The sequence below is a fragment of the Orcinus orca genome, chromosome 16 (assembly GCF_937001465.1).
Source record: "Orcinus orca chromosome 16, mOrcOrc1.1, whole genome shotgun sequence".
In the NCBI taxonomy this organism is placed as follows: Eukaryota; Metazoa; Chordata; class Mammalia; order Artiodactyla; family Delphinidae; genus Orcinus; species Orcinus orca.
Genome location: NC_064574.1, coordinates 9,986,425 through 10,058,513, shown reverse-complemented (window position 1 = coordinate 10,058,513; position 72,089 = coordinate 9,986,425). Strand labels below are relative to the sequence as shown.

General features: G+C 41.1%; 1 long non-coding RNA gene across 1 annotated transcript; it reads left to right on the top strand.

Moving 5' to 3' along the window:
• Window positions 1-34,588: 34,588 nt before the first annotated feature.
• Window positions 34,589-57,759, top strand: LOC117197778 (uncharacterized). The gene is made up of 4 exons (XR_004478628.2): window positions 34,589-34,646; window positions 44,333-44,446; window positions 53,599-53,799; window positions 57,518-57,759. It is a non-coding gene; the product is annotated as an uncharacterized LOC117197778 (long non-coding RNA).
• The last annotated feature ends 14,330 nt before the right edge of the window (window positions 57,760-72,089 follow it).

Genomic DNA, 72,089 nt, shown 5'->3' with positions numbered 1-72,089 from the left:
CGAAACCCACATCCTAGGAGAAATTGTAGATCCCCTTCTGTGCCTCCAAGGCTCTTTGCCCACAATCATCCTCTTGAAGTCCTTTCCTAGACTTTCTCTTTGAGCTGGGTGCATGCAGCAACCCTGTAATTCTCTTTCTCTCCTCCTTGCATTCTATTTAGAGATATCTAATAGCAATTGACTGGGTTTTTATTAGTTTTTGGATACCTTTTCCATTTCTCAATGATCTCTCATCAGGGGTCCTTTGCTAGTAATTACTATGGCACTGAAGACTTGAAGGAGCTTCCTCTCAGCATTGAGTGATGGGATTTCTTAATACGACTTCTTTTTATTTTTAGAGGGGAAACATTAAATTAAATGTGCTGCTCCATACTAGGCTTATTTAGTCTGCAAAGACATTGGAATAATTCTGTTTAAGTGAGCATCAACCTTTTCAACCATTCCGTGCAGTCACATGAAAATAAAAAAGGTCTCTGGTGGTGTTTATCATTTCCCTAAGGGTATTTGCACAAAGTCAGATATAATCATAAAGACCATTGGTATTAGGGATAAGCCATTCACTGGAGTTTTGCATTGATCACGGGTTGGCACAGTAGGGCCTTTGGGCAAACACCCTGCTGCCTCTTTCTGCAGGTAAAGTTTTATTGAAACACAGCCACGCTTATTTGTTTACATATTTTTAAAGCAGCTTTTGTGCTGCAGCAGCAGAACTCAGTAGTGTACAGCCTACAATATCTAAAATACGTACTACTTGGCCTTTTACAGAAAATGTTTGCCAGTCTTGAAGAACCACCTTGATGAACAGACACATGTTTTGGTTGAGTGTCTTAGGATTTCTGCTTATCTAATTGTTTGACGTGGAAACAGTGTTTACCTGCACAGTTTTGCTATTTGTTGGCAGGCTTAACTATAAAGTTCACATATAAGAGAAAAGGAGTTTATTTACAAATGAGAGGCCTGTAAAGCGTTCCTGGACCCAATTCCAACGTATGTGTGAAAGCTTCCCCACACCAGCAAGCAGTTCTTGGGTGCCAGCAGGGTGTCCAAGATTTCAGCTCAATTTTAATACTATCTACCCAGGGATAAGATCAGATTCCACAAAAGAAAGGGCTCCGTCTTGCAAGACCACCCTCTACTTCAGATGCCAGTTGCAAGTCCAGGTTTTTACCTGTGCTTCTGACCAACTGACTATAAATCAGAGGCTCTGACAACCCCCTCCTTGTATTTGATTAATTGGTTAGAACCAATCATCACATCAAGAGATAACGTCCGGTGAGATCCCAAACAAAGGAGCTTCTCTCCTCCTGGAGCATAGGGCCTGGCATGGTTCACAAAGAAGCATTCTGTTTCTCCAAGCAGAAGCTCTCTGAAGAAGGACCAAAAAGCTGTCCTTTTGGGTCTTCATGGAGACTTTGTTACATAATCATGATTGACTGAATCATTGGTCCATGGGGACTGATTCAACCTCAGACCCTTCCCCTCTTTGGAAATCAAGGGGTGGGACTGAAAGTACCAAAATTCCAATCACCTGATTGGTTCTTCTGGCAACAAGTCTCCATCCTTAGGTGCTTCTAAAGGTCACCTCATTCACATAACCTAAGACACCTTTACCCCTCTCAACAGCACATTCCAAGGGTTGTGGAAGCATCTGAATGACCAAATATATATTTCTCATAAATCACAATATTATAAGTACCATTCATACTCTTTCATTCATATCTCTTCCTCAGTTTAAAAACAATATGAAACAAAGTCAATCATGGAAGAACTAAAATTAAATAATTTTTTTTCTGTACTCCATCTCATTCCCCATTTTTGATTCTCCACAATATCACTAATTCTAACACACAAGTTGGAGATTATCTAAGGCCAGCACTGAGGACATAATTTATTTTAATTTACTTTAAGTGATTTTCCCTCAACTGAAGTAATTTTTCAGGCTAAAACCTCTTTAGCCTGTGGTATCCGGCACTCAGCAGTCAGACTAACAATCATGCTGAAAACTTACCACTTCATGACTATTTATGTCAGAAACATGGATGCTTTAAGTAAAGATCAGTTTCACAATTAGATAATTGGTATGTGTGACATTCGTCTACTATTTCACCTGGAAATTGAAGGTGAGAAAAAAATGAGCATTTTTTTAAAAAGAAGGCAAATATTAGATTTCCTTAACACCCAAGTTATTTGTAGCCTGAGGTTAAGAGAATTCAGGGGTCTTGGGCTCACTTGTGAGAAATTACGGGGTGAGAGGTACATTATTCCTCATTTGCAGGGAAGAGAAATAATATCACATGGAATAAACTGCCTTTTCTTTACATCACTTAAAAGAGTGAAAACTAATAATCAGGGTGTGGGATTATGGGCCAGGGCCATGGTCAGTAAATAACAACAGCGATGTTAGTGATGGCTAGTATTTGCTGAGCCTTCTCTGTGTGCCGGAAGTGTGCTCATGGTTTATTTACCTTATCCATTAAATAGTCACCCAGACTCTTTCAGGTGCGTCGTATTTGTCCTCATTTTACAGATGAGGAAATGGCACATCTGAAATTTAAACCCACGTCTGTCTGACTGTAGCCTAGAGGTTTTCAGCTGGAGGCGATTTTGCCCCCCTTCTGCCAGGAGACACTTAGTAACATCTGGAGACATTTTTGGTTGCAGCTGGGTTGGGGAGGTGCTCTGGGCATCTCGTGGGTGGAGGCCGGGGTGCTGCTAAGGAGCCACCAGCGCACAGGACGGCCCACCAGCACGTAGGGTTATCTGGCCCCAGACGTCAGCAACGCCGTGATGAAGAGAGCCTGCTCTAGAGCTTGTACAATTCGTAGTCTTCCAAGTCTGTAGATTTAGAAGATGTGGGAGGGGTTCTAGCTTCTCCTTAATCCCAGGGAAACAATTTATGACTTTTCCCATCCATCTTTCCTGAATTGCCTCTTTGTTTCTCGTAGAAAAAATAGTGGTATTTTCCCCATAGCCACTAGAGCCACATTCTTTATACAGTGGACTAGAGATCTCTTACCCTTCCTTCATGTGAATTTGTAATTCGAGGTTCTGACAGATGGTTCTGTAGATGTCCTCACGTGCAATGCAGCAGTCTTTATTGATGTCTTTTTCTTTTCACCAGGATTTACCTTTCTCTGCCTTCAATCCTATTATCCACAATCCACCTTTAAACCTCACATTGTGTGAACATCTGATTTATCCAGGGCCAAGCCAAGCATGCAACCTTTTCCTTACTGGGCTTCTTTGAGCTGCTCCTTCCGAGGGGCTTAGTTCTAAATCTCTGATCTCAAGCCAGATTAGACTTCCGGAGCTAATGATCAACAGCACATCAAGCTTATTTCACATTCCATATCTGATTCTGATTCTACTCAAAGCTTGGTGGTTTTTATAGAAAAGAGCCTTCCAGGAGAGAAGCTATTAAAAAACAGAGTCTTAAAAAAAAAACCAGTCTCCTTTCAACTCCTTTGCTTACCTAGTCATGAGGCAACTTGATGTTTCTCTCAGTTCTGACAAGTGCATTTAGCGCTTTCTCCACAGCACATCGACGTATAGAGTGCTGTGCTGCGGGGATGGCATGGTACCAGGCACTGTGGGGGGTCTACAGAAGCATAAGGAAAGTCTTTGCCCTCAGGGGTTTTACAGTGTGGTTGGGGAAATGGGACATATGCATGCACAGGGAAAATGAAATAACTAAACAAGAGGTAAGCGATAATACAAAGCAGTAATCCAAGAGGTGGCAAGAGGTATATCTGCTTTTTTTTTTTTTTTTTAAGTAAAAGGTTCAGGAGGAAGAAAGTTTTCTATGGCCCAGAGTGTTCTGAAGTCTTAAGATAGAAGATGAGCTTTGAAGAAGGGGACATAGTCTCAGGGAAATTGGAAAAAAGTGGAAACTATATTCAATAGAGGCTAGAAAGAAAACATGTAGGGTGGGTTCCAGGTGCCATGTGCCTACCAGGTATAGTGAGGGACCATCAAGGATTAAGTAGAAGGAAGCCTAATGGGGTAGCAGAGGCCAGAATTTAGGAGACCTTAAATGTCATGTGATGAAATTTGAGTTTTATTCCATAGGCATTGGGGAGTTACTGAAGCTTTCATCCAAATTAAAACAGCTTCCTAACTACCTTGGCTTTTACTCATGGTCCCCATCTAATTCATTTTCCAAATTCCAAATTCCAAAAGACTTATTCTTTGAAAACAAAACTCTGATCATGTCGTTCCCTCACTTAAAACCGTCAGATGGTTTCCTATCGCACTTAAATAAAATCCACATTCCATACTGCCGCTTCTGCGGCCTTGTGTGATTCAGCCCCCACCTCATTTAGGCATCTGTGCTCCCAAATCACAGTGCCCCAGCCGTCCTGTCTTTCTTGAATACACAAATCTTGTTTCTACCAAAGGAACCCTCTACTTGCTACAACTCTGGCTTGAACTTGTTTTGCTCTGGATCTTTCCATGATCAGTTCCTTCTTGGCATTTAGCTCTCAGCTCACATTCTACCTCCTTGAAGAATCATGGTATGATTATGGTGTATTTTCTTCATAGCTCTTATCACTATCTAAAATTATATTATATATACTCTTTTCTTTTTTTTCTTGCTTCCCCACTACCAACTCTATCTGTCTTGTTTACTCCTAGCTTGTCATGAGTTCCTCCTAATACTTAGTATGGTGCATGGTATTTATAAGTTTCAATAAATATTTGTTGAGGGGATGGATGAATGAGGTAGAGATTGACATAGAAAGATGAATTATGAAACTGTTATATTATTGGTTCATTCATCAGCTATTTATGGAGGTCCTCTTCACTAGTAGCTGAGGATACAGCGCTGAATTCCCTACCACGATGCTGCTTGCAGATGAGGGGACCAGGATTTAGCAAGTGATGCCAAGTGTGGTGAATGGTACATGAGAGGAGACGAGGTTAAGACAGCATATCACAAGGGAAGCTCTCCAAGAACCTGGAGTTAAGGAAGACTTTTCTGAGACCCACATTATGGGAAGGAACTGGGTAAGACAAAAAGGTAGAGGGAGAGAAGATTGTTCCAGGTAGAAGGACTAACATTTGTGGGGCCAGTGAGATAAGAGAACATGGATGTACCTCAAGAACCAGAAGGTGGCCAGGACGGTTGGAATGGGCCGAGGGTGGAGAGAACAGTCTCATGAAGTCATAGAGTCCATCAGGGATCATATTGCAAAGGAAGCCATGAAAAGGACTTTGAATTTTATCCAGACAGTATCAGAAAGCCACTGGAGGGGCTTGTGGTCGGATTTGGCTTTTTCAAAGATCGCCTTGGCTCTTATGTGGCTTGTGGATAAAAAGGGATATGGGATAATCAGGAGTAGTTTTAACAGTCCAGGTAAGAAATTGCTAAGGTGTCAGTGGTGGTGTGATGGAAGAAAATATTCATATATAGAGGCAGAACTTTTCTTGGTAATTATTGGGATGTGGGTGCTAAGAGAATGGGAGACACGGTGCTTTGCCTTTCTGCCTGGGTTTATGGTTCTTAGGAAACAGATCGATGGGCACCGTGATTCACTGAGATCAGCTCTTTTCTGGGAGGAAGGTTAGTTCAGTTTTGGATATGTTGAATCAAGATACTTCAAGATACTTAAGAGTTACTATTTACAAAAATGCCAAAGTGGAAAATAATAATCAAGGGATGGAGTGATGGTGGTTGACTCATGAGGTGGCAACAGGAATGGCAAACAAAAGACACAAGATTCATTTTCTATTCCAAGTGCTTTTAAATCACCTTCTTCCCTCCCCCTTATCCCCTACACAAAGACTTAGCTGCAATCTTGGATATGAAAAATATGGATAAAATCCCAATCTTGAGTAGGCTGCCAGAAGAAGGGGAAAAATCCTGAAAAGAACTTTAATTCAGTGTTCACGTTTGCACAAAATTACTGTAGTTAAAAGGAGAAAATGTGATTTTACAAATTATGAAAAACATCTCAAGTGTCCTTTTTAAACTGTAATAGATTCTCTACTCCAAAGAACATTTTTGCACTGCAGAAATGAGTGTAAATGTTGCTGTGTTATGGCATGGGGAGACAAGGAGACATGGCAATACCAGGATTTTATTAAACTCTGGACAAATTGGGGAGGATGTTTCCTGCTATTTGAAAGAAGTGACTGATCTTTTCTTGATTTGGAAATGCTAAGGTGAAAGGAAAGCTGCAAGAAATGGCTTAAAACAGCTCTGTGGTGCATTTGGCAGGAAGTTTAGTGCTTTTTTTTCAGGGAGAAATTAGGGGGAAAAGGTGACTTTTATTGCTGAAATGAATTTTGTTGCCATACTAACTAACCCTCTTCCTCCTCACTCCCTGCTATCACACAGAGATAAAAAGGTGACGAGAAATGCCTTTTCAGACACCGTGGTTTCTCATAGTGGTTGGGGATTCTGGCAGCCGAATGCTGGGTTTGTAAATATGTCCCAGAAAACTGCAAAGCTACAAACAGTTACATAAAAAATGAGCAATCTGATTAAGAAACGAGCATTTATATTTTTACTGGGTTTTACTTTTAACATAAAACATCTTGAAAAAAGTTTTATGATTTAGCATTTATGAATGACTAGATTTTAAGAGAATTGTAATATTTTTTTTAGGGTATTTCAGCTCTATGAGTTATTTCTTGTAGATTCAGATAATGACATTATAAATCTTTCTGTGGAGGCAATTACTAAGGCAGAAATGGCCTATTCCCCATTGGCTTTTAGGTTCAGCTTACTGACATATTACAAGCAGGCTTACCGTGGTCATTAAAAACTGATCTGGGATTTATTGTACCTCTTTAAACTCTCAGTACTTTGAAAAGTATTGACCAGAAAGGAATACAAAGTGAAGTTACGAAGAGGGCCAGCAAGGCAATCAAGAGAAAAGCAGATTTAATTTATCCATCCAAGACCACCACAAGTATCATGAAAATATCTGAAATCGGAGCACGAGGTTTCTAACAGAGGCAAGGACACGCTTGCTAAGTGCGGATTTCCACCCGAAATGGTTTCAAATACCGTATTAGAATTGAGAGTTAAAGGGACATTGATGTAAGATACTGCACAAAAGGTGAAGTTGGTTTTTTAACCTTTATTGAGAAGTGGCCCACCTGGAGACATAGAACATTACAGAAGAAAAGCAATACTCTCTGGCCGGCAATGCGTCCACCTTTGCAACAACAATGGCCACCTACAGTATGGGTGGAAATAAACAAGAGCTGTCCAATACGTGCTCTGGATTCCCCTGCTATCTTATTCACAGGCACTGATCTTGATCCTTTTGCTTCTCCCCAAATGGTATTGGAATACAATTTCTGGAAAAAGATATACCCCGCAATATTCTGAGCAGATGTGTTATATCAGCACAAAGGCATGAAGGTGAAAGAAATCATAATTGGAGACAAGGGAAAGCAAGGAGAAAGACTCCCTAAAGAAAGCAGGGATTTAGCTCTACCTTTACCAGCAAAATCAAGGCAGTCATCCAGGAGTGCACCAATGCTTTCCTTCTTTGTAGAGTTGCTTATTGAATTAGAAGGAACTTATTCCCTCTTTTGAATGAGAATACAAAGAGAACTTGAAAATGCTTTTCTCACCTGGCACAAGGAACAAGTTGAAAATTTCTGTATTTTCTTTTTACCATTTGAGGTTTTCTTACTGTTAGAGCCCAGTAACTTGTTCATCACCTTTAAGGCGATACTTTACTAAAACACACAACAAAACCAACCAAAATCGCCGTACTGTTCTGTTTGTCTAAAACACTTTGTTTCCCATGGCTAGATTTTTCTCACTACTCAGATCTCAAACTCAGATGTCACTGGTTTAGTGAGTCCTCCCCAGACCTTATACTCAACTCTCCACCCCAGGCACATGTCATCTGTCACCCTTCTTGTTTCTTCATAGAGCCAGCAAACTTTCCTGTAAAGGCTCAGACAGCAAATACTTTAGACTTTATGGAGCACACAATGTGTGTCCCAATTACTTAACACTCCACTGTAGCACAAAAGCAGTCACACGTGAACAAAAAAGAACAGGAGAACTAGGCTCATGAACCAGTTATACAAGGGTTAAGTCAACACCCACCACTGCAATTCCCTACCAACAGTGCGCCCTGAGCGGAATTCAGGGTGAACAAACAGGATGAGGTACTCTAGATAAAGGGGTCGCCAGATAGTTAGATGCATATCTCAGGAAGCATTTCAAGGACCCCAGATTCTTGCATCTTCCCATATGTAGAAAAGCACTAAAAGCATTAGCTTGAGGTATGTTCTTTGTGATTAGCAGTCATCTTTTACCAAGATGTATGCTTGACTACAAGCATTTCCTAGCCAAAAAATTCATATATATACTGGGTCCCCCCCTACCTCTTTGGAGGTATTCCTCAGAGCTGTCTCCCAGGCTAAGTCCTCAGTAAGACCCTGAATAAAACTTAAATTCATAACTCATGTTTTGCATTTTTCTTTAAGTTGACATACAGATAATATGTAAACAGTGTTCTAATAAACCTTTAGTCACAGGAACAGCCTGTGGGCCATAGTTTGCCAACCCCTGCTTTAAGAGAACCTGATGTTTGACATATTGACATGCATTTATTTATTTTCTAGGTTTGTGTGTGTGTGTCCCTCTCTCTCCATTAGAATTTGAGATTCGTGAGGCCAGCAATATAATCTACTAAGTCCACCACTATATCCTGAACACAGAAAGGATAGTACATATTAGGTGTTCAATAAATATATAATGAAAAAATGAGCGAAAATGTCTCCCTTAAGTGGTTTTTGTGCTGTTTTACTCTACTATCTTAAATTACAAAGCAAATCCATAATTTCTTTGGAAAATAGTATAAATTAGTATTTTTTAAAAATAAAGAGCTTTGGTTTACTTGTAAAATGAAATGTTGGAGTTAAAATACCTTGAATTAATTTGGGTTTTACCTTATGGGTTTGGTTCAAGCCCTTAGTTCAGATTTCATTCAGGTTACATTGAATCTGATTTAAAACCTTCACTCCATGATACATTGTTGTTTGATAGATTTCATGCAAACATTATAGCTCACCGGTTTGCTGTCACCTGAATACATAATCCATGCTGCAGTCAAAGGGCACTCAGCACTACAGAATGGTATGAATTCTGGTGGACTCAGTCACTTATTAAAGAGCTCCACTTCATTCATTGTCTGCATAATTTGCCAGCCAGTCCATGGTTTGACTCTGGGGACTAACAGAGCCAATCAATTCTTCCCACAGTTTCAGACATATTCTTTATTCCTAATCCTGGTCCATTTGGAACTCTTACCATGTGCTTTCCAACAGGTTTCCAGTGTACGTGTAGTGGTTGTGAAGGGTGGGGGGAGTTCTCTGAAGCAAGTGTCATTCCAACAGTTAATTTGTAAAGTTCATTTTGCAAAGCTTCTTGGCTGAAAATCTTCATGTAAATGAAACTATTTGTACGAATTGTATTTTTTCCGTTTGTAAACTGGTTTGGAAACCAACATTTGGCATTTCTTCAGGGCAGTTTTCCCAGACTCTTAATCTAGGTGTCACTGAAAGGTTTTAGATTGGCTTTTAGCATAAATCGCATGAGATATAGTCAAATACCAACCACCCTTTCCTTGGACTCAGTTCATCTTTAAGAAGACCACATTCACTAGAATGGAGGGGAGAATTTTTGCAAAGTCTCAGTGATATGGAGCATTCAGATATGCTGCCCTTTAAGACTCATTTCTAATTGAAGAAGGCTCTGAGCTCCTAGACAGCCCTCCAGGCCAGGGCACTTGAGCGGTAACAAGATTTTTCCATTGTAGGTTAAGTATCAAATTCACTTCTTTTTTATTGACTTCAGACATTTAGGAAGTGATTGACAGGTCATAGAGGATGAAAAATGAAGGAAGATCTTCAGTGTGAGCTCAGTCAGGCATGACTGTAGTAATCACATGTTGATTTTTATCTTCCTATCATCCCTTTGCAAGGTTGAGGTGGGGGTAGGACTCATCTCTCCTTCCTCAGGCCAGGCATTCTGGTGAGACTTTTAATTATGATCCCCACTCTGTGAAATGTGACCAGGAATGGGCTCCTCATAATAGTTCTTTGTCACCCTGCTTGGTCCAGGCATGAACTTCTAACTAGCTCAGCTGTTTCAGGTTTTCTCTGGAATTGACAGGTAGACAGTGCGGAGGAGGAATTCTTTTTCCACTGGGGTTGATAACTTCAACAGTGGATTCTGGGGAGGAGGAGGTATGGGGTCATTTCCCCTGTCGTGTTGAAGACTGTATCCAAGCAAAGGTCAGCTGGCCTAAAATGGAGGAAATGAAAGAGCCCAGATGCCATTAACCAGCTTTTCCTAAAGGGTCATCTTCCCAAATATAGGATCCAATCAATCCTCCCCCCCCTTTTTTTTTAAGATTTTTTAAATTTTTTGATGTGGACCATTTTTAAAGTCTTTATTGAATTTGTTACAATATTGCTTCTTTTTTGTATGTTTTGGTTTTTTGGCCCTGAGGCATGTGGGATCTTGGCTCCCGGACCAGGGGTCAAACTCACACCCCCTGCATTGGAAGGCAAAGTCTTGACCACTGGACCGCCAGGGAAGTCCCTCAATCCTCCCCTTTTAACGTAACCCTTTGACTTGGATTTTCTGTCACTTGCAACCAAAAGAATTCTGGCTATCGTGGCTGTTTCCTGTCATTCTTAATCTGCTCCCCAACCTACAGCTCTATGATATGAATGTTTACCTTTTAAGCGATTTAACAGTTGAATGAATAAATCTGTAATTTTATTCTACATACTCATTTTGGGGGATCTGTATAAAATGTAAAAGCATAGTTTAATTTCCCAGAAGAATCTAGCATTTCTATAGAACAGCTTCTTTATTAGATATTCCAGAGTCTTCATGAGATACTGATTCATTTGATTTATTTAGAGTAGACCAGATGTGTGCTTAAAACAAAACCAAAACCTTCCAGGTGTGCCTGGTTGAGAACCACAGCTCTGTAGGTTTGATGACTTACTTAGTAGTAGTATTTTTATTGATTCTTGGGCTTGGACCTTACAGATTACTTTTATTGAGGTCTCTTCTCTTCTGATAGAAAAGTCTCAGGGACAGCTTAGCTTGGGTCGTGTGCCCATTGAAATATAGTCACTGTGGCCAGAGGAAAAGAAAGGTCTATCTGGTGTGACCTGGGTCACCAATTTGGAACGAAGAGAAGCTGTGGTCCCTCTCACCCCCCATATGAATTGAGTTAGATTTACCTGTGGGATGGAGAAGGGCTGTCTCCAAGGAATGGGATATTGGGGAAACAAAGTAATAAACTCAGGAATAGCCAGATGGAAGAGATGCATAGGGCCAAGTATGGGGGATGGGGGCTGAGCTTCCATGCCCTCTCCAGGCATGTCACCCCCCGAGGCATCTCCATGTGTTCACTAACCTGAAAACTCCCTGAACCCCTTCATTTAGGGTTTTTGTGGAGACTTCATTATGTAGACATCACTGATGGAATCATTGGCCATTGGTGATTGAACTCAATCTCTAGGCCTTCTCTCATCCCCCAAACCAAGTAAATGAATGGGGGTAAGGATGCTGTGCATTTGCAGAATTCCCTCTATTCTTTCTCTCACGTATGCCAGCTTCCTCCCTTCCTTCCCTGTGTGGTAGAGATTTCTTCCGTGGACTCACCCTCTCAGCATCTAGAATGTAAATGTCTTGAGGTCCCCCCTTTCTCTTGGCTACAAACTAGTGGGCAAATACCTGACAGGTGTTCTGCAGGAGTTCAATTTGCCCCTGCTCCTTGAAAGCCAACTTTATATTCTTTCTTCCCCTGTACTATTCAATTGTAAATATATAACTGAGCTTCCTTAAGATGTGGGAAATTTCTGCAAAGAAGCAGACACTGCAGTGAGAGTAAGTGGAGGTGCGACTCAGGTCGTGTTCTTGGATTTTAATATGACTCCTTTGTTGATTGTTCACGTAAGAGAAAAGAGAATTGAGAGAGAGAGACTCTCAGCTACTAGACCAGCACTTGGTTTCTCAGCATCCTATATCATGTTTTCGAAATTACCATGTTATTCATTTTTTCCACCAATATTCATTTGTTGCTACTTACATGGCACATTTCGTTCAATATTAGTTCGTGTAAGAACAGCAGCATCCTTGCCCTCATGGAGCTTGTAATCTCGCTGGGAGACAGAGCAAAAACTCTGAGCGCGAGACAGTCAATGAAATGGTTATGAATTGTGCGTACGGCCATGAGGGAGGCAGCGGGGGTGTTGAGGACGGTGTGGTGTCAGCAAAAGCCTGTTTGAGAAAGTGACCTGTGCTCTGAGACCTCCCCAAGGGGCAAGGAAGGAGCCAAGTGTTGCAGACGACAGAAGAACGTGTGAAGGGCACCCATCCCAACGACGGCCAGAAGAAGGAGAACATTCCCCAAGCGCGTTATTCAACAACGATTGCAAATATGTGACGCCGACGGGCTCCAAAAAAAAGTGGAAGGAAGTCCAGAAACTCGTCGTGACAATGCCTTCTCGGTGCTGTGATGTATGCATGTGTGTTTTTTCAAGCAGTTTTGTTTTTCCACTTCCTCATTTCCTCATGCCATCATGCAGCTGCCTCACCTGAATGCCAGTCGCTAAATGAGGCGGCAGCTGTGGATCCAGTGAAACAAAGGGGGAAGGTTGCCATAGTAACAGAGGCCAAGGAGAACAGCTCTTCCTCCTCTCCCCAGAGTCCCTCTCAAGGGGAGGCTATGGAGACGTCCTTAGCCGGCAATGGTCCTTCCAGCCGTGGGGCTGGCAGGGCCCTTCTCAGCACTCAGCTAGTTTCCCCACCATCCCTTTTAGCAGTTTAAGAAAGTTACTCTGTTGTTAGTTACAGAGCACGGAAGGGAGAAATGAAACAAGTTAGATGTTTCATTTAGATGGGATTATAGGTTAGGCTGGATATATCGTTACTTTGCGTTCCTTCATTCCTACTACACCTTTCTCTTCCTGTCAGTCTCCATGCACATAAAATATGCATCAACTTGTATTTGAGATCCAGTACCCTGACTCCATTTACCAGGCAAAATCGTAGTGCTCCCTGCAGTATTGTAATATGAGTAGTTGCCCAAAGTTCTATGACAGATCACTGTTCCCACCATTGGGAAGAGTGAGTTTTTGAAATATTCATCATGTTCTGATCAATTTTAACAGATCATGGTATCTGTAAAAAGATAATACTTGACAGCAAATGAATTGAAGCTGTTTTAATTGGACTGAAGTTCTCTTGTGAGAACTTAATGTTTTTTTAATTGACATTTCCAGGAATCTATCCCAGAGAAGCTGGGATCTCCTTATGAAATGCCATCCTCACCTATCTTTGCATCCTCAGAAGTTACTCCTACTTCCAAGTGAAATTAAAGTCTTAATTTATACAGTTTTACTATTCTACTTCTTGGTCATCTTGAATGCTTTTCTGGAATTTTAGATACTACTTCTTAGTCCACAGTTACTTATGTTTTCAGTTGTATTTGGAGGCACAGTAAAGAGTCATGGGTAAAAAGCATAGAATTTGGAGGCTGGTGGAACTGAGTTCTGACGACAGCTTCATCACTTACTGTTTGGGGCTGCATCTTGGCCGAGTTAGTTACCTTCTGACTTGCCTCAGTTGTTGCATCTGTAGAATGGGTGTAAAAATAGTATCTATTTCCCAGGATTATGGTGAGGATAAAATGAGTCAGGGTGTCTAAAGTGTGTAGTGCAAGGCCAGGTATAATAATATCTGTTGTGAAGATGGTGATAAATGTGATGATGGTGGTGAGAATGCTCACCTTATCTACCCAACAGGATGGTAAGCTCCCCAAGGACAGTAGTCGGCACCTATTTCTCCTTTCGCACTTTTCCAAATAGCATGCGACAATAGGCATATAGATATAACAAAAAATAAAAATATTGTTTAATATAATTAATTCCATTAATTACGCAATTTATTTCTTCATCCCAATTATCTGTCATATATATATATATATATATATATATATATGTACGTATATGAGAGAGAAAGAACAAAAGAAAGATGACTAATTTAAATATGGGAAACAGGGACATCCCTGGTGGCACAGTGGGTAAGAATCCACCTGCCAATGCAGGGGACACAGGTTCAATCTCTGGTCCTGGAAGATCCTACATGCCGCGGAGCAACAAAGCCCGTGCACGACAACTACTGAGCCTGCGCTCTAGAGCCCACGAGCCACAACTACTGAGCCCACGTGCCACAACTACTGAAGCCCGCGTGCCTAGAGCCCATGCTACACAACAAGTGAAGCCACTGCAATGAGAAGCCCGCGCACCACAACGAAGAGTAGCCCACGCTCACCACAACTAGAGAAAGCCCACGTGCGGCAACGAAGACCCGACACAGCCAAAAATATAAATTAAATAAATAAGGGAAACAAACTTAGCTAGGGTAGACTTGCCAGAGTCTCAACTTTGGTTCTGATGGGAATTTTAAGAAAAAGTGCAATAATATGGTTTGTGGTAGCCACGCTCCAGTGTCCTCTTATGCTTCATTTAGCAAAGTGCTTTTTTATTTCTTGTCACTGCCAATACCAGGGATTCTATTGCTGGAAACAGATGAGAACCCTCCACTCCATGTGAAACTTGCCTCATGAGACTTTCTATTACTGCTTTGCTCAGCAGTTTTGAATTGCTGGTTCCATGGAGAGTATTCTTCAGCATGAGTGAAAAGTGATGCTGATACGTGCATAAATAAATATGAATGTACGGCAAATACTCTCAACGTAATGTTTTTTTTGTTTTTTTGTTTTTTTTTTTGCGGTACGTGGGCCCCTCACTGTCGTGGCCTCTACCGCTGCGTAGCACAGGCTCTGGACACGCAGGCTTCGCGGCCATGGCTCACAGGCCCAGCCGCTCCGCGGCATGTGGGATCCTCCCACACCGGGGCACGAACCCACGTCCCCTGCATCAGCAGGCGGACTCTCAACCACTGCGCCACCAGGGAAGCCCCGTAATGTCTTGTTCTTTGGAAAATGCTTCAAATTGTTACCTGGTAGATATTAAATACAAGGAATTCTCTTTCAGACGAGTTCTCAGTGCTGACATTGGTAAGCACTCTAGTTAGGAAGGAAGATGTGAGGTACACTAATTAAAGGCAAGATGGTCTTGTGGAAGGAGAGCTAGTTCCTACCTAGGCACCAGGGGAGACAGACAGTTTGGTCCATTACAGATGCCTGTTTCTCTGACTCGGGTTCAAAAACCCCTAGAGTTCTGAGAACATAGCCTCTGGATTGGACTATTCCCAGGTTTGAGAAACTGCCTTAGTAAATCAAATTCTCTTTGAAGGAAGTGGTTGGAAATGTGTGTGCAGGCAGTGGTAAAGCGTGGAGGGAATCATAATGTAGGCTTAAATATATTGCTTGAATCTATTTTACAATGTAGAAAAATGATGTTTTCTTTGTTATAACTAAAAAATAAAGAAGTATATCATTTATGTGAAAATAAAATTAGCTAATGTTTATTTCAGTATTAACTTCCAGGCACTGTTCCATATTTTATTGAAAAATACTTACATACAGTAAAATGCATAGGTCTTAAGTGTATTGTTCAGTGACTTCTGACAAATGCACACATCCCTGTAACCAATACCCTATATAGAGCAGAGTTTGGCAAACTGCAACCCTTGGACCAAACCCAGCCTGTGGAGTGTTTTTGTGTGGCCTGTGAGCTAAGAATGGTTTTTATATTTTGAAAGGGTGATTCAAACAAACAAAGAAAGAAAGAAGACTTCACAATAGAGACTGTATGTGGACCTCAAAGGCTAAAATATTTACAAACTGGCCCTTCACAGAAACCTTTTCCAACTCTGAAGTACCACCATCACTCTAGAAAGTTCCCTCATGTTCTGACCCCCAGAGGCAAAGACTATTCTGATCTCATCCCCATAGATTAGTTTTCCTGTTTTTGAAGTTCATAAAAATGGAATCATGGAGCACGTCCTCTTTCGGGACTGGATTCTTTCTCTGAGCATAATATTTAAAAAATTCATCCATGTTGTTTTGTGTATCAGTAGTTCATTCCTTTTTATCGCTAACTGTTATTCCATTATGTGAATGCACAACCTGTTTATCCAATTTACTGCTGATGGACACTTGGGCTGTTTTCCATTCATTGTTTCTAATGTGAGTAAGCTGCAGTGAACATTCTTGTTCAAGTCTTTCTGTAAACATTAGTTTTCATTTCTTTTGGGTAAAGAAGTAGGAGTGGAATTGCTGAACCATAAAGTAGGTAGATTTAACTTTTTAGGAAACTGCTGAATGGTTTTCTACAGTGGTGGCATAGCTTTTGTTGGCACTCCCATCAGAAATGTGTGAAAGAGCTAGTTGTTCTGCAGTGTCATCAGCATGTAGTGTCACCCGTCTTTATGGTTAGCTATCCTGGTGGGTGCCAGACACTGTTCTTCATACCTTAAAGTAGCTTAACCTCCCCACCCCACCCACAACAGCTCTGGGAGATCGACATTATTATTATCCCTGTTTTAGAGGTAAGAAGATTGAGGTCACAGGGGTTAAGGGATTGCCTAAGGTCATACAGCTGGCAAGGAACCCCATTAGTCTGGCTCTAAAGCATGCATATTGAATTACTGCATTCATTACTGTTCCCAATGTTACTTAAGATTCATTACAGTACCGGTCCCGTATAGGACGTGGAGTAATGTAGGCGGGGATGCTGCCTACGAGAGCACAGCCTGGGACTGCACGCAGGTGTCCTGCCCAGGTAGTGAGGGGGGATCAGCTCATCAAGCAGCCCCAGATAGGACACCTCTTTCTAATCTGCATAAGGGCTACCTGTGACCCTTTTATAAGAGGCTCAATTCATATTACTTGAGTTAATAACTTATACAGGAATGTGCAAGTTACAGTTGGTAAGCATCTTGGAATATGGGAGGATCTTCTTTTTGCAGCTGGTAATAAGTTCAAAATAAATCCAGAGGCAGACTAGTGAACCCAATCTTCTTATTAAGATCACTGCTTTTAGTTTATTTACTTTTATTGAAGTGATATTCACATAACATAAAATCAACCATTTTATTTTATTTTATTTTATTATTTTTTTTGTGGTATGCGGGCCTGTAGGCCACTGTTGTGGCCTCTCCCGTTGCGGAGCACAGGCTCTGGACGTGCAGGCTCAACGGCCATGGCTCACGGGCCCAGCCGCTCCGCGGCATGTGGGATCTTCCCGGACCAAGGCACGAACCCGTGTCCCCTGCATCGGCAGGCGGACTCTCAACCACTGCACCACCAGGAAAGCCCAAAATCAACCATTTTAAAGTGAACAACTCAGTGGCATTTAATACACTGACAATGCAGTGCAACTAATACTTCTGTTTAGTTCTGAAATAGCTTATGACCCCAAAAGGAAACCCTGTACCCACTGGTAGTCACTCCCCTATCTGCCTGCTCCCTGCCCCCACCTTCCTGCCTCTTGGAAACCACCAATCCGTTGTATGTCTCTGTAGATTTACTTATTCTGAATGTTTCGTATAAATGGAATCATACAGTACGTGACCTTTTGTATCTGGCTCCTTTCACTTAGCATAGGGTTTTCAAGATTCATCTGGGTTATAATATGCATTCCTTTTAATGGCTGAATAATGCTCCATTGTATTTGATTGTCCATTCGTCAGCTGGTGGCCTTTTTGGTTGTTTCTGCCTTCTGGTTGTTGTGAATATTGCTGCTGTAGACATGCATGTACTTGTATTTCTTTGTCGAGGTATTTGTCTGAATACTGTTTTCAATTCCTTTGGGTATACACAGATCAAAGCTTTTGAAGCTGCAGTCTGTGGCGATACGAGATGTTTGGTGGTGCCGGTGGTGGGAAGGTTCCAGGAATCCCTAGGTTTGAGAAGCACTGTATATTTCCTTTTCTTTTGGGGGCTTCGCAGCCCTCTCACTGTTGTGGCCTCTCCCGTTGCGGAGCACAGGCTCCGGACGCGCAGGCTCAGCGGCCATGGCTCACGGGCCCAGCCGCTCCGCGGCATGTGGCATCTTCCCAGATCAGGGCACGAACCCGCGTCCCCTGCCTCGGCAGGCGGACTCTCAACCACTGCGCCACCAGGGAAGCCCAAGAAGCACTGTATATTTCCTTTAAACCAAATGCAATAGTAGAAAAGTGTCTTTGAGGTTAATGTGAAGGAAACATCATTTAAAACTTGCTTATCCATGTGGGAAAAAAGTGACCAATGGTTTACTTCAAAGCTCAGTGAAGCCTTTAGTAATCTGCTGAATAAAAATGTTCCACTGAGAAACATAGACACCAGAAGGCTTCTACATATGGTCAATTTTCCCAAGCTTTGTAGAGCATTTTCTCCTGGCATTTCGTGTAATGCCCTCCCTGGGGTAAGTACACCGCCCTTCCACCTTCCCTTTAGTTTAGAGTTCCAGATAAAATGCAGGATGCCCAGTTCAATCTGAATTTCAGATAGGCAACAAATAACTTTTAATATAAATACATCCAAAATATTTTATTATTTGTTGTTTATATGATATAAACATATCTCTGTACTAAATCGAGCATTATTTTTCTTGCTCTGAGAGAGGGTATCTGAATTGCATAGAATTGTAGGGGATACCTATCAGCAGAGATGCTTTGCTCACTCATTTTCCTCTGAGAGAACCATTTCCCTCTTTATATAAATAATGTAAAAATTTGGAGATAAAGTATGTGGGGTATAAGGAAGGTGAAATGGAGCCTTTACAATGTAAAGTGCTTTCTCCCTGGCCCTAGTTCATTAGTGAAATCTAGTGATTTAAATTACCCAGCTAACCTCTTCCGCCACTGTAGGATTATAAATCAAGTAGGTGGCTACTACCTGAAGGGGTTGTACAGTTTTTGCAGGAGGTTCAAGCTAAGAGGGGCAGAAAATGTCCTATTACTGTGTCATGCATAAGTGGTGATGCTTGCACCACCACTGACAGCGTATTACTATGCAATTCACTTGCTAAAATAAAAGAAACAAAATAGGAACATATACAATACTTTCCCTAACAGAGGAATGAATAAGATGGCGGAGATCTCTGGGCAAATGGGCTGATGATATATAACACTCCTAACGCTGCCAGACAGAGGCAGACTCATTTGGATACAGGAAAAAAAAATTAAAGGTATTTATCTGTCTGTCTTTCTCCCTTTATTTTTGTCTGTCTCTGTGCCTTTATTTTGTGCGAAATTTTGAGAGATGAATTCCATTTTCTATGAACTCAATGGCTGTCATATTGCATTACATCATGCAGCTCGGATCATAACAATGAGATGTTAGGGTTTAAATTAATAATATTGCAACACATCACTTGATAAAGCAGTGCGCTTAATCCTATCTAGTCTGCTCAGGTAGCCTGACTTCTTCTGCCCGGTGCCTCACATCTGCAGACTGCAGTGGAATTACCCAAGTTCAATTGCAAACAACCTATAATTGTGAGCCAAGACCTTGAGCTGCATGACAGAAAGCATTAAATTAATATGATGGTCAGATTTAACAAGCTTTATATATACATACATACATACATACATATATATATATATATATATATATATATATAGTTGGGGGTGGAGGAACAGAAACTTTTGAGGTTTCTGAGTGCATTTTCAGTCCTAGAAATAGACCCAACAAATACCTGCTCTTTATACAGTTGCCTTATATGCTGTGTTAGTAGAAGTCACCAGGAAAATGGAAGCTGGCGGGATGTAGGTAAAAGAAGATCCTCCAGGATCTGGTGATGTTAGCTTGAAATCCAACCCCCTCCCCAAAACGATTGCAGCTTGAAGACCCAACCCAAACTGTTACAGGTTTGAAAGAGAATCATATCGGATGCCCAAAGATGAAAACAGGTCTAAAGCACATCAAAAAAATATTCCTTATCCAAAGCAGATTGTTCTCACAGGGCTTTTTTCATGTGCAGATGCTTTTGCTGTGAAAACAAAACAAAACAAAGCAAAAAATAACTATTCATTTTAGGAAGTAAGAGAGGCATTTTGGAAACCCAAATAATTAGTCAGTGTGCGCGAAGAGAGAAGTGCGCAGAGAGGCTCTCGGAGATACTGCTTTCCTTTCTCTCTCTGATAGCTCCCCCCCCCCCGGCCCCCCAGGCTCTCTCGAGCCCCTGCTATCTTCCTCAGGACGTATACATTTCCAAACACTGCCAGCATTGGGTAAACAAACAGAGGGTTTGTATGTGGCCTTCATTAAGGTGGGTTGCCAATTGTCAAATTACTTTCTGCCCGACCTGCAGAGTGCGAATGCAAATTCATCCCCGCCCCCCCCCGCCCCCCCCCCCCCCCCCCCCCGCGCTGCCTCATTTACAGCTATTGATTCATGTTTGACTGCAAGTTCAAAAAAAGTTGTCTTTGAAGCTTCCCCATCTATGCTCGGCTTCCTCGGTCCAGGTGGCACCTGGGTCCCTGGCAGTCATTTTGATCTTTGTATTCAGAATGCCAAGGAGGGTCATTCCAGGTAACTTAAAAGCAAGATACAATCAGAAAGGATTTGGAAATGAAGTCTTTGCCTTGTCACATTAATGCGGTCCTATCAAGTGGCAGTTTATCAAGAGCCACCTCACAAGGTTTTAATGAGCATGCTGCCTGTTCTTATACAATACTAATTAATCCCATTTTTTCACACTGCCGTGATTGCTTCATGAAACCCACATTGTTTAATACTCAGTCGCAAAGCGGCTCTTACTGATTAAATCTCCTTGCCTGCGATGGAGCCTGACAACTGAATTATACCTTGCTCAAAGTAATAATGGGTATCAGCTAATAAATACGGTTTAACACACACAAAACTATGCAGCCAAAATCACACCACAAAATAGGAGTTTGACTTATAGGCTCAGCAGTGTTTCATTAAACATCTGTATTATAATTCACTGGTTTTCCAACTGATGTAATAACTTAATTGATGAGAACAAAGACAAGCTTATTTATTCACCCAATTGCTTGCTTCTTGACTAACGTTTTTCCTGTGTGTTATTGTGGAAATAAATATGCAATATTCTTTTTATAGAAGTCTAATTTAGGTCCTTTTTCCCCCTATCGAGAAGTCAGCATCACCATCCATATCTGACAATTTCTTGCTGTTTTGCAACAGAAACATTTTGATAAGCTGGGTTCTGGTGTTTGCCCTGATGTCCAGACTGGCTAGCAGAGGTGAGAGGGGAAGGGCTTTACAGCCCCTCAGAGTGCATAATAACTGTCCACTGACTTCCTTCATAAAGGCTAGAATGATCTCTCATTGAAAACACACGTGCACACACAAAAATTTCATCCAGTGCCCTAAATTCCACCAATGCTGAGATGATTCTGTACAACTCATGAATGACATGGACTTGTTCATGTCCAGCTTGTTTCTCTCCACCCTCATTTAAGTGATACTAGGGACCAGTAAATTCAGTGACAAAATCACATGTGGCATTTTTTTTCCCCTTGTATAAGATTTGTGTTAGCTGGAGACAGAAGTGAAAAATGATGCGATTTCATCATCCTTTTAGCATTGGGTTGTGTGTCTTTTGGTACAATCCATTTAATAAATATGCAATGAGAGTAAATTCTCTTGTTCCTCTTTCTGGGAGGTAGGGATTTTACAATAGCTTTTCTTTCAGTTGACATGTCAGGGCATCACCTCTGTGCTCTCCTAGCCTCCTGAACTACTCATGCTGGTCACATATTATAATTGCTTGCTCAGTTTTCTGTTCACCTGAGGCTGTGAACACTGTGAGGATGGACCCTTTCAAATAATATTTATTGAGAACTTACTATATTTCAGGAACTGTTCTAGGCCTTGAAGATACCCTGGTACACGAGAGATGCTCTCATGGAGCTTGTTATCGTTCTGGGGGAGATAGGCAAGAATCAAGCAGGTACAATGTGATATCTGGCATTGCCAAGCATTATGAGGAAGAATAAAGCACATGGAGAGGTATATTGTATGTGTTTTTTACTTAGTAGAAACTCATCCAATATTGGTTGGATCAGTGCAAACTTTGTTATACTGATTCCACATTTTTGTGCTGTACCTACTCTTCCTTCATGATATGATTAAAGAAGAAGTGATACTTTCAAGAAACTTTCCCTGGACACACTGTTATTCCTTTGCTTTGGCTTCATCAGATCTACACTGGCCATGAGCCTCTAGCTGCCTGTTCTGTATCTCTTTTCTCTGACCTCACTGTAAAATTCTTCAGCGGAGGGCTGACTAGGTTGGTCTCGTGTCTTATGAAACTGTCACTGCAGAACTGAACAGTTTCCCAACCTCTACATCTCCTCCCTCTTCAACAAATCCTGTTTCCCTATTTCTAAGTATTTACAAGATATCAATGTGGTTACTACACTGCTGTCTAGTTTAAATACATTTCTGTGCTGATCTCTTGTGTCACCATCTCCCAGAAGGTTACAACACAAAACTAACATCTTCCCTGGTTTCTAATGATCCTGATATGATGAAGTTTCCTCCCCAAACCTCTCATCTTCCAGTCATGGAGGTTAGATGATCTGAAGCAAATTATGACTTGGTATAGGTCACATACCTTTACTTCTTAAGTCTTGTTGCCACTTCTGTTCATGGATTGTTTTCCCCCTTTCTTTCTGTCCCCTACGCCTCTAAGTTGGCTGGGACCTCATTATTTCAGTCCAGACTTAAAAAGCATTTCTGATTCTAGCATCTTCTTCCTTAAATGCAGTCTCCATGTTAGTCCCTAAAATGTTACTTTCAGCAAATCTCTCCCCTGCTTCAGAACTTCTAATGACTGTGTAGAAACATGGGCCTAGCATTGCCAAAGCTTCCAATTTTTTTAAAGCCCAGAAATACACATTTACGTGTGAAATTTTATGAGTTTTGAATGTTGGAAAGTCATTCCAAAATATTTTAAATCTTACGCAGTCCAAATTAAAAGTTTGGCTGGGCCACAGGTTATGAGTCTTTGCTCTGTGCTTTTGGTTGTCTTGTTTTCCTGTCTTAGACCTGTTCTTAACACTTGTGTGAACTCAGCCGTCCTCTCCAGTACTCATCTCAGTTCATCTAGGAAAACTTTTCCCACTCCTACCCATCTCTCTGTAGCCATTTGACTTAAGATCAGGTCTCTGTAGTGCTTCTTATGAAAAGGAATCTTATTTTATTCTTATTTTGAGTCACCTACCCTACCTGACCCATAAGGAAAGGTTCCAGATGGGCGGGGTCATGGGTTTTGAAGTATGGAAGATCTGGTGTGGCCTTGGCTCTGCCGTTTATCATGTGATCATGGGTAAGTTAACTTCATCCCACAAAGCTTCAGTTTCTGTGTTGGTAGTTGCATCCCCATGGTGTCTTATAACGTACCTCAGCTCATGAAGTTCTGCAAGAACTCCGTGTAAATTAATATTCATGGTGACAAGGAAGTAAGCATTCATTATTAGCTATTATTAATATAATTATTAGTGTTACATTTACTACTGAATATTTAACAATAACTTTGTTCTTCAGCTGATAAATTTACTGTTGAAAGTATATGTTATACCAAAGAATTAACAAACAAGAAAATCCAATCCAATAAACAACGATTGGACACTTACGTTATAAGTGCATCTGGTCCACTGGATAGCAAAATCATATTGGTGTTTGAGATCTAGAGGAAACATGAAACTTCTTTTAACATACAGGGAATTATTCATTTTTAAGTTTATAATAAAGAATTATAAACACACTCACAGTAGAACAGTACCATGAACCTTTATGTACCTATCACCCAACCTCAACAATCTTCAGCTCTTACTCTATCTTGTTTTATCTAAATTTCTACCCACCCAGGATTATTTTGAAGAAAATCTCAGACATGTAACACTATTTCATCTGTAGATATTTCAGTATATATCTATAAAAGCTGAGGGCATTTTGAAAAAATAACCTTATCAACCCTAAGGTAGTTAATGATAATTCTCAAATATCCAGTCAGTGTTCAATTTATTTTTAGAATTTGTTTGAATCGGGATTCAAATACAATCCACACATTGCAATTGACTGACTTGTCTCTTAAAGTCTCTGAATCGGCAGCTTTCTCCTTCTCTTTTTTCCCCCTGAAATTTACTTGGTCATTTATCTTACAGTTTGCCTAGTAGAGATTCTCACAGTCTGAATTTTACTAATTTCATCATCATAGTGTCATATAACATGTTTCTCTGTCCACTGTATTTCCTGTAAATTGATTGATAAAGAGGCTTGATGTAATTAAGGCTTGCTTTTTTTGTGTGTGAAAGGCAGGGCTATTTTAGAGGTAGTATCGGTACATCCATCAGGAGACATATAATGTATAGTTGTATCTATTTTTTTTTCTGATGGAGTAGCCATTGATGATCCTTGAGTAGATTCATTCTCTTATTCTTGTGAAACGGCGATATTCTAATTCAAATGAACTTTAAAGATGTTAAGCCTAAGCAAAATGCTTTATTGTTTTTGCACGGATGTTTTGAACCCACCCACCTACATTTTTTACCAGTAGATTTTCCAAGAGCAAATTCATTTCTTCATTCACATGTGCAAGGAGATATGCTAGTACCTAGGGTGGATACACAGAAGGTGTTATTTCTACTTTGGAAAGACATCAACCAAAGGGGTAGACGGGGGTCAGTGGGGGAGATGAATGTAAGAGCAAATAATTATAATAAAAATTACTTAAGGACTGGAAGAAGTGTGGAATTATGGAAGAAGAAATGCCTAACTTCGCTGATGGGAGTCAAGAAGGCTTCTCGGTGGAGGGGCTTAAACAGCTGGATCAGGAAGTTCGCTAAAGGAAGAGATAATAATAACAACAGCCCCATCAGTACTAGTATTTAACACTTACCAAATATTGCCCTGAGAATTTTGTAAGTGTCAACTCACTGAATCCTTACTATAACCCCGTAATTTAGCAGGTAAGTTAACTGAGGCACAGAGTGTTTCAGCTTCATGCTCAAGGCCACGTAGCTAATAGGAGACAAAGATTCAGGGAACTATTTAGAGTGCAGAGTGAGATATTCACAGTTTATATACACGGTCTTCTCAGAGGCAGCCTTGTTATTTAGGGTCCACTTTTCAGAAGCTTCCTAGTTGAGACTGGTTTCATCATGGCCTGAGAGATATTGTCGGTTTTTCCCTGATGACCACAAGCCATATGAAGTGGCATGAGTGATAACTACAAAATAAAAAGGGAGACTAGCAAGGGGATCTGACCTTTCATCAGTGAATTAGGCACTGCGGCCCCAAATCACACATTGAAGGAGAATCTGGACTTGTGTGCGTGGCAGTGTTTCAATAATCATATGAACTGTAATTCATTGATTTTCCAGCTGGTATAGTAACTTAGTTGATGAGAGTAAAGGTGAGCTTTATTAACATTTATCCATTTACTTAATTCCTAATTTATATTTTCTCCATAGTCATGGGAGAAATTTATACGTAGAGTTGCTGAGGATTTAAATTCTGAGAATGGGGATTTCAGGTTATTGTATGCCACAAATATACCTAAGAAAGTATATGAAATGAGTGCTTAAAAAGTTAGCAAAAAGTCAAGAAATAAGGGAAATGTGAGGTCATTTTGTCCAGTCCTCTGCCTCTAGGAAACACTATTTGCCTAAGATCCCTTAGACAGTAGAGCTGAACTCATTAATCAGAAAATACATATTATATTTCTGTTGCCATGAACCCTGGGAAAAAGAGTGTGTTCACCTAAATTTGCACTTAACCAAGTCAAAAATGTTAGAGAAATATGTGACAACATTTGACGAACTTCAGGGAGGCAGCAATAAGCTCCTTTTTCCCTACGGGTATTCTTCTCATTTTTCAATTTAGGCATTAAACTTATCTGTGCACTTAAAAAATCAGACTTCAAAGTCTTAAAGGTAAAAAGAGCTTTTTTTCCCCCTCCTTAGGTAGTTGGACCCGTTCAGAAAATCTGCAAAATGTAAAAGAGCTACACAGAAATCATCCCGAGCACCCATCCGTACTGTTACACGCTTAATCACATAGAGTTGCACCGATGTTAAGAAAAATGTACCATTTCATTGTTTGGCTTTTCTTCCTTGAGTTTTGTTCGTTGATTATAATTATGATGTGTGAAGTAATGAGCCCATACGTGATGGACAAGACAGAAAGATGGTTTATTGTGTGGGGAGCTTTATGCAGGAAAAATGTGCAGACAACAGGGAATTAAGTCTCAGGATGTCATTTATTAGATAAAACGGGGATCCAGATCTCTTGCCTTGACAAGGTGCAGTTGCCTCCTGAATGATATGGGTTAATTTAAGTGTTTTGAGGCTAAGATATATAAATTTTTTTTGGGGGGGGGTGGGTATAGGGATTAGAAAGTAGTTTAGGGAGAAGCTAACGTGTCTCAGTTTTATTGAGAAATAGTGCTGAGGCCGTGATTGCTGCACTGTATTTGAATGTACCATCCGTTAAGTGTCCGTAGAGACAACATGATGTTCAGCTCTTCTTTTCTCATTATTAGATTTGACCACCTTGTAGTTTACTGGTGAATGCCTACATTCTAATCAGAGAACATGATTGGGAAAACTGGATTAATGCATTCTCAGCAAAGAGAAAGTATCCATTTCTGACTCGTTCTTCCTCCCTTTGGACATCATTAAAGCATTTTGTCCTTTTCACCTACCACACTTGTATGAACTTGAAAATAATTTTTAAAGAGACTCCTATTCGTGCTTTTTGAAAACTAAGTGAAACAAAGACATTCAGTTTCAAGATTAAGTAGGCTCATGCTTTGTTGATGACCTGTGGCCCCAGTGAGTGGTGTTCGCTGATATCCTCAATCCTACTTATAGTTTTCTGTTTCTACTAACCTCCATCCCACAGGAAATCCACCAGAAAGTCTTATAAACCTTATACCAAAGCACATCACAGAACCTCCTCTTCTCTCCATGCCCGTTGCTACTGTCAGCACTTAACCTTCCAGCTGAGCTCTGCTTCCCCTCTTGCTGCTGTTTAATCTCCATACCACATGGTGGCCAGAACTACAGTGTCTCACCAAGGGTTACCCAGATCAGATATAAACTAGATCACATTGGTCCCCTGCTCAGGATGCTCCAGTTGCTTCCTGCTTCAATTCAAATACAATTCAAACACCTTTTCATGGCCTCTGAGATCCCATAAACTGTAGTTTCCACCTCTCACAAGCCTTCCCCTACTATTTTCCTCTGCCTTTTCTGCTCTAAACATTGTTTCATCTCTGCCCTTCCAACACCAAGCTCCTTTTTGCCTTGGGGATTTTACATTTCCTGGACACTTTCCTTAGAATCGTCTTCCCATGGCTGCCTTCATTTCTCCATTCGTGTCTCACGTCTTCCAAGAATAGCCTTTCCTGGCCAGTCAATCTAGAGTTTCCCCCTCCTCTGGTCACCCCCATCCTATTAATCTGACATTGTTACATGTTCTTAGCTTTCTGAAGGCCCAGTTTTTGCTTTTCTTGTACACTGCTCTACCCCAGAGCTAGAAATGATGCTGTTACCTGGTAAGGACTCTAATCTATGTTACAAGAAAGAAAGTATAAATCTGACTGATTATGGAAAACCATCATTCTTGGACTGTTCTGAGACCTTTTATTGGATATATTGGAAAGAGTATAGGAACATTCAGATCTGAATTTGATTCTAAACTCTGCCACTTGGTTGCCATATGCTACCTTGTTTAAACTCTCTGTGACAGATTTTAAAAGGCCATAAATTCCTTGCTACATCTCTCATTAAGAGACAGAATAGATTAATTCTGGTCTTGGCCACGTAACTTGCTTTGGCCAATGGAACATCATTGCCCATTGTGATGGGTTGTGTAAGCTGAGCCAGCCCATTGGGGCTTGCCCTGTTGGAACTCTGCCCTGAGACCACCATACTGCAAGAGAGCCAGTTTGGCTTACATAAGTGAACACATGGAGGAGAACCAAGGTACTCTAGCTGACAGCCAGCAGTACCTGCTGGATGTATGAGTGAGGCCAATTTAACATTACAGAACACACACCTGCCTGTGTAGTTGAATGCAGTTGTATGAATGCCAGATGAAACCACCAGAGAAACTACAGGCCACCTACCAGATTGTGAAAATATAACATTTTTGTTGTTTTAAGCCACTGCTTATTAGGATGTTTTGTTATCCAAGATTGTTGGAAGAACAAATGAGATAATCAAATTAATCTCGATTGCATTTTCAGTTCGTAATAGGAACTCAACCTTTCTTAGTTCTCTGTCGTTATCCCTGCTCTGAACTTGACTGCTAGAATTTTTTAGTCAATCTGAGTGTGACTTCTACTCTGATATGACCATGTAGACTAATGGTATTTACAAAATATGTCTGGGGATTGGTCCGGTCATGCATAGAAGAGGTCTTTAGATCAATTAAACTAATTCCATGACCATTTATTAGGATGATTAAGGTGGAGAATTGAAGCACTGAAGCAGGTTGAAACTACGTGTAATACAGAACAACGGCTGCCATTTATTAATCACCTACTGTGTGTCTGGAACCACACTAAAGTACTATGTATATATTGCCTGGTTTATGTTTGACATCAACTGTATTTTGCAGAAGAGAAAACTGAAGTTTATGTAAATTAAATAATTTGCCCATGATCTCATAGCTAGTAAATAGTAAAGCTCCGACTTAGACCCTGGTCTGTCTAACTCCAGATCTATAGACTTCAACGGGGGTTAAAGTCCCAGTGTGAGAATGGGGACAACCTCTGTCACAGGGATTGGACTGCTGGGATGACAGATTATCACTGCAGATGATGTATGCCTTATAGCCAATACATACTGTATCAATTCTAAGTATTATGGAAATTCAAACAAGGGCAGTTTAGGCCAGATTGTTCAGAGAAATTAAGTCTCCGTAGAGGAAGGAGAACTAAAGAGGGGGCCTCCACGACCTACTACCTATACTGGCTAGCACATACTGTGAGTTTAGATCGTGTGCTTAGAGTGTTATGTGCATTCTTTAATCCTCGTAGTAACCCTATGAGGTAGGAATGATTGTGATTTCACTTCACATGAAGATATCAAGGCTTACGAAGGTTACTTGCTTGAGATTATAGACCTGGACCACAAATACTAGTAATCTGAGTCCAGCACCATGGTGCAGTGTCACCCTTGGAAGTGCTGGCTGCCTCCAGAAAATAAGTGGTTTTTAGGGAAATTAGAACAGCACTGGGCAGAGGAATGAATGGGGTGTGTGTGTGTGTGTGTGTGTGTACCGTTTGTGTATACTTCGTGAGTATGTGGGTAGGACTGGGAATCAGTGAAGGATACTATGGAGAAATAGCAATAGTTTAGGCCAGCGTTTGGAAAGGGTAATAAAACGTAAGTTCAGATTCCTATGATAGGGCAGCTTTGAGTATATATAGAGGCGTACAGTGAGTATTTGTCATTGTTGCCTATCCAATATCCACTTCCTTTTCTTTTGGGGCAGGACTCTTGTTGGCCTCTTGAGAGCCATGTTTCCTCCACTCTTAAGAGTCTGTGGCCTGGTTGGGATTTATGAGGTAATCCATGTCTGGCCTATCAGAGCCCTGAATCCTCTAGGACACATAGTTATTAGTTGACAGACAAGCCCATAAACCAATCAGACCAAGTAGTGTAGGGCTCCTTTCTGCTGGAATTAAACAAGGTGAAATATCATATGGAACCTGGGAGTGAAGTCAACTTGAAGAATAGCTGTGGTAAGAGATGGCAAGAATTATGTTTTGAGGACATTGTTCCAGCCCAGGATCAAGCCAGAACTGAACTAGTCCTGGCGGTGGACTTTCTAGTTACATAAGCCAATAAGGCCCCATTAATAAGTAAGCCAGTTTGAGTTAAGGGTTTCTGTTATTGGCCACAAGAAAAAAATCTTTACATAAGATTTTTTTAATTTAATTTTTTTAATTAACTTTTTTTTTGCAAACACACTGAAACTTTTACTCAGAAATTCAATTCAAAGAAACCTTATATAAAATATAGTTGAGGAGCAAAGGAGATTTTAAAATCACTGGCTTTGAAGTCAGCAGACCTGAGTTCTAGTGTTGGTTCCACTGCTTTATTTCAATGATGTGAAAAAACAAATTATTTGCTGTGTAATTTGGGAAGAGTTACTACACTTCTCTAACTTATAGTTTCTTCATTTGTAAAATTATAATAATAATTGTAATCACCTCATCATGAATGAATGAATGATATTTTGAGTCATGTTTTACCTTTCAGAGAGAGAAGGTCATTTGGGAAAAGGGTATCTACTTTGAAGGGGACGGTTAGGAAACAAAGATACTACACGTGTCCAGGGGTATAAACACTCTCCTGCCTGCAAGAGCTCTTATAAACTCTGAAGTTCATCTCCAAGTGTGCAATATTGGTTAAGATACAGAAAAGTCTGTCGTTATAACACATCCAAAATTACACTGGCTTAATCAAAGCAGTAACTGGCCTCTCTCTCATGGAACATTCCAGGAGGTCATCCAGGGTTGGTATGGCAACTGAAAGGTATCAGGGATGTGGCTCTTTTTATCTTATTGCTCTGCTATATCTAGGGAGCAGCCCACATCCACATGGTATGAATCTCAAACTCATGGTCAAAGATGGCTTATGACCATACTGCCCTCAGAAGACAGGAAGGGAGAAAAAGGAGGGTACCTGCTTTTCCTGGTAAGGAAATGACATAGAATTTGGAAATTTACATTCTGCTTATGTCTCATTGGCCAGGACCCAGTTAGATGATTACACTGGGGTACAAGAGAGCCTGGGGAATGTAGTCTTTTGCTGAGTGACCTCATGCTCAACAAAAACTACTGTCACTATTGAAGACAGGAGAATAAAGATTGGGGACACCCACATATTCTGCCACATCTATTATCCTGTATTAGAAGGAAATAACATATATTCATTAGCTCCAAATCTGTTCTTAGTTCTGGGTTTCAGCCAGTCCTTGGGCAGCCAAGTGGGCCCGCTTCCATCTGGCCTGTGCTGAAAATCCTCTTCCCTTTGCAAAGGGCATTTCTTGCACATGAAGCACAGAAAGCCAGGGCCATTGGCCTCTTCTGGGAGCACGTGTGTATGTCCAAAGTCATTCTTCAGCAGAAGGCTACCTCTTTGCAAATAACGGGCCCACTTATACTTTATATTAGTTTCTGCCTTATTTCATAATTTTTTAAAGAAAATTCTCCTCTCATGCAGGAAAATCTAATTATGCAGTGACAGCAGTTGGCTGACTCGGGCACAACACAACATGTCAATTTTCAGTTGCTTACACGGTCTCACAGAAACTGTTAGAAATTGTTTTGAAATCTGGCATACATTTCAGTCATGTTAATTCCCACAACTGTGCCAAACTTGATGAAATTTGGCTCCTTCGTACTCCAGGGAAGGTGGGGGATTGGGAAAGACGAGCTTCTTCTTTTTTTTTTTTTTCCTGGCAGTGACATCATCTCCTCATCCTCCTCTTATGATGAACATTGTCCTCAAACAAGCCAAGTAATATAACTTTATATTTACAAGACTGTGTGACAAAATGACTATAGGATACTGGAGCTATGCTATAAAACGAGGGAAGAAATACAGATGGCATCATGATTTTTTTTTCCCTTCCAACAGATTTGTGCCAGATGTGTGAATATTGATAATTTCTCTGGGGCTCAACTCAAGACACAATATAGATTTCTGTTTGATGAAGGAAAGAGAGAGTGAGAATCCATCCCGGCGATGGTATTTACAGGAAATGTTTTGCCTCTTCTTCCAAATCTGTCAAAGCAGAACCAGAAATCCCAAATCCAAATGAGCCTCTGAGTCATCCTTTGTTCTGGACCCAATTTTTATCTCCCCACTAATTGACAGACTGGAAAATTCATTTGTGAAAACATGTGGTAGAATTCTAAAAGTGGAGTTTGTCAACTAGCTGGATCTGTCTTTGTGTATCAGTTTAGAGCATGGGTGGTAGCAAAATCTTAGACAAACATCTTAGAAAGGTATCCATCTTATCACAACATATTTTCGTTCTAAACTTAGTAATAAAAATATTTTAATGAAATAATCGTTTTCAGCATTTGCAATGAGAACACTGGAAGAAAAAAAAATTTCCAAAGCTTTTCTAGCTTCTTTTTAAAAATTATTCTTTTTATTATTTTTTTTTACTATGCCTGAACCCATTTTAAAATATGATTCTGAGAGCCAGAAAATTTCAATAAATTTCAGTTTCTTAGTCCAACTTTGATTTTTTTAGTATCAGAGAGAATTATTGAAAAGATTTAAAGAGAAAACAGGAATATTTATCATTCCTAGAAAGATTCACCTTTGATCAAATAATTAAGCAAGTTGATTTCAAAATGAGTATAAAAATGTTTTTTATTTTTACCTTGGATCTTCTGTGAAGTATTTCAAATAACTTCAAGTAGAGAAAGACGTATATAATGGGAAAAAGTATAAGTAGAGAAATAAAGAAGGAAGGGGAAAAGACAGAGTAGATCAAGAATTAGGGATGAATGGAAATTGCTCAGGACTTTGGAAATACTTATTTGCTATCGTTGAAACTTAAATTTGTCTTTGAGCTTCTTGGTAGCCACAGTGAAAATGGAGACATGGTCACTTACATAATTTTGTTAATCAGAAAGAAGGTACTGCCTCAGTTCCTTAAGGGATGAACATCTATTTCTAACATTAGGTTATGATGCTGGTTCTCAGCTGAGGATAATGTTCTCCTTTAGGGACATTTGGCAATGTCTGAAGACGTTTTTGGTTGTCACAACCCAGGGAGGTATTGTTGGCATCTAGCGGTGGAGGCCAGGGATGTTGCGAAACACCCTGCAGTGCACAAGATGACCCCTACAACAAAGAATTATCTGGCCCAAAGTTCAATAAGTCAAGGTTGAGAAACCCGGGGTTAGAAAATCAGTTTATTGTGTGGATGTTCCTAATGTTGTCTATGAGATTCCCATAGCCTGTGGAATTGGAACAAGGCAAAATTGAATTTAAATCCGTGTTTCTCGACTTACCAGCTGTGTAAGTTTTGGCACATTAGTTAACCTCCCTAAGTCTCCTGTCCTGGAGACAATTGTATAAACCCTACAGTGCTGTTATAAGGATCAGCAGGAATAACCTTTATAGCACATCTAGCACAGGACTTGGCACATTGTAAAAACTCAATGAATGTCAGCCTTTAAAATAGTCCCACAGGCAGAGAGGGTAGCAGTGGAGTGTTATTCCTTACACTAATGGTTTGGGAGGGGACGGTAGGATGAAGCTCTGTTGAGCTGTTTCATCTATGGATAGACTTGAGAAGGCCTATAAATGTGGTTGAACTGCATGTAATGATCTACCATCAAAACCACCAATGTGACAGTGTGAGACTGAACTCCCTGGTGAGAGTTCATCGTGCTGTTATTGGGAGTTGTCGATTGAGAGCTGCTCTTAATTCTCTAGGAATCAGACAAGCAGGTGGCAGAACACATATTAAGTACCTATCTGCTTGGTGCCTTTGCCTGGTGCCAAGGTGTTTACACAGATAGTCTCGGTAGACTCATGATCTAATACAAGCGAGACAGAGCCAGGCCATACTCCACCTTCTGGAAACATACTCAGGGGTCACTCTGTCAGAATTTACATCTCTTCTGAAAACAACAACAACAACAAAGAAATCTGTAGTTGCAAAGTGAAAACAAACAAAATCAGTAGTTTTGCTACTATTTTAACTTAAAATAGATCACTTTGTTAAGTGCAGTATGGCTGGCTCCTGAAACCAATTCCAGAATTTCCATAGCTGAATGCAGTAGAAGTGCATTTTCACACATGCAACAGACCAGTCTTGGTGTTCATGGTAAGCATGTGGGTTACTTTATTCCAGGAAGTGTTTCGAGATCTAAGGTTGCTTCTGGCTCCACCATACACTGCCTCAGGTTCCTCAGTTTCTAGCAAGAAAAAGAGACAACAGAGAAGACATATGGGCTCCATAAAACCCCTCTCTGAATGGGGCTCATGTCATATCTGCTCACATGTCAAGGGCCAGAACACGTCATCCGGCCGTTTCTGGATGCAAGGCTAGGAAGCAGAGCCCTGGCTGGCCGGATGCCACCACGTGGAAGGGGAGAGCAAGTTTAGTGGACAGTATACCCTCTACCACCACCAGATGCTAGTGTGGTTTTGTTAATCAACTTCTGCTTGGCAAAGCATTTCCATTTTGAAAGCGAGGATAAAATACATGAGATTCAGTTCAGCCCTTTTCTTTTCAGCAGTAGGAAAAATGTAAAAAGTGGACATGTGACAAGTTTGATAGACTGGTAAAACTCTGAAAAGGCCATTATTCAAATATTTATGGATCCTTTTAGCTAATGGATTCAAATTTATGATGCTGCACTTGTCAACAAGATAATATTGCAACAACATTAAAGGCTGAGCCGTTCCGTCCCTTCTAACCCTGAGGCCTCTCTTCGCCACAGCAGATGGGCAGCTGTTCTCAATGAAAATGGAACACTCGTGCTCACCGTGTACTTCTGAGACCCACTGCATGTTGTGTGGCAGCCCCTAAGCTGTGCTTCAGGGAGGGAGCTGACATGTTATGAGATGTCCAGGACTAGGCTAAGGCATCCACTTATCCAAAGAAGAAAGAACAACAATGTGGCGTGGCCATAGACACCTTGCACCACAGGTAGATTATTACAATCAAAATTGAATAGTAAACCATGATTTATGGCAAGAAGCACTGCCTCTCATCCACCAGGGCATTTGAGTCAATAGTACAGAATATCTGCTACAATTTTTGGTGTTAATATATTAACAAATATACTAGATCATGGGTAGTGGTCATGAAGTGACAAATAGGAGAGTTAAATAGTATTTGTGGAAAAACAGACCTTGTAGAGAAGTTTGTAAGTAAGCATACATGTTTGGGAATATTTTATATTTGGCTTAAATAAAAAATAGTGAGTCGATAGAATTAAATAAAATCTCAGTGAGTGTAATATTTTGAGATGCAAGACTTTTAAAGGGGAAGAGACTCTATAGTTGGGATATTCTGATAATCAACAGAGAGAAGGAGAACCCAAGGTGGCTTGAGAAGAGTTTGTTCAGAGAACACAGAACAGAATTGGATGTGTTTGCGTGTTGGGAAGGGTGCAAGAGCCTCACAGGGGCCTGGGAAAGACTTTATAGCTGGGATTTTTGTGTCTGTGTGTGGGATGAGGCCTCAATTTCGCAGGGTGAGCAGGAGCTAGAAATAAGCTTGTTGCATAAAGTCTAAAGCCACCAATTAGTAGTAAAAGGAGAACTCAGGAAACTCCCCCACTTGCCAACCTTAAGGAAATTTGCTGTTTACCCAGTGCTATGGATGGATGGAGCCAACCATAAGAAACCTACATCCCAAGCCTGCTTTGTGCCTGGGTGTGGAGTCCACTAACTATTGGATATGAACCTCCATGAGAAATCAACACACAAAAGGTGACAGAATTAGTTCCCCCGTAACTATTGATAATAGAACTTTCTAAAAAAGACTTAATATGTTAAAATATTCACAGCGATGAAGCCATATATAGAATTTGTAATCAAAGTTTATGAAAAGCAGTGGAGCTTAGTTAAAAAAAAAAACTAACAGAAATTCTAGAAATTATACATGACTATAGTTAGTCATTGTGTAAGTTGTCTAATGCTGTGGAATAAATTACTCCAAAAATAAACAGTTATTGTCTCATGGTTTTCTGGGTCAGGAAGTTGTAAGTGGCTTAGCTGAGAGATTCCAGCTCCTGGCCCTTCATGAAGTTACAGTCAAGATGTGGGTGGTGTGGACCTCTGCAGGGCCCCGTGGAACCGGGTGAAGGGCAGTCCCTTCCGGCCAGTCAAGGCTGTGGCCGTGGACCTGTTCCCGCAGACCCCACCCTGTGAGATGCTCATCCTGTTCGAGAGAGTGGAGCACCCCGATGGCATGGGGGCCCTGGAGCCCCAGGATCCTCCAGTCCAGCCCCGACCAGGGCCCCCAGGTGACACCCACCAGAAACCAGGGCCTCCCCCGCTTCTTAGTCCTCTGGGGCAGCGGAAACCAGCCCTTCCAGAACAGCACCCAGACTGCATCACGGGCAGAATCCAGGGGCTCCCCAAGTCCTTGCCCTGCCCCGCCTGGCATAGTCAGGCAGCAGCCACAGAGCGTACGAGACCCCTGTCCCTATGGGCTCCTGTGGCCTGCTCCCCCTCACCCCCCAAACAGGCCACAAGGGCTGGAATAAACAAGTGCCAAACTACCAAAAGAAAAAAAAGATGTGGTTGGGGCTGCATTTGGAAGGTGCCCCTTCTACGCTGGGTCACTCACATGGCTGGCAAGTTGGTTCTGGTTGTTTGTGGGAGGACTCAGCTCCTCGTCACATGGGTCTCTCCACAGGCTGCTTGAGTGTCCTCGCAGTAGGGTGACCTGCTTCCCTCAGAGTGACAATCCAAACGATAACCCAAAAGTAGCAATGACTCAGCTTTCCTCAGAGGTCGCACATCATCACTTCCTCCACTTCTTACTGGGTACAAATGAATCACTAAGTCTGGCCCTCATTCAAGATGAGGAAAATTAGGTTCCAGGTTTTGAGGCAAGAAATGTTAAAGGATTTGTAAACATTTTAGAACCACTACTTTTACTGAAGTAAAGAGATGTTCGTTTGTAAGTGCAGTGGTTATCTTTTGGTGAAGGGTTAAATGTGACTTTTTTTTTTTTACTCTTTTTTGTTTTTTCCAAATATCAACAATAAAAATGTTTCATGTTTATTAATATTTTTAGAATTTAAAAATATTTAATTCTACAATAAAATATTTTAACTTTATAATGAAATAAAATATGTATTTTAATATATTTATAATATATAATATAATGTATAATTATATATTTTAATTCTATATATTATATATAGAATTATATAATATTACATTTATATATAATTACATAATATAAGGCATATTATATTAGATATAATATATATTATAATGAGAAATAATAAAAATATATATGAATATATTAAGGGTCAGAATTGTTACTGTTTGGGGGCACTTCCTCTGTGCCAGGCAGTGTTCTTACTCCTTTAAGATATTAATTAATTTACCACTACAGTAACTCTATGAAGTAGGTACTATTTTTAAAGGGAAAAGTAAAGCACAATTGGTAAATATGTCTGGGAAAGAGCCACAATTCTTTCTACATCTGGAGTCCTGTGCAAAAAACTTTTGTCATGCACTGAGATTTGTAAAGCATCTCCCAAAGTTCAGTGCAGTGTCCAACATTTAATGATGTCATCTAATTCTGCTTTCTGTTTTTTGTAAGGCTGCTTCCTGTCTTCTCCTTTGTGGAATAATAAAGTGTTCAGGTGCACAGTGGGGATGGTATTAATTACCATCAGCCCAGTGTGAAGAAGTCTTAGAATTTCCTGAAAAGGCAATTGAGAAAGTTTACTATGTTTATAAGGGCTCCCTGATCAGGTTCAATCTTTCAGAGATTAAACATATTGAAATGCGCAAAAGAATTTGTAATTATTTATTTCTCTAAACAGGCAGAATAATTTAAAAAAACAACAGTGCTGGGCTTCCCTGGTGGCGCAGTGGTTGAGAGTCCACCTGCCGATGCAGGGGACACAGGTTTGTGCCCCGGTCCGGGAAGATCCCACATGCCACGGAGCGGCTGGGCCCGTGAGCCATGGCCGATGAGCCTGCACGTCCGGAGCCTGTGCTCCGCAACGGGAGAGGCCACAACAGTGAGAGGCCCGCGTACGCAAAAAAAAAAAAAAAAGAAGCAAAAATAAAACAACAGTGCTACGTTAGATAGGAATCCCTTTTTCCTCTTGTTACGTTGACTACAAAATGAAACACCCTTGTTTTCCTGTTCTCTGAGTCTAATACCAATGCCACTTGATTGGCATCTAATACTCACCTGAGGGTTAGGCAGGAAAAAGAGATAAATAATTTATTCATTTGACATACACTTCCTAAGCTCTACCATGTGCCTGGCACTGTGCTAGGCACTGGATATACAGAGAAAATAAGACAAATGTGGTCCCTTCCCTCATGGAATTTATTATAGTCAAACAAAATATCGATAGAGATTATAAACCAGACAGAACAAGTGTGAATAATCAGGACAACACTCAGCTATTCAGGCAATCCAGAACATACCAGATATACTGTATCTGAGACTAGAAAGAATGTTGTTTGACTTGTGATCGAGCTGCAGCACACAAGATTAGAATTCTACCCTCTTTTATGTTATTTTGTTTGTATTTTAATAAGCATATCCTCTTTGCGCGTCTTCTTTCCTGATGATTAGGAAACATTTCTATCGATATGTGAAAATCTTATATTTTACTGTTAAGAGGAGAATTCACAATACAACATATAGTATAATCTAAACTGTGCAAAAGAATGCTTCGGCAAAGACCACCTAGGAACACACTAAAATATGTAAAATTATTTTGAGATGATAGTACTTATGATCGTTGAATTTTCTTCCTCATAATTCTCTGTATTTCAAAAAAATTTGTTTTAAAGGAGACCTATATACTTGACTTACTTTTTAGTAAAGTACGTTGTTGGGTAGATGCCAGGTAACACATTGTGGTTCTCTCTCTTTTGACAAAAGGATTTTGGTTGGAAAATATGTGCATGTGCTAAGGATGATTTCCTATGTTCATGCGTGATTCCAGGGCAGGCAATGTGGCAGAATCAATGGCAAATTGAACACTGCACTGAATTAAAACATGAATGTGAAACAGAAGTTGGGCCAATGCAAAGGTGATTGCAAAGAGGCGAGAGAGGATGATGGGATTTGAGAGAGGAGGGTTCAGTGTTTGACATATTGAAAGATCATTGTGTGAGTTCAGAGAGTGGTCATGATATGGAGAGAAGTTTGGATAGGGAGCTTCATAAATAAGTAATGGCCACCGAGGGTTTCGACAGTTTCATATTTAAAGAGATATTTATGAACTGTTGCAGGACTTGGAGAGGCTCCCTGCTTCTCTCTTCCCCTCTCATTACAGCCGAAGGGAAGAAATGAGGTCTAAAGAAAAATGCAGACACCCTCAGAACCGCATATGACCTGTTCATTAAAAGCGAATGTAAGAGTTAGCACAAGTTTATACGGAAAAGCTCACTTTTTATCTCTACCTCCAATAACTGCTTCAGAAAGGCATCCCAAACGGGGTGCAGCTAAAGGTAATGCATCCTGTCATGGAGTGCTTTTGATTCAGAAGCTGTGTGAGGCATTTCGATGAGGACTGCACACACCCAAGCACAAAACCCTTCTCTGCTTCAGGATTCAGGGTTGTTTATGAAAGAGACGAAGTGTAAATGCAGAATGCAGCTATTACCGTATTTGCATGTTTTGTTTCACTTTGTTTATTTTTAAATTAAGGCTTGTTGACAGCCACCCTGAGGATTATTGCAGTGCACAGTTATTCACTATTTCTGCATCTGTGCATTATCTGAGACTTCCCAGAGTGCAATCTGTAGACATACACGAGCCTCTGGGAGTGTGAACACAGTCGTACATGTGTATGCACATTCGTGTGTGCGAAATGAGATTATATATATAGCATAAATTTAGGAGTATAAACCTTAAAGTCACAGAGAACTGACTTCAGTTTCCCTATCCATAAAATGCAAATAGTGATTCCCTCCACACTGGATTGCTGTCAGGATTAAATAAGATAGGATACGTAAATAATTTAGAGTGTTACCTGGCATGTAGTAGGCATTCAATACATAATATCTGTTATTACTTCTGACTTTATATAGATATATATCAATACAAACAACTGCTAATAACTATGAAAATGGTGGTAAGATCTGCATTTTAAGTATATTCTTTTTATCTGCATTCTAATTCCAAGGCGAGCAGATCACTTATCAATATTTACATTGATTTCTCTCCCCAAATTTCCTTCAACCCATTTTATAGAATGAGAATTCTCTCTCTCAACTTCCCTGACACATGATTCACATTCCATGTTGAGGAAGGCAAGGAGAGTCCAGAAGGAAGATGACTCTCTTTCTTAGATCTGACAACCTTTCTTTATTCCCTTAAGGAGGGGAGAATTTGCCTAACCCAGTTGTGCAAACATCCATCTCTGCCCCAGCCTGTTGCAGTGGATGTATTGTAATCCCTCTTCTTGGGCATTCAAGACACTTGTATTTCATAATCAGTTATCAGCAGACAGGTGTCTTAGAAAAGCTCCTTGGCTTGAAATTGTCTGTTCCATCATCCTGTCCATGGAATAGACACAAAAAGATGGTTGAAGGGGTACATACACTTTTCTTTAAGTAAATTAAGTTTTCTTTGAGAGGTGTTTTCAGTCTTTCCCATGACTTCCAAAAGACACGAGGTCCTCAGAGATAAGTGAGTTCATTCAATGATAAATGTGGGTCACCCCGTGGGCTTCTGCTGGACCACCTGTGCATGAGATTTCTGTGAGTTCAAGTATGGCGGAGTGAGAAAATCAGTGACCTCATGCCTGCCCCACTGTGTTGGAGCTGCTAAGGATTAGGTGGTACCGCAGTGAGAAAATGAGGCTATTTTTTTTCCAGTGATGGTTTTAAAGGCAAATAGTTTTGTCTGCAGAATCTAATAATGATGAAATATGACTTGAACCCCTGGAGAGAATTCCAGGCCAAATTAACTCCCACTGGTAGTCAACTATAAGCTTTCAATATATTTACAAAATCAGTTCAATATATGCAGTTACACAGAAAGGCTCACTTCCAACATGAGGAGGTCTTATTAGGGGCAAAGATGCTATTATGGGCCCCAGACATTCAAGTTAGACAGGAACTAACGCCAACATTTATGTTAGGATTGTATGAAAAATTGTATTTCTGTCTTCGTGTGAATAAGTAAGAGTACATGGGCTCAAAGAATGATAAGAATGATTTCTTGAACAAAAGGAAGAAAAAGAAGTTCTTAGAAGGAAGACTTTGGCCTAAGACAGAAGCATGCAGAATTAGGCCATGGTTAAATAATTGAACAAAGAGATTCTACTGTTAGCTGAGAGAAACGGATAAGAAGGAGATGATGTTTAGGAGTAGGAGATTAATGTGTGAAGAGTAGGAGAGCATCTATTGATCACTTCCTATGTGCTACACGTTAGGGATACATGTTAGGGTACTTAATACGTAAATACCTGATCTCATTTGATGATCATGAAACCCCATCACAGAAGTGCAGAGTAGGAGTTGAAGCACGAGGTCTAAGGCAGCCTAAGTTCACATCCTGACCTCACAACTTACTAGCTGCACTGTCCTGAGCACTTTGTTAACCCTCACTTTTTGCTCATGAAAGTGCGTGCCTGCACCTCGTAGCTATTATGAGATTACATCAAATGCTGCTTGAAAAGCACATAGCTTGGCTTGTAAGAAGTTCTCGATAAAAGATAACTGGGATGAAATAATTATCATAGTTTTACAGTTGAGGAGATGGAGGCTTGGGAGGTCGAGGAACTTGTTCAAGACTGCACAGCTAGTAAGTGGCAGAACTGGGACTTGAACTCAGACCTGTGTCACAGCAAAACCTATATATGCAGCCCTGCATCACTAGGTAGAGAAGGGAAGTGTGATCAGTCCTTTGCTTCCATAACTTAGGACCGGCCAGCCCGCATGTGGATGTGCTCCATCAATCAGTGGGTTAATGCATTGGGAAAAAAACCAACAGTAGGGCAGTAAGTTCTCAAAAGTCCGGTTCTGAAACTTTAAAATCTATGTTATCCTTCCTAGTGGTCTTACAACACATTCCTTTGCCTTTGGCACCAGAGCCAGATGAATTGGCGACTCTGAAAGCCACACCGGGATAATGAGGTTCTATAACTTGAGGAGTACAAACAGCTACACCTTTTATTAGTTCTAGTTAATTGCTTGAGGCCACATAAATACTTCTAAGTAGAAATTGTAGTGTATCCTTCATGCAGTCTTCTCTGACCCCATACTCTGCCTCTGATGCCCACATGAATTGTTCCTGAGTCCCAGGAGTTATAGCCATTTCATAGACTCACCTTTGCTTCAAAAGCCAGTTGGAGAGAGACATGGTGGTTAGGAAGGCTGGAACCCAACCTCAGGTCCTAGCTGCTGCTGTTTCTGGTGCTTCCACATGGTGTCACTGTTGAGAACAGGTCCCACCCACCTATGTGGCTTTGCCCACCCCTGAAAGGAGGCCTTTTAGCTGCTTAAGATTTTAGCCTTGACCAAAGTGATATCCCAAACTTAGAATCCCTCTTGGATTTCCCTTCTGTGCTCAACAGTTTCTAGGAAGTATGCCTGCTGAGTTGGAATGGCAGAATGTGAGGTCTCGCCAGCCTTAGTCACGTGGTATGCCCTGGGCAGGTTTCTCCAACAGACCTTTAGGGACTGATGCTGATTCTGGGTCCCCAGCCAGGGTGCCCCTCTTTCTCAGTGACCACATTTTGAGGCCTGTAAAAATATCTTAAGAATCCCTCAGTGAATCAGAGAAGGTCTAAAAATAATGAGTCACCAAAGGAAAAAGTCAGGAAACTTTTCTTTGCATCAGTCACCGTGTCCCTATTTACCATTGCTTCTCCGGTAACCAGCTCTGATGGTAAAGTAGCTGCTGGACTTGCCTTGCATGGCTAAGTGGTGCCCCTTCAGTAACTCTTCCCAGAGTAAAGAAAATCTGCAGGTTTCCCTCTGGATCTTCACACACAGAGTTGCATCAGTAGCTTTTCAGGCAGGAAAAAATTAAGGCTTCACCACACTGTCATTGCTCTACATGATTGCTCATTTTTCCAAACCAGAAGTCGGTGTCCAGAAGATAACAAATGGGACTTAGTATTTGACACCTTTGAACACTGAAAGAAGAATTGCACAGTCGTAAGGAAGAGTGCTTGCTTGTCATGCCTGTGTGACCTGAGTCACTGATAGCTTAACCAAGAAGGAATAGTGATGTTGTGACTCTCCCCCAGAGCCATCCGGGAGATTGGATTAACAACACATTGCTGACGAGGCATAATTAACCTCACAGTGGATTATGAAATGCTGAATCAGTTATTCAGATACTATTTATAGTAGCCTTTATTTTCATGCTGCTTTTAATCTAGTCACTAAACAAAAGAAGAAAAAAAACCCCTACAACGAACGGTGTGTGACATGCACAAGGGTGCCCTAGTAGAGAATCAGGGGAGAATGAGTTAGAATGACCAGGAAGACCTCTCTGAGGAAGGGGCATTGAGGCTGAAGACAGAGGCGGGACCAATAGGCCAGGGGTTCTCAGCCAAGGGTGACTTTGTCCCCTGAGGGACACCTGGCAATGTCTGGAGACATTTTTGGTTGTCACATTGAAGCGATAGAGGAGGTTGCTACTGGCATCTCATGGGTAGGGCCCAGCGATGCGGCTAAGCACCCTCTAATATACAGGAAAGACCCCACAGTAGAGGATTATCTGACCCCAAACGTCAGTAGTGCTGTGATGCAGGCTAAGAACTGGGAGGTGTATTCCAGCCGTGTGACAAGGTACATTGTTTTAGCCAAGAAATAACCAGAGGAAATACCCTCGGAAACAGCAGAGTTTGTTCAAACTGATAGTCCTGTGGTTGAGCACAGGTGTTGACATCTGGGAAAGTTTGGGGTGATTTTAGGAGAGAGGCCAAAGTCAAGTTGGGTGAAGAGAGAGGGTCAATCACTTGGGCCTTGAGGGGTCAGGCGGTCAGGGAAAGGCGTGAAGCCGACTTGGTGTAAGCTGGGGGGATGGTGATAAAGCTGGAGAGGGCCACCAGCTCTCGAGTTCTGCAGGCCATGGCCATGAGGAGCAGTGGACAGGGTTGCTAAATACTCAAGTTGTAAAGAAAGACCTTCATCTTGAAATTCTATATCTCGGCAGATACTTTAATCATTTTTAACACTGTACCTTCTAAGCAAAAAATACCTGCAGGTGAAATTTTGGCCAGCAGAGCTTAAATTTGCAAGATCTGGGTCAGAGATACATAGGATTGACTCATTTCCTCACCTGTAGTGAGAGGTGTTTGGACACTAGGCTCGCTTTTCAAGTCCAGTGCTACATGCGATGACTGTAGAGAGCCGATCGCCCAGGTCCTCCCAGGTTACAGGTCGTTGATGTGCCACAGTTTCAAGTGAGGGAGGGTCTTCCCTTCCACCTCTACACTTTTCACTGCATCTTTCTCTGCACCTTCTCAACCCAGTAGTCAATTCCCAATGCACCATCGCCAAGACTGGCTTCAACAAGATGGAAGGAAAAGACAAAAATTCTCCTTAATCCCAGTTGATATGTGACTTTGCTTAGCACTTTGAATATTATTAAGTGTTTGAATTTCTTCCTGTGTCTTTTTCACCGAGATGACTGTCTTTCTCTTTCGTTGACAGCCTCTGCAGGACCAAATTGACAGCTCTTTAAAGGCGTCTGACGAAAAGCAGCATTAATTAAGTCATTGCCGGACTGTAATTGTGTTAAGAAGTAAAAATCTAATATGAGAAAAGGTTAGTGAGTCCTCTCTTGTGTCAGATTTTCTACTCCCTATGAATATTAATGTTCTTAATGAAGACAATCTTTGCCTCATCAAGCCGTTGTTCTGCATTCAGGTGCCAAATCCCCGTGCCATTGATTTGTTTTTAAAGAACAAATATGTCAGGAGAGAGTGACTGTCCTGTTTCTTATCAACATCATAGAGGATGCTTTTGTATTCCTGGAAAGAGTTTATAGATTTTGTGTGCGTGTGCAAGCTCTTGTGAAGGGAGAGGGATAATGACGTGCCGGCAGGGTAAATGAGTTACAGTAATTTAATATTGGTGCTGCGTTGATCGCATTACCTCCTTTTCTGTGTGTGTGAAAAATAGTCATGCGGTAGTGGGGTTGCAATCAGCAGTTTTAATGATAAAATAGAAATTCTCTCCAGAAAAAAGAGAGGCCTGCAGTTTAAGCATTGAAATGAGCTTGTGAGAGAATCTGATGCTTCTTTGCTGATGACCCTCGTCCTCTGATGGAGCAGATGATGCTGATGCTGATGAAGGGTGTTTCTTAAGTACGCTGGGGACCCCGAGGAATCCAGCAGTACGGTACTGAGGAATGCCGTGTGCCTTCCTTCTCTCTCTACGTTGACATCTACCTCTCTCTCTCTCATTGTTTACTCTCACCTCCTGCACAGATGAAATCTTAACTCTCTTCATCAGAATTCTTGGCCAACAAGTGGAACAACCCTTTTGTATGGTATCACTTGAATTCCTCTGTTCTAGAAAGTCCAGGGTATCCTGCTCCTGTGAAGAAGGTCAGCATTGTCAATACTTTTGCTGATGAGAGCCTGATTGTGAGTCAATAAATTGAGTTTGTACCTCACTGATTAGGACCTGTTAACAGAATTGAGTTGGGCTGATAGTAAAAGGGAAACGCCAGAAGAGTGAGTCAGTTATGGAAGGTGTTGCTTGCGTACAGAGGTCCAAGCTGATGTGGTTTTGTGTGATGGTCAAGGGCTCCAGGCTCCCTCCAACTTTGCACTCGCCATCTCTAGTGTGGCTCTTGTCCTCACGGGCCAAGATGGAGGCCGAAACTCCAGCCATCACCTTCATTTTCAGAGTGGTATGTGGGTAGCTTCACATTCTCCAAGAAAAGAGGGCTAAAATATACTGTGATCATATATGTGCTAGGCAATTTGCCTTTATTATTTTATTTAATTTTTAAGTTACTATATGATGTATCACAGTCTGTATTAGTTTTCTATTGCTATGTAAAAATTAATGCAAACTTTGTAGCTTAAAATGGCATAAATTTATTATCTCACAGTTCCATGGATCAATAGTCAAGGAACGGTTTAACTGGGCCCTCTGCTCAGGGTCTCACCAAGCTGAGATCAGGTGTTGGTGGAGGCTGTGATTCTCGTCTGAGTCTGCGAGTCCTCCTCTGAGCTCACTGCTTGTGGGCATAGTTCATTTCCTTGTAGCAGTATGACTGACACACCCCTTTTGTTGCTAGTTGCTGACCAGAAACTACTCTCGCCTCCTAGAGGTCACCTGAAGTTCCTTGCCATGTGGCCCCCATGTTCACAGCATGGTGGTTTGCTTTCTTTCCAGGCCAGCAACATCATCTCTCTGAGGCTTCATCCTCTTTTAAAGGCTCTTTTGACTAGGTTGAACCCACCCAGGCTAATCTCCATTTGATTAATTCCAAGTCAACTGATCAGTAACTCATTACAGGAATGATATCCCGTGATAGTCCCAGGTTCTATCCATACTCAAGGGGAGAACATCCTACAGAGGCTGTAGCACCAGGGGTGAGACTCTTGGGGGCCATTTTAGAATCATGCCTACCACACTTCACCTCTTTTACAAATATGGAAAGTGTGGCTTATATAGACTAAGAAACTTATCTAAGTTTGCAAGTGGAGTAGTCAAGGGTTATATCTATGTCTTTATGACTCCAGATACCATGATTATTTTCCGGGTGAGGTTATACCGCTCATTGTCAGTATACCTGGGGGGGTGGTTAGCCGTGCCTTTGGTTTTGTGCAGGGTCCTTTAATCAAGCGTCTGTCAGGTGTAAACTGTTCATTAATTCATTCAAGAAGCGTTTACTGAGGATCTTTTATTTGCTAAGCACCAAGTAGGAGAGACTGTGACGTGAGGCAATATGGAAGGATGGTTAAAAGGTACTGGGTCTCTCTGGATCTAGAACGCCACGGTTTGAACTGGACTCTGTTGCATGTTAAGGATATGACCCTCTGCAATTCACTTAACCTCAGTTTACTCAATTTGTAAAATGGGTATGATAATAGTAGAACTTTGTTTAGAGAGTTGTTGAGTTGTATAGCTCGCAATCAACATTTGTAATTATTATGGAACATTTGTGTTCATATGGTCTGTTTTTGATTGCAAACTTTTGGAAGTAAGGGGTGGAGTCTGGAAACTCTTCTGTTGTACTATCAAGCCTTCCATCAAACAGCAAGACGTATCAAAGAATTAATTCTTCTTGAAGAGGATGCTGATAGTACACTTCTGCCATGAGGCAGATTTTCCCCATCTTAACACACACACTTGGGCATTTGGAATAGAGGGAAAAAATGGCACATTTTACTAGTTCTCTCCAAACACAGTGCAGACTGCTAAGCTGTTTCTTCAGAGGGGGAGAATCGAATTGGCTCCAGATTCCTGCTCGGCTGCCAGACCGTGGGAAGTGAGAGAGAATGTCAAAGCTGGCAGTCGACAAACAATGAGATCGTTCCAAAATGAGAAGGATTGGCCTAAGCAATATCCTTCACAAATGCTTTTCTCAGCTTTTAATGAAGAAGGAGAAGGGAAAGAAAATTCTACGAATCCTACCAAGATATTCTGGAGCACTGGGGTCACAATTTGCAAACATTTCAAGTCTAGGAATGTACCAACTTTTAGTGGATAAAAAAATAATAATACATATGCAAGTAATACAAGTAATTAAAGAACTGTCCTTCTAAATCAAAATGAACAATAAGGATGGTACTAGAGTCCTTTGACACCCTCACTTCTCTTCCCTTCCCCTAAAGAAACCACCATTATGAGTTTGAAATATGGCCTTCTAACCATTTTTGTCTTTAAATAAATTGTGCCTATGTTATATTCCCTGAGAAAATACATATAATAGTTTCGTTATTTATACCCAGAACTTATAGAATTGCTTGGACTTCTTTTTACTTTTATATAAAAGTATCTTATGTACGTGCTCTGCGACTTGCTTTTTTCCGTCAACAGTCTTTCTGAGGTCTTCCCATGTCGATACATAACGAGCTTGCTCATTTCCTTTGACCTGCTAAATATCCTACATTTAATTCACCTATTCCCATGTTGATGGAGTAGATTGTTTCCAACTTTTCAGCATCATAAACAGGGCTATAATAACCATCTACTTGGAAAAGCGAAGCAAGGGGCCTGCCTGTCACTCTTCCCTTTGCTCATGTGGTGTCAGGGTATTGTCACTTAAAGGTTTTCCATTTCTGTTTTTTTTTTTTGTTTTTTTTTCTCCCAGATTGACCAGTTGATAGCAGATTCATTCATTCCTTTAAATATTATACAGGAACAATATGTCAGGCCTTGTGCTGGGTATTGGGGATATCACGTCCAGTAAGACAATCCCCCCAGCCCTCAGCAGCTCAAGTCATAAATTGTATGAGAGAGGCAAGCCCAGGGATTCTGATGGCACATAGTGGGCCATCTAACCCAGACAGTGGAGAGATTAGGGTTAGAGAAAGTTCCCTGGGAGACAGTGGTTACTTTGATTCCACTCTTAAGAATCATCCTTTGACAAGAACAGGTCATTCCTTTGAACCTGAACAGCAAAGACAGTCTGTAGATGGTAATGTGATCTTGTCTGGTGACTTCAACACACTGTAGATATCACTGAGGGTATCTATTGGTTGGATTATGATTTAAGACTGTGCACGGAGAGACAAAAAGAGGAACCACAGAGAGAAGATGGAGTTGTGAGTTATGCTGACCTAGGGTGTGTCTTGGAAATTAAAAAAAAAATCATGATATGAATGCGTGCATATACGTGTGCGTGTGCATTTCAAGAGGGGATGAATCTGCTGCTCTTAGTTAATCTAGTGACTCTATGAGCTAGGTTTCTAGTATCTGAGGATTCAAATTGTACCTTTATGATTAAAAGTCATTTTCAGTTTTCAGCCCCCAGTTTCCTATCATAACCCTGGGGCCTTACTTTTCATCTACCATGTCCTAAGACTGTAAGCTGTTTCTCTTCATTACTTCTAATCCTTAGACTGCGAGCTGTGTGTTTTTCCTGTGAGACTGCCGGTAGGTCGGGCCCATGCAAAGGCGGAAGGATCAAGGCAAGGCCCCGACGTGGAAGTGGGAAAAGCAAAATATCTTCTTTGTAGGACTTCCTTCCACAGTCATTGTTATCCCTGCTCTGACCTCAAAGTCTGGCAAATCGAAACATCATATGGGCTGAAACCCCCATGTGCTAAAATAAAATTATTTTTTAAATGAGAGAATGTCAAATATGGATCTATGTTTTGAAAATTCCTTCCCTATTTTGAAAGGGCTTCAGTGTTGTCTCACATTTTTGAACTTTCTTGAAAGAAAAAGCGTGTTTTCGAGGAAAAATTAGAGAAAATGCATTCTGTGGTGGTGTTGTTTTGTGAACTCTAGCTAAAATAGAGTGGAAGTAAAATCAAAACAAATGTCTCCAACTAGAGGTTTTTGAACTTTCTTTTCTCTTATGTTCTGAAAAGTTAATTCAAAGTAAACTGTTTGCCTTTAAGAGGGGGTGGTAGATATCTTTGGAAAAGTAATATTTCAAAATGTAAATATGTACATTTTATACATGTAAGTAAAAAAGTCAGGATGAGTGGGAATTTGTTTTTGAAATAGAAGTTGTATTATATATTAAATTGACTCTGGGCTTCACCAGTTAGAGATCAACTCACCTGGTAGACATTGACTCACCAGTTAGATTTCAACTAGTAGTGCTTGTAGATGGATGAGCACTAAAATAATAATAGAATAAGTGCCCGTTTAGGTAAAAACACATGGAATTTTCAAGAAGAACATCTTCAATGTTCAAGAACATTGAAGATGTTCTTCTTGAACAACTATTACAAGTCAGGGAATTTAAAAAAAAAATCCCGTTTTCAAATGCAAAATGAGGACTTTCATTTCCAAAAAGATAGAGTAGATGCATTTTTTCCTATTCTTCCCACTAAGCACAACTAAAGACCCTGCACATTATATATATATATCAAAGATAAAAAGACTGAAAAGTGAAGAGAAGAAAGCAGAGCAGCTAGGGACCTCAGGACTCAAGAAATGATGTGGTGAGTTCCTTGGTTTTCTTTTCGCTTCATGCATCCCAGACTTGGAGCTGAAGAAGCCAGAAACCCAGAAACACCAGCAGGTGCAGGGAAAAAAGCCCCAACAAAACCCTGCTCTCTCCAGCCAAAGGACCAAGAAAGGGGCAGCCTAGTAAAGTAGAAAGCTTTTAAATAACAACCACCAAAAGAAATGTGGCACAAACACCACCTACACCAGCATAGGCCAATGGGAAGCTGAGATGTCCCTCCATGAGGCTGTAATAAGGTGCCTCAAAGCCCACACCCGATTGGGGTCAGAGGTGGCCCCTGGGAGAGTCAGGACTTCAACCACTGCCCACCAGTAGCAGTTCCATCCCTCTCCCCAGTCGAGAGCTGGAACTCCCACCCACCCAGCAGCGATGAGGAGCCCTACCTCCCCCTTTCTGATATCAACAGAGACGGAGCAGGGAACCTGGACTTTCACGTGAGGGCAGGAGGAAAGTAGCTACAGAAGGACATTGCCACGAGGCATCCTTGTGATGTCGGAAATGTTCCATATTTGACTGCATCAATATCAGTATGAGGGTGGTGATATTGTGCTGTAGTTTTGCAAGGTGTTACCATTAAGAGAAACTGGACCAAGGGTACATGAGATCCCTCTGTATTATTTCTTGCAACTACATGTGAGTCTATATCTCCAATTAAAAGGTTCAACTTAAAAAATGCAAAATGAAAAATTAAGTTTGCTATTTTCTGGTCTTCATTCATCATCTCTTTTCACATTCATTTATTTATTCACAAAGGCATTTAGCAAGAACTTACTGGGCGCCAGGCAGTGAGGATCCTAAAATGTGTAGTTTCGGTTTTTGCTCTCAAGGATTTAATAATCTCTATAGGAGAAACCAATATGCAGAGCAATAAAAAAAAATCCTACTTAAAGTAAAAATGGATTATTTGGAGGCTCCATATTTTATCACCCCAATCAACTGGTAAGGGTCAAATGGCCAAAAAAAAAAAAAAAAAGTCACAGGACAAAACCATCCATATGGTGGATAATTGGGACATATTTGTATCTTGCATTTTTACTCCTTAAAATTGCCATAAGCGTCATCATCTTTTTTCATCTTGAAATGGTTTAAATGACATATTTTCAAGGTTTCAGACTATGCTGGCTCATCTTACAAAGTACCACTTCTGCTTCTTCTTTTTCTGACACAAACTGCTCAGGTCATCCATCCACGTTGCATCCTGATCATCACTCTTTCCCGTCAATGCCGGGCCATACAGGGCAGCCCCTGGAGCTCCTGCAGGAGCGCAAACCCTCCCCAGTGTGACTTCAATGGAAGATCAGGATAAGGGAAGGGAATCTCCAAAAGCCACTCCAAGGGAAAATCCACTTTCATCTCATCCTTGTCTTTTCTCCCTGTCTGCGTCAGTGTGTTTCCACAGCTCATAGCAATCCCTCCCTTGGAAACCTAGCATCTCTTCTCTCATGTGGGAACTATTTTTACAGTGGTTTTTGAGTTTGTGTTGTTGCCAGATTTAACGTAATGTAGACCAATGTTTCCCAAATTCAGTTTTGCACGTTGGTGACAGTCTGTGACAAAGTTTTTACAGATCTTCAATGAAATAAAGGAAATAAGAAAAACACAGGATACATTTTACAAGCCAAATGCATTCAGTGGAAAGGGTGGTCCTTGATAGAGATATTATTTTTCCTACTTTAGGAGGTGTTCAAAATGACTTCTCTTCTATGTAAAGGTGTTTATGTTGATCACATTTTGCTTTTTAATGATCCTACTATGAAAAATCAAAACTTCTCCCCTTTCCACCCCTTTCCCCCACCTCTGTTGATGGCTTACCCCTCCTTTCTCTGAAACTTATCTGTGGTTGAAAACAATTAGCAAAAATATTGGAGACTATCGATACACATTTTTTTATAGGCAAGAAAACATGATAGTAGAGCTTTCTGAAGCTCCATGGAAAACTAGGAAGTGCTCATGTACTGTGCCCCCGCCCTCCCCCGGAAAGTCATAGAGCACATTCGCACTTATAGACTCTGAAAAGTACTGATGCAAAGACACTTTTAACCTTGTGTACTGTTGAAGTTTCTTAATTAATTGAACCATAGTATCCTTATATTTCCTGTACACAATATGTATTTGGTCCACAGGGTGCACTGGGGGAAGTGCTGCCTTAAATGAAATATGATACATTTGGGTGGAGAAAATAATCGGAGGAAGAAATTTGGATAAGCTTAGTCAAATAAACTTTTATGGAAGCAATGCGTTTGGAACCAGCTTATTTGAAAGTGAAAAGGGACTTGGTTTGGCTGCAGGAAGTGGCCAAATACAAAGGTAAAATTAATCTGTACAAGCCGCTGCAAACAGACATGCCAGATGGCTCCAGGCAGCCAACCTGAACGCATGAAATAAGCAAGGGTTAGCACTGGGGAGTGGCGGGGGGTGTGGCGGCGTGGGGCGCGCCGCCCATAGCCAGCGAATCGCCAGCCTTTAAGAAGCTGGGAGCAGATCTTCTGCATTGTGAAGAGAAGCCAGATCCGGTTTTTTTCATGCAAATTTCTTTTTAAGTGTTGACAATTCGAAGCTAAAAGCAAACTGCGAGCCATATACGTATATTATTATTACATATATGTATGTACGTATATGCATATATACATATATACTATATATAGTCATGGGTTGCTAGTTTAAAACCTATGATCCATTCTTTCTTAGGGAAATGGTTGCTGAAATTATCTGACATATAATGAAATGTACTATATCAAAAATTACCCTGGTGTTGGGGGTATAAAGCATCCTAGGCAACAATGAATTTTTAGGTTCAATATCTATTTAGGCTAAGATGGCACTGTTTTGAATTTCCTTTCCCAAGGAGGTCATGTTAATGACCCTTTTGTTGAAAAAACGGAATCCACCTAGCTGCCTGCCACACGCTCTACTTCCCCGTCTCTCTCTCTTGTTCTGGGCTCACCTCCTGGGTCCTCCCTGCAAAAAAAAAATGTCATCCACGTGTGCGTCTGCTCCTGGTGTTGCAGCTTGGGGAGCATTAGCTATGGGCAGACAGGAAGATTTAGTCGAGGTTTTGTCAGCAGCAGAGAGAGAATTCTGAGATTCCTTATCATGCCTGGCCCATGAGTTGTGCAGGGGTCACAGCACACAGATTGCATTTGTGCCTGAGCGTTTTTAAAACAACTGCTACAACACCACCCCAACCCCAAAGAGGGCGTACGACTCTCAGCCTTGGATCAAATTGAACAAGTTTTAAGAAGTTATGCCCCTCTAGGTGGTCACAAAGCACCGAGCCGATCTCCCTGTGCTATGTGGCTGCTTCCCACTAGCTGTCTATATGACATTTGGTTGTGTATGACCACCTAGAGGGGTGGGATAGGGAGGGTGGGAGGGAGACGCAAGAGGGAGGGGATATGGGGATATGTGTATACGTATAGCTGATTCACTTTGTTATACAGCAGCAACTAACACACCATTGTAAAGCAATTATACTCCAATAAGGATGTTAAAAAGTTATGCTCCTAGTCGTGAAAATTAATCTCCATAATGTTATTAGGAATTATCAACATTGTCATTTTTAACTGGCATCACCCCCCACCTAGGTGGATGTGAAAATACACAAGGGTGGTTTGAATTGAAAGGGTGGTTATTGCATATTACAGCTCTCTAAATATTCATTTTTGAGAGTATTTGCTTCCAGCATCTAGAAGTTCCCACAGAAAGAGGAGGATGTTTTCAGTGTATGCCAGTACTTCTCAGCTGAGGGGGATTTGGTCACTCCTCCATCCACCCAACCCTCCTGGGTCCATTTGTCAAAGGCTGGAGACAGTTTTGATGATCATATCGGGAGGAGGGATGCTACTGGCATCTAGTGGGTAGAGACCAGAGATGCTGCTTAACATCCTGCAGTGTACAGGACAGCCCCACAGCAAAGACTTCTCCGGCCCAAATGTTGATAGTGCAAAGGGCGACAAACCCTGGCACATGCCAAGTTGAAGGGTCGCTGCTTTGGATTAATACCATACATAGGGTGAGTTGCCTTCGAAGCCGGCAGAGAGGTGTTTTCCTTGTCCTGCCATCCTTGCCAGATTGGCTGGCACCCTACAGAACCACTGTCTCATTTCAGCCTGGAACCCATCTTGATCTAAGTCCTTTTTGCAGGAGATTCATATGGTGAGATAAATGTGCAGTTGTTACCTGGGCCACCATGTCGCACTGCTGCTTCTCTAAACATGTGGGAACCAAAGATGTTCTCTTGAAGGAAGGCTGTGTGCTCTGAAACTATCACTTCAAAGATTTCATTGTAAATAAAGTCCTAAAAAATTGGCAGAGGTGCAAGATAGCCTGCATTTCTTCTCTTTCTAGCTATTTACTGGGATCTACTAGGTCAGACAGAACTAGGAGGGAAGGAACAGCAGGGCACAGGCAGACAAATGTGGCCCTTGCCCTCATGGGTCTTACGGTCTACACCAGGAGTTGGCAAACTTTTTCTGGAAAGGGCCAGGTAGTAAATATTTTAGACTTAAGGGCCATATGACCTCTGTCACAACTACTCAGCTCTACCTTTGTAGCAAGAATGTAGCTGTGGACAGCCCATAAACAGATGGGCGTGTCTTCATCGTTATCAACCTTCATTTAAAAAAACAGGCCACTGGCTAGATTTGTCCCAGAAGCTGTAGTTTCCTGATCTTTGGTCTACATGAGTGAGATAGATGTTAGTCAGATAAGTACTTGATTAATTGTATTTTTTCCGACCTTTCTGGTATTCTATTCTCCTGTCTGTTTGCATGATAATTCCTTTGCTATACTTAGATCTCAGTGTGAATGTCACCTTCTCAGAAAACTCGTCCCTAACCACTTAGCAGAAGTGTCCCTCTCTTAGTTTTCTGTCACATCATTCAGCACTATGAACTTCATGGTGCCTGTAAGCCAAATTGTCTTGTTTATATATTTGTTAAATTTTTTTTCCCCTTGCGGAAAAACAGCAACATGGTCTGTTTTGACACTTATATCCCGACCATGGGGAATAGTGCGTGGCACAGAGCAGGTGCCCCCCCCACACAGCCTATAAAGGAAGCTTACAAGAGCATACCTAACAGTAAGATTTGACCGAGTTTGGGGGCTGGGGGAATCAAGTTGTACACGTGGTCACTACAGACTGTCATTTGAAGTAACTACTAACGTCATTAGCTAATGGATGAATATTATGTTCCAGGCAATATTCTAACCGTTTACGTGACAATTTAATGAAAAATTAATATTATTTCCCATTTTATAGGTGAGAAAAGGACTGAAAGATCAGTGACTGGCTTGAGGGTACTAATGAGTTTGGACTGCAACCCAGGAAGTACAATTCCTGCTCTTTTTTTTTTTTTTTTTTTTTTTGTGGTACGCGGGCCTCTCACTGTTGTGGCCTTTCCCGCCGTGGAGCACAGGCTCCAGACGCGCAGGCTCAGCGGCCATGGCTCATGGGCCCAGCCGCTCTGCGGCATGTGGGATCTTCCCGGACCGGGGCACGAACCCGTGTCCCCTGCATCGGCAGGCGGACTCTCAACCACTGTGCCACCAGGGAAGCCCCAATTCCTGCTCTTAAACACTATCATATGCTGCTTTCACAATATGCCTCACCAACAATATAAAAATTAAAAAAAAAAAAAAACCCCAAACTTGACTGTACTAAAAAAGTTTATTTGTTTGATCACATTGTTCTAGTGTGGTAGAAAGAGGAACCTAGTAAAAACTAGTAAAATTTCAAAATGTGAATGTCCCCCTTCGGATTGATTTTGGGCAACTTGAATCCTGAATCTCCCAATGCCTAGGGTGAATTTGGGTCCGGTGGTCTTCAGGCTGTGGGGAGGGGATGTCACATCCTTCTGTACGGGGCTGGTTTTTGCAGCAGGCACAGCAGCTCAACACACAGCTGCCCTGCTGTGCTGCCTTTCTTTGGGTGAGGAATTAATCCAGTGAGGATGCAGCTTTATGGGGCAGGGCAACACATGCGCCAAATATTTTTTGCCAAAAAAAAAATATGTGTTGTGTTTACTGTCAACTACCTGTACATGAAACAAGACATCGTCCCTGACCTAAAGAGCTACCAAACCAGGAAAGGGGTGAAAGCAGGCTGCCTTGAGGTACAGCCAGGGGAACAGAAAGGAGGGGGAGATTCAGGGGATCAGAGATCAGCGCATCTGTGTAACAAAATGTGGTAGATTGGGGCCAGAGTATGACGTTATGAGGGGCACGTGGCATTAGGAGAAGGTGATCCTGCAGGACCTGAGTGCCCTCCTGAGATGCCATCTGGACGAGCCCTAGTGGGACCACATCTTGTCTTAATACTCACGATCTAATCAACACTGAAGGCTCACTCCACATCGGGCACCGTCCTAGGGGTTTTACAGTATTATCTCACTGTTCTCACAACAGACCTACTATTATTATCCCCACTTTCTGGATGAGGAAACTGAGATTTGTAGGGGTTAAATAATTTTTCCAAAATCACACGGGAGAGCCGTGAATGGAACTCAGGTAGATTGGCTTCAGGTTGCACGCTCGGACCTGACCCCATCCCCATTCTGCAGAAAACAAGGCTTAGAGAAGGGCAGCAACTTCTCTGAAATGTGAACCTGGATTTGAGCCCAGATCTTTATGATAGAGAAGCCCATGGTCTTTTCATCACCCTAAGAAAGTAGCTGATCTGGTTTTGTTGGCTTGAGAAGGGGAGGGGAGGAGATAGATCTTGTTGGATAGATCCAACAAGACTCAAAGACTGCCTGGATCTGGGCAGAGAGGCACAGGAAAGGGAAGGTTTCACTGGTGAGTGCCTAGTATCTTGGACATGACATTTTGCAGCGATAAAGGAGACAAATGGAATAGTTTGGAGAATTAAGACAATTTTATTAGTAGTATTTTTGATCACAAATAACCTCACGCAGGCGTTTTCTTCCCCCAGAACTAGCTACTAACTTCTGGGAGGCCATCCTTCTTCTAGTCAGAGGTCATATACAGAATTTCAAGTCCGAGGGCATACTATTTGATCAAAAATCCTGACCTCTAGTCTTGAAGACAAATGCTCTGAATTTTAAAAGCCTACTTCTGGAAATACTTAAAGCCAACCATTTCATTAAATAAGTCCCAAATATCCAAACAGTATGACTGGGATAATACGGAATTATTTATAAAGATGGCCTGTTCTGAGCAGCGTGTTGTGCTAAGGAGATGGAAATCCTACCTTTTCTCCTCATTCACTTACTGTGATTAGAACCAGTAGATTTCAGATGTATCCGAGAGGGATAAAAGGTAAAGTGGATTTGGGGCCCCAGCTCCCCTGTGGGCTGATTATGCGATGGGCCTCTTGGTTGCTTTTATGCGAGATACAGCTTTTGGATAGGCTGTGGCACCTTTTCGCCTCATGACCGCTGACTTCTTGGATTTAGAACTGGCTTGGTTCATCTTGTATAACTGAACCTCTTTTATTTGGGCTGCTTAATTCTTATCATTTTTGGATGTAATCTTTTATCTAATGATAAAAAATAATGCTTAAGCGGTTCAGGCTAGAATCCATTTTATTTTCCAAACCAAGAACTCTTTTTAATCTTACCTTAAAACTGGAAGGTTGGATTAATCATGCTTTGAACTGAACTTGGGATTAAAAGATTCATATACATTTACTGGCTTTCCAAGCCTTAGAAGGCCTGACCCCCACTTACCTCTCTGGTTTTATCCCACACTTCCTCTCTTGTTGTTTCCAGATTCCAGCCACATGGCCTTCTTCCATTTCTTTGAGTCAGCAAAACTCCTTCCTGCATATTCTGTTTTGTGGGGGCTGAGAAATACTCTTTGCGCTGCCTCATCCTGATCTGTCTCAAATAACCCTTTCAGTGATGGCCTAATGTTACCTCCTCCAGGAAGCCCTCCCTGACATCTTTCTTCTCCTCAAAGTTGGATCATTTTCTCCTGTTTCATATTATCACTGCACTAATTTCTTCTCCTCTATAGAACTTACATCAATTAAAATTAAATATGTATTTCTGTTATTATTTATAAGTGTTTATTTTTCCAAGAGGCTACAGATTCCCTATAGACATGTTATTCATGGTATCTCAGTGCTTATAACAGTGCTTGACACATAGTGGTTGTTTTTTTTTTTTTTAACATTTTTATTGGAGTATAGTTGCTTTACAATGGTGTGTTAGTTTCTTCTGTATCACAGAGTGACTCAGCTATACCTATACATATATCCCCATATCCCCTCCCTCTTGCATCTCCCTCCTACCCTCCCTATCCCACCCCTCTAGGTGGTCACAAAGCACTGAGCTGATCTCCCTGTGCTATGCAGCTGCTTCCCACTAGCTATCTATTTTACATTTGGTAGTGTATATAAAGTGGTTGTTTAATAAATAAGAATAAATAAGTGAACAGTGAATGAATAATTGGTTAATCAGTTGCCTAATTCTGTTAATTATGATTGGGAGATGTTGCTGAAAGGCAGTTCAAGGTCTTCAGAACTCAGACTCTGAATTTTGATACTTAATTCTGAGGTTTACATAAAATTTCTACATTATTTTATGCAAGCATATTTATTATTTTTTTCGAACTTAAAAAAAGAGTTTAATCGAATCTTCTGAAACCTATTGAGATGCTCCTCAGTTGCATACAATCTGTTCATTAAAAGCATAATATGCCATTGAAAAATCAGAAAATATTAATTACGGCAGCATTACCCAAAGTGCTTTGTGGAGCATTAGTTTTGGTGGATGTTAAAGGAAAAAGAGTCATATGATCAAGTGCAATTGGGAAATTTTTTTTTTAAGGTTAGATTTTGTTTGTTTTAGCAAAGGACTTCTAGAGCCTTAAATACACTAATTTGCATTATGAAAACCAAAGAGAGGGATTTAAAATGAAGTGTTTTCTAAATATGTTTGACCACAGAGAATTGCCTGGTCATAGACCATCATTTGTAAATGCTGATATGTGTAAAGAAAGGCAGGTTATATATCATGTTTATGGCTGCTTTGGGAGAAAGAACTGTATTGGTTTTTTACAAAGAAATTCTTCCTCTCTCACAAACCAAATTTTAGGAACTGTGCTTCCTTCCTTGCATTGGCAAGCAACTTCCAGTTAAATGCCAGCTCTGTTTTATGGATTGAGCATCAGTAATAACTATCACTGGAATGAAGGCCTGCAGTTCCCATTGTCATATTCCACACTGAGCTCTCATTGAAAGTAGGGATGGGCAGTGAGCTTAGGGATATTTAAGAAGTGAAATCAGTGTTTTAAATGACACTGTTGTTGGGGGAGTAGAAGCAAGGAGGAGCAATATTCAGATCTGGGAAAATAATCAGACTTTGAAATATAGCCTCAAAACTGGACAATTGGGCTTCCCTGGTGGCGCAGTGGTTGAGAGTCCGCCTGCCGATGCAGGGGACACGGGTTCGTGCCCCGGTCCGGAAGGATCCTACATGCCGCGGAGCGGCTAGGCCCGTGAGCCATGGCCGCTGAGCCTGCGCGTCCGGAGCCTGTGCTCCGCAACGGGAGAGGCCGCTGCAGTGAGAGGCCTGCGTACTGCAAAAAAAAAAAAAAAAAAAAAAAAAACTGGACAATTGAGGAAAACTTGCAGGGGTTATCTCCTGCCGCTCCGCGGCACGTGGGATCTTCCTGGACGGGGGCACGAACCCGTGTCCCCTGCATTGGCAGGCAGACTCTCAACCACTGCGCCACCAGGGAAGCCCAGGGGGTTATCTTCTAAAGGAGAAGAATAATTCAGAAGTTCAAACAGAGAGCTTATGTTAGCATGGGTGCTGGTAAAACGCAAATAACTTCAAAATAGCTCATGTCTAAAACCCAGAAGAACATGGGTCTGTGCCAATATGCACTTGTTAATCTGCTGAGAATAACATTTCTCTTGTATTTAATGACTGGAGGGTGTGACTCATGAATTTGATGGTTAACAGGGTAGTCTTACAGCCTCAGGTATTTTTACCCATCTAAGCAGAAAGGGGAAATATTTAGGGTATAAAAAGGACATGAATTTATAATAAAAATAGCATGAGGGTTTGGTGGATGGGGTATCTCTGTGGAATGTAGAGTTAAACAGATTACCATATGTTCCCTTCAGGAGCATTTGAAAAATGAAGACCAAATGTGTTTTATAGAATGATGTTCTTCCTAATGCAGATAGCCACTGATTCGAAGCTGCAGCTAAAATAAATGTGATACCTTTTGAGTGCTATTCACAGACACTAGTGACCTATCAATTTCCCTGTCTCGGGAAAAGCAACCTGGAGGATGACAGCTCGCTCCCAGAAGAGTGGTTGATATACGTTAAGTGGCTGTGTCTCTGCTTCTGATTATTAATTGTGGCTAATATAAAGCAAACAGATGTCCCCAGACTATGCAGATGCTTCTTGGAACAGGGAGGTCTTCAGGCATCGTGGAAAGAGGCCCTGTTGCAGAGTTAGAAGTTCTAGATCTGGGTTTCTGGCTGCACCGATATACCTTGAGGCCAAGCATGCTTAACCCTCAGAGACTCGCACATTTCAGGCCCTGGGAGGGGGTCCTTCCTGTGTGTTGCCATGGTGATATGTATCTATTAACATCTGTGAAAGTAAAGTGTTTTAAACACAGTTGGTTAAGATGCAGTCTTTTCCCACTCTTACTTCCCTTTGAATTAGGTGGCATTAGAATGGCCATTGTCATTTTAAGGTCTGGTTATAGGAAATATGAGATGATCGATTTATTGAGTGCTTAATGTAATATCTTTATGTCCTCCTCTGTCACTTTTATTTATGGTTAAGGTACAGCCGGTGTCCTCGTGTAGGAGTGACTTCTGGGAACACTCCTATAACCACTGTGCCAATAAACGCAGTGCTATGGTGGGGAGGTGCAAAGTCAGTGGCAGTCCTCCAATGTGAATATATCCTAAAGTGTCTGCACCACCAGTGGGCAGTAGAAGAGAAACATGGTTTAGCATATAAGGAGTGAGAAGCTAGTCTGTGGAATATGCTTCTGAATACCAGCTATGTACACTAGTGGAGGATTTGACTCTTATCAACACTTCGTCCAATTGGAAGTTCTGTTCTTTCAGGAGTATACTCATTAATACAACATACATAATTATAGGTGCACCGTATATTATTTTTAATGGCAATTTAAAAAATTCTCATAATTTCACTGTTAAAATTTCTTGCTGACTTGGCACAAAATTCTAGCATAGATGAGAAAACATAAAACTCAGAATACACCATTAAGTAAGAGCATCAGTAACAAACCGGTAACTGGGATTCCTTAATTCAAAGAATTTAAGATTAGTCACTACACAAAAAACTTGAAATTTCTCTAAAATTCTATAGTTCACCTAGGGAAGAAACTTTGCCAAATTTGACAATTATCCTAAAAATTTATAGGATATTACCAATAATGAGTTGTAAAGCTTGCATAAATATTTGTAAACTACCAATAATAGAAAAGATTTTGATCAACCATGCTAAGGGAAAAACTAAGTAATTTTTCTATTTTCTCCATAGAAAAATGTTTTATAAAAGTCTTTGTCTTGATGAGATAATCAAAGAGCATGAAGCAAAAAAAAAAAAGAAAATGTAAGAAAAGTATTTTAGAGATGTCAGGCAGTTAATAAAATATTATTTGCCCAGATTTTGTGATTTTGTGGTTTGTTAGCTTTTTAAAATTTATAATTTGTCCTGATTTTTTATTCCAAATAGATATTCACTTTTTAATCTAATTTTGTATCAGTAATCCAAGTTGAATAAGTTTTATAATTAACAAACCTGACTGTATCCCTGCAGCTATGTGGCATTAAAATACTTTATTCACGTCAGCCTCAGTTCCCTGACCTGTAAAATGGGGAGATAGTAATGCCAGCAGAGTGGTTGTGAAGAGAACATTGAGAGGATAAAGCATTGGAAAGGGCTTGCATGACAAAATTTGTGAACCCAGAATTTGTACAGAGCCTACAAAGGCTGGAAAGAGACCTAAGGTGCCAGGTATCTTAGAAACTCCTTGGTAGTTGTCTTCAAGTTCTTCCTTCCTTCCTCATCCTTGCCCCACCTTGCACCTTCCTAAGAAGTAGAAGGCGGGCGTGAGGTTGAAGTCACTTCTGTGGTTTCTTCTGCAATGGATAGTCATGGAAGATTGGGGTTTCCATAGCAGCATTAAAAGCAGTCCTAGTACCCAGCTGCTGGTTTTGTGGGTATCAAGAGGCAGCGTGTGGAGCATCTATGTTATTACCAGTGCAAATATGGCAGGCATGGCTCTGGAGCCAGCTGTTACGGATTCATCCTGAATCAGGAAGTGGTCCTGAAGCCAATAGTTCCAGGGGCAGCTTCCTGATTCTTCATATTTCTGATGTTTGCAGAGGTTGCAGCTCCCTGGCAAGTCAGTTCTGCCATGTGGTTTCAGAACTCACACCTAGAAGGTGACACTGCAATCCTTCCAGCAATCGTTAAGTGCCTCAGTGTACAAATATTCTCTGCGACCACATCTGGACTGATGCAGGATGATAGGCAGATGGTCTAATGCAGTGCCCAGCCTTCCCTTACCATAGTGCAGAGTGGGGAGAATCAGAGTTCAGACATGGCCTGGAAGTTGCAAGGATCGCTGTTGGGGCTTTGTGTGTTGTGGTGAGAAGAGACATCTTTAACTCTCATGACCAAGATTAAATGAGGACATATAATTGCATATCCATACAGTAAGTAACCGTGGCCAATGACCTGAAACTCCATCTCTGGAATTTAAGATTCAACCTCAAAGAAAGGGAGGAAGCGAGACCCTGAATCAATTAAGTTCCTACCACCTGGCGGAACAGGGCTTGAAAATGAAATTAAATTTAGGATTAGGAAAATAAATGTATTATTTGTACTCCTGAGTATATGGATTGAGCTCAACCCACTGCAGGATAAAAGCCGCCGCGTGCTGAGGGTTAACATGTGCCCGTTACGGTGCTTCGCTAGCTCGCAATACATTCATCCCACTTACTCCTCACAGCAACCCAAGGAGGTGGGCTGTTATTGCCTCCACTTGACTCCTGAAGGAAAGGAAGATGTAGAGCAGGAAGGTTATCCGGTGGCCCCCAGCTACCAAGGAGCCAAGTCCGAACTCAGATTTAGGATTCGCACAAAGGACATTAGGTACAGCGTTTCAGGCAGAGAAAGAAGTATGAGAAAACAATTTGGAAAGAGAAGGAGAGTTGGTTGGTCATGGAGCAGTCATGACCCCGTTGCCTGGGAAAGCGTGTGAAACTCTTAATGAGAGAATCATAGAGTGAGAAGAGACTGTAAAATGGGATGGTTTTCACTCCTATTATGAAGAGTCTACAAGTTTATATAGATCAAGCACTTAAAACAGTGCCTGGTACATAGTAGAAGCTCATGAAATCTTAGGGCATTTTCCACCCACTCATTTTCAAACCATATGTTCCCAAGGTTCACTCATTCATAATACCAATTTCATCATCATTGCCATATCCAAGTAACTTTTGGTAATAGTAATATTATATTCACCTAATCTTTTTATTTAACTCGAATTGTCCGAAGTAATAATATCAATGATATAAAGAATGTGCAAATTAATTTTTTTCTAACATCTATTTAGTCATTCCTTAGCAACTAAAATTAAAAAGTTGTGTATTCCTCAAAATTATCTGTGTCTCACCAATGGGATGGTCACTACACCTTAGGAAACACTTGGGTGAATAATTGTTTTCATGTTCACTTTCACTTATTTTATTATTAACTCCCTAATTTACCAACTCCCCTAGTTACTTGTTCAATTACTCACTGAGTCATTCCCTAATGAAATCGTTTTTCGACGGTCATTTACTGAGCACCTCGTGTGCTCAGGCCCTGTGCTGGATGCTGAAGGGATACAGATACCATGTGAGTTCTTGCCCTGGGGAGTTCATAGTCTGAGGGAGGGAGCGCACCGTGCAAACAAGCAATTACAGCACAATATTACAACCACCTGAGACAGGTGTGCTGCAGAAGTTCTGGAAGCCTGGGGGGAGTCAGTGCTCCTGATGCAGTCACTCCTGGCTCTTGCCAAGAGTGTGAATGTCAGCAAGGAAAGCCTTCCCTGTTGAATTAAGACAATGGAGAAGGTACAGGTGGAGAGGATCCTGGCCGAAAATGAAGATGCTTCATTCAGTCTTTCCTTCATTCCTTCCTTCTGTCAACACACAGTTACTGAGCACCAGCTATGTGCCTGACGCTGAAATCATAGTCTCTGCCATCATGGAGTTTAAAATCTCTCATGGCGGGCTTCCCTAGTGGCGCAGTGGTTGGGGGTCTGCCTGCCGATGCAGGGGACGCGGGTTTGTGCCCCGGTCCAGGAGGGTCCCACGTACCGTGGGGCGGCGGGGCCCGTGGGCCGTGGCCGCTGGGCCTGCGCTCCGCGGCGGGAGGGGCCGCAGCGGTGAGAGGCCCGCGTACCGCAAAAAAAAAAAAAAAAATCTCTCATGGGGGCCAGATGTTATGCCACAAACAATCACACAAAGAACAGTTTACTATGATAGTGACAATTGCCAGGGAGAACATGGGTAGAGTTTGAGAGCATCTAGAACACTCAAAGTAGACTAAGGAGTTAGGGGTGTCAATTCTGAGAATATGAAATTTAAAAGTGAAGAAAGATCCAAAGAATGAGAAAGAATTAGCCAACGTTCGGGACTGGGGACAGTAGTGTTAGAAAAGCAGTGTTACGGGCAGAAACATCTTAGTCATATGGAAAGGCTTGAGATGGGGTGAGATTGATGGCTTTGAGGAACGCAGAGACCTCCTCTTTGCTGGATGTTAGTAAAAGATCTCGAAAGGGGGATACAGGAGATGAAGCTGGTGGGGGAGGGTGGCACAAAGGATGTTCAAGATCACCTGGGATGTTGTAGGCAATGTATTGTCCATTTTATCCTAAGTGAAGTGACGATTTTAGGCAGGGAAGCCCCCCAACTAGATTTACATTGGGAAACTCACTCTGACTACAGTGTGGAGAATGAATTGGCAAGGGTGTGAACTTGAGCTAAGTGCTCACATCAAGGGTAGGAAACATAAAAAAGAAGGGTGATGAAAGTGATGAAGCAGTGGAGAAAACATTATGAATAATTCTATAAATGAATTAATTGCCAAGGTGATTCCCCCAGAGACCAAGGAAGGTGAGGGTTCTGTGGAAACCAATGTCACAGTAATATTTAGAGTTCCCTTTGAATTTCATGCTGTCGGAAGAGCATGGGCTTTGGACCAAAGCAGACTGAGATTCATATCCTGCCTTTATTTCTTGGACAGTTTGACCTTCAGCTCTCAGTCTTCCATTTCTTCATTTATAAAATGGAGATAATAACAGCACTGCCTTCATAGTGCCATTGTAAGGCGTGAGCAAAAAATACATGGAATTCCTGGCGCATAGTAGGTGCTCAGTAAAGTATAGTATAGAAGTAGGTTTGTGTTATGTTCTTTTTTCCATAGACGCTGCAGGAACCAGGCTTTTGACAGTGTACTATAGAAGAACAGCCATGCTGTAAAAATATTCTTTCTGATATTCTGCACATTATAGTAAGTGGCATTATTCATGGATGTGTCAAAGCCATAAAATAGATTTTGAGGCGATCACAGCTGTGAATGATTAATATTTTCATCCCAAGATGCCACGGAGGTAGCAAGGCTATGTTAATTATTACATGCCTGAGCCTCACACTGTGGGCTTCCTCCCCAAGTGCCTGTTAATTTGCTCGTATGTTGTGCAGCTGATGGGACTAGAAAACCCTCCACCCAGAAAACACGGTGGGTCTCTGGCAGTTCCTCAGGTCCCTAATAACTGCTTTATACTTCTGCAGGAGGAAAAAAACCCAAATCCAATGGCAATGATGGGATTTAAGGAGGAATGTTAGCAGAGAAATGCTTTATTAAAGATGACTCTAAGCTTTTCTTTTTGTTTGCAATTTGTTTATCTTTTCTTGACTTTCTCTTGGAAATTTCTATGCTGCATTGAAATCATGAATACCTGATATGCAAATACTATCATCTTTTAAACTGTTTTCCATTGGCATTAAATTTTAAAATTCTCTGAATCAGCTCCGTGTTATTATTTAAAATCTATTTTTACATACATCAGTTGTTTTCTTTGAAAAGCGGCTGCATTTTAGATGTAAGGAAAGTAACTCTATAAATACTTGTTTAGGCTTTGGTGTTGTATCTCTTTATTTATTTATTTGTATCTCTTTATTTTTGAGGAGGGTGATTTTATATCTTTACCTCTAAAACCTCCTTTAAAAATATAGGTAGATAAGAAAAAGGAGAAAGGGCCAAGAGTTGTGTTCATCCTTGAGGTGAATTTGTGAATTTCTCTACACCCTAGTGTGCCCTTATACATGGAACCAATTCCTCCTGCAATTTCCGTAAATCTCTCTATTCACATGATTTCACTAGGATCAGTCTGTGTTGAAAATCTAGTTTAAGCTGCCTGGCAGACTGAAAAGAGGAAGATCTATTAATTTAATCATTTGTATGAATCATGTCTAAATGATCTCAGCAGAGAAAATGTGTTAGCCATTTAAATCCCATCATTACATATTATATAATAATTACTGCTAATTCTAGTTTGGATGGGCCACAACTTGGCTTCCCATCCCCTAAAAGTGGAGGGTGGGATGACCTCACTGAATCTAGCCTCTCTGGCCTTCAGGCCTTCTTGTGCCTTCCTCATTACAGACCTAATAGCCACATTCAGCATCAGCGTCTGGCCAACTTAGAGTCTGTTCTGTGCTCGTAATTAGTATTCATCTTGCGAACGTGGAGTTCACCCTCAGCGCAGCGCGGAGCCTGATGTTAATCACTGCTGTGTCTTCCTCCCTTTGACTCTGATCTGTCAGCGTCGTGCGGCTTGTCCCATACCTAATATTTTGCCCTTACCAGCCGACTAGCACCTCCGCATCGCGCGGTGTCAGAATTAGAAACTTTTGACAGATCTGTAATCATGCAGTTCTCATCAACTCTGTACATGCTACTCATTTCATTTCCACATTCTAACAGTTAATATGCCTTAATTTCTCTCACTTTGTGAATATTTAATTCCTCCCTTTTCAACATCATTTTTAGGTTGTGTGAATCATTTTCAAAGCCTTTGCTCCTCTCCCCGCACCATCATCTGCATATTTTATGAAATGGCACGGTTGAGTCTCGGAGGGCCCTTGATAAAAATGGAACTGGCAGCCTGCTCATTAGCTGTTTACCTGGAGCTGTGTGAGTCCCCGATAATGGCGAGCTCCCTTTTGGATTCGAATTAGGACTCTCTGACAAACAACAACCAGCAGCTTTCTCGGGACGTCCGCCTGCCTTCTGGTGCCCTCCTTTCCTCACGGAGAGAGTTTCTCGGAAACTCGCTTTGGGGGGCTGTTACATCCTGGCTTCATGGGCAGTTTAATTTTTGAAGTGGAGACCAAAAGCTTTAGCAAATTAGCACCTCCAAGGAGAGTGAAATTCCCCCGAAAGGACACTTTCTAAAGGTCAGGTTATTTGACCTTCTGGAGTTTTGTAGATGCCAGAAGCCAATTCTCTGCTTTAACTAGGTGACCATTCATCCCACTTTGCCTGGGGCTGGGGTTTCCCAGGGCCTTGGACTTACAGTTTTGAAACCAGGAAAGTCCCCGGCAAACGAAGATGGGTTGGTCACCTTTGCTGTAACTAACTCCAGGGCCTTGGTGATGTTCGAAGGATTGTAGAAATGAGCCTTCTCTGTTTACCAGGGAGCTAAGACAAAAGCACAAGCTACAGACCTGTGGTCCATGAGCTTAGTTTGAACACCGAAACTATTTTTACTGGGTGATAACCTGCATTTAGAAATTAGGAGATTCATATATAAAAATTCAGGATTTCCACTTCTCTTGAAAAACTTTCAAAGACATGGCTACACTGTGTCCTCATTTCTTATGGAAATGATTGATCAGCTGGAGCTGAACAGTGACTTTCCCTTTAGGTGGGGCATCTACTTTCCAATTTTATAACCCTCCCTGTTCTGCTCCCGGCTGGCACCATCAATGCTGTGTACCTACCTGGTCTTAGGTTGCATTTGACTTTGTACCTCTGGAAAACGCTTAAGAGTGCAGGCTTTGCAGTAGACTGATGTCTCAGTTCTGTTATCTCTGAGCTGTCTGACCTTGGGCAAGATAAACACACTGGCTCTCAGTTTTCTCATCTGTAACTTGGGGATAATGATACTAGTATGATTCTATGATGTAAATATTAAATATGATACATACATTGTGGAAATGCATATAGATGGCTTACCATGGGCCATTTTTAAAAGGGGGAAAACAGAACATAGTGTTCATCAAAAATACTTGTTGTTTTACCTCTTATTATTATATTATCATTAGTTTTCAGAAAAATAAACTGGAACCCAGAATTGCTTGGTGAGCTAGTTAGTATATGAATAGAAGCTATATGAATAAAAAGCAATAGAAGAGGAATATTATCGGCATTAAGGAAAGTTATTTTATAATGTCTATTGGAACCAAATATTGAGGTATGCCCGAAGCAGTTCCAGGTGACCAGCTGTGCAATTAATGATACCATTGACTAATGCCATAGGAAATGAAACATTCCATTCTCAAGGTACAGATAATCTCGTGTGCCTCCTTGCATTAGTAAATCTTCTGACACGTTTTTGAATTCAACAAACCTATACTTTTTATACAAAGTGAATTCCTTTGTAGTAGAATCTGTTTCCTAAAGATGTTCTCCTGCTGAAATGGTTTTATCCTATAGTAGCCTTGTGTCACTGACGCTTTTATCACTGGGCAAAAATGATATACTATTAATATCTTGGCTTTACATAACATTTTTTTTCTAAATAGTTCAAAGGTACTAGGCGATTCTCAAAGAAATGGTATTTGATGTTATGCCACAGGAAGCAACTATCAACTGTTTTAAATTATTTTTTTCCCCCTTTTAAAAACAGACCAGTGGGATACCACATGCTCAGAGTCTTTTTAAGGAGATATTTGAGAAGTTCTGTGGTTTGGTGAAAAGAATTCTTGATTCTGCATTGTTGGGACCTAGATTTGAATCTCTGACTGGTCCTTGGAACTTTCTCAGCCTGGCACCTACAATATGCATATTTTTTAAAGAGAGTTATTAATAAAGAGGCTGTTTACAAAGCTGTGGGCAGGTTACAGGGAAACCTCCAGGAACAGTGGAGAACCTGAGGGCTAGAACCCCTGTGCCTGAAGAGGCAAGAGAAAGGACAGATGATCAGACTCAGAGGACAGAGGGCTCTGTGGAGAGGACCACCTCATAACAAGGGGGTTCCCATCAGCTTGTCATGACCACTCAGGAAGGGAGCCTGAGGGAAAATATACTGAGATCGCTCTCTCCTTCTTCGTTCTAACTTCCTATTGATGTTCTCCATTGGCCAAACTCAACCAGAAGCTGTGGGAAGAAGAACCCTTTGTGCTAGTGAGTACTGCTTCGTTTTCCAGGGCACAGAGAGCATGGCGATGGCCAGAGGAATAAGGAAGGGCCAAATGTTATCAACTGTGACTCAGGGCAAGTCTTTTAACTTCTTTAAGAGTCAGTTTCCATCTAAGTATGAGAGCTGCATGACACCTCCCTCAGAGTACTGTGTGAGGATGAAATGACATAACACATACAATCACCTGGCACCTGACACAGAGTAGGTCCTAACTTGAAGGGTGAAATAGACCAGAGCTTTGTGTAGGGCCTGTGAGGCAATGTGAGCCAGGAGTCTGGGAGGTAGAAGTGCTGTGAGGGGCTGTGAAAATGTTTAAGCCCTGAAAACACAAACCATGGTTTCAAAATATAAAGTTTAACTCAGTCACGATAGATAAATTCCTAATTTTATATGAAGCATAATATGTCAGTGAACCAAATTGGAACCAACTCTCATTTAGTTCTACATACGTTTATTTAAAGGGGGGTGTGTTTGGTATGTCTTACCGAGGACTTAAAAAGTTCTTAGTTAATTTGTTCTAATACTGGTTTTCCTGGGGAAGATTATATTTTAAAAGGTTTCTGTTTATTATCATTTCAATGTTGTTGACTGAGTAAAATAATCAAATATTAGAGCTAGAAAGGCTATTGGAGAACGTGTGGACTAGGCAAGAATTAAGAAAGCAAAACCGCTGGCCAGTGGCTCAGCTCAGTCCCATGATCCTTTTACATATGTTAGAATTTTGTAAAGCAAAAATCATAAACTGTTTAGAAAAACATAAACCTACTATACTTCACTGATTCTAGAAAGCACTTGAAAAAAAGTTAACTTCTGAGAAATTAAGATGCATCTAAAATGATGGCATCTTAGAGGTGATGAATACAGGGGTGGCTGGTATTTAAACATCATGAGCTTCACATAAAAATCCCAGTTTCTAACTAAAAGTTGGAAGGTCTCTGAACCCTAAGCCTAGGCACCCACTTGGCAACTGTGGTGGAATGGAGTTCTTGAAAGAGGAGGCTCTCAGGTATACCCTGTCCTTAATCATCCCTTCTTTGTTCATTCGAGTTTGAGGAACCTTGTCTAGTACTCCCAGCTTGGGGCCCCTGGACCTGTAGAAGCCCTGATAGGGAGGAACAGAGAGGCATGGACTGATCGTAATGTTCTACTGCATTAATGGATGCTTAACCCAGAGTAATTCAACAGATCAGGTTGTTGGTTCACTTGGGTGTAATAATAATATTTATCTCCTAATCAAAAGTTGATTGGCAGGTGATGAGCAAATAGCAATAATAATAAAATAAGGGGTGAGGAGCAATAGGTCGATGATGTAGGAAATGAAGTGTGACAGATAAGGGTGGCTCTTCTGGGATGGGAGGAAAAGAAAGGAGTCCTTGGCGGTGCAAACATAAAGGAAATGTCACTCCAGAGACATGTAGTGACCTGACTAAAAAAATCACATGCCTTGCCCGGAAGAAGCAGGGTCTCCTGGCTCCCAGTCCTTTGCTTTCAAACTGCATTCTGACTTTGCAGTCAGACTTGTAGATTAAGTATATTCAAACTGTATAAGCAAATACTCTCTAACAAAATGACTTTCGGAGAAAAGATGTTCTCTCTTTCATCCAGGTACATGCCAGCAAAAGGTTTGAATCAAAATAGCTGTGCTGCGTTGTTTACACCGAATATTCCTCATGTATGTGTGGGGACATAAGAGTTTTGTACTAGACTCATTATTTCTCATATAGGATCCTTCCTATATTATATTTCATTTTATGTATGATAATACATCTGGTATATTGGAGATAATAGATCACTTTTGTCCTAACTTCCACATCTGAAAATTTGGGATTACAATAAACCATTTTGTCATGATGACCAGAGATTCAAACATGCTATATGTGAATATTGTTTAAGCTCCTTAAATGAAAGACACATTATAAAGATGAGCAATTATTTCACATTATTTTTGAAAAAGAAAATAGACCATCCAATCTTGAAAATAAAAGATAATTCCTCAGAAGATGTTGTCTGTGTCACCTTTCTAGTCTTCAGTGTTTCAAGTGAAGAAGCTTCTGGGCCTCCGCTTGTGTGATGGTTCACAATCTAACTGATCTCACTGTCTGAATTGTCCTTTCTTAATTTCACTGCATTACTCATTTACTGTGCTCACTGTTCAGTTATCTGCGAGAGGTAGCAGGCCTCCTCCCAACCTCAGTCAATTAGACAAGCTATTGTTTCTGATTAAGATATCACATCCCAGAGAATAATAGCAATTAGAGTTGGAATGGAGACCCTGTGGGTTGCACAGTCCACTTCCCTGCCAGCTCATGAGGATGTTTTACATTACACTGTAGTTGTGTGGTTTTCCTGATGTTGGTTTTAAAAAATCCAAGCACCTGTCAGTGTTAATTATACCCCTGTCCTACATCCCCACCATGACTTAATTTTCTACTTTGCATTGCTGATTCTCATAAATTGGCATTGAATGATGGTGTCTCGATGATATCATCTTATGCAAAGACAGGGATGTGTGGGGCATTCTTTCAGAGCAGAGAAAGCAATTGTTATTGTTTGGTTTGGTTTTGCTTTGGTTTTTGTTGGGAGTTGGAAATTCAGTTTACCCAAGCATATTTATTTGCCAGCGTTCCAGAGCTTCAAAGTACCTGGAAAATAGTAAGTCAGTTTTTTATGGCCTGTTCCTTTTTACATCAGTCTTCTCCATTGCCCACTATCCAGAAGGGTTCATCTATGGATGTAGAGAATGGTGTCTGTAAGAAAGAAGCTCGAATTGTTCAGAAGCTTTTCTTTGAATCAGTTCTTCCTTTGCATGGGGTTCAGGAGAATGGTCTTAGTAGGGGAAAATGCCCCTGAGTG